This window comes from Salvelinus namaycush, chromosome 3, assembly GCF_016432855.1.
Source record: "Salvelinus namaycush isolate Seneca chromosome 3, SaNama_1.0, whole genome shotgun sequence".
In the NCBI taxonomy this organism is placed as follows: Eukaryota; Metazoa; Chordata; class Actinopteri; order Salmoniformes; family Salmonidae; genus Salvelinus; species Salvelinus namaycush.
Genome location: NC_052309.1, coordinates 66450657 through 66521846, shown reverse-complemented (window position 1 = coordinate 66521846; position 71190 = coordinate 66450657). Strand labels below are relative to the sequence as shown.

At 43.8% G+C, this 71190-nt stretch overlaps 2 protein-coding genes across 2 annotated transcripts; both read left to right on the top strand.

Annotated features, from left to right (window-relative positions):
• The first annotated feature begins 15020 nt into the window (after nucleotides 1-15020).
• LOC120035193 (zinc finger protein 281-like) lies at nucleotides 15021-26805 on the top strand. Its single transcript, XM_038982021.1, has 7 exons — nucleotides 15021-15134; nucleotides 19057-19510; nucleotides 23301-23396; nucleotides 23577-23703; nucleotides 24105-24188; nucleotides 24362-24480; nucleotides 24754-26805. Exons 2-7 carry the CDS (start codon nucleotides 19112-19114, stop codon nucleotides 26356-26358), a joined length of 2430 nt encoding a protein of 809 aa, XP_038837949.1. The 5' UTR covers nucleotides 15021-15134; nucleotides 19057-19111; the 3' UTR covers nucleotides 26359-26805.
• A 17527-nt stretch (nucleotides 26806-44332) lies between these two features.
• Nucleotides 44333-67754, top strand: si:ch211-198m17.1 (mucin-5AC). The gene is made up of 12 exons (XM_038982012.1): nucleotides 44333-44504; nucleotides 57141-58859; nucleotides 59062-59304; nucleotides 59443-59549; nucleotides 59644-59702; nucleotides 59961-60106; nucleotides 60377-60514; nucleotides 63294-63336; nucleotides 63550-63587; nucleotides 63699-63786; nucleotides 64311-64515; nucleotides 65330-67754. Exons 1-12 carry the CDS (start codon nucleotides 44456-44458, stop codon nucleotides 65459-65461), a joined length of 2967 nt encoding a protein of 988 aa, XP_038837940.1. The 5' UTR covers nucleotides 44333-44455; the 3' UTR covers nucleotides 65462-67754.
• The last annotated feature ends 3436 nt before the right edge of the window (nucleotides 67755-71190 follow it).

Genomic DNA, 71190 nt, shown 5'->3' with positions numbered 1-71190 from the left:
AAGTCAACATGAGACGGCATCCATGTGGAACGCTTTAGACACCCTGTAGAGTCCATGCCTCGACAAATTAAGGCTGTTCTGAGGGGCAAAGGGGGGTGTTCTTAACGTTTTGTACAATCAGTTTATATCAAAACAATTATATACTGTATCACACACACACGGGGCAGTGTCATAGTTTGGTTTAGACTAATTATAGGCCCAACTTATTCTGGCTTTACCTTGTGTTTATAGAGAGAGAGAGCAGTGTGGCTGATGACATTGGTCCGTTCAGCAGAGCAGTTGGATCAGATACATTATCTGTTGCAGTAATACAATCATCTGTTACTGCCATTAACAGGCCCACAAGGAGATAACCAGCTGTTTCACTGTGATTAGTCACTTATGGATAGATTCCCAGTTATCTAACGGACAGATAGACAATGAATGGGTGTGCTGTTGTGTTCAAATGAAATGAGAATGGGTTCCCAGAGGTTAGACACTCAACATATCTTATCGGGAATCCTTTTTTTAACCACCTATAGTACCAGTCAACGTTTGGACACACATACTCATTCAAGGGTTATTCTTTTGTTTTACTATTTTCTACATTGTAGAATAATAGTGAAGACAGCAAAACTATGAAATAACACATATAGAATCATGTAGTAACCAAAAAAGTATTAAACAATCAAAATAGATTTTTGAGTCTTCAAAGTAGCCATCCTTTGCCTTGATGACAGCTTTGCACACTCTTGGCATTTTCTCAACCAGCTTCACTTGGAATGCTTTTCCAACAGTCTTGAAGGAGTTCCCGCATATGCTGAGCACTTGTTGGCTGCTTTTCCTTCACTCTGCGGTCCAAATCATCCCAAATCATCTCAATTGGGTTGAGGTCGGGTGATTGTGGAGGCCAGGTCATCTGATGCAGCACTCCATCACCCTTCTTCTTAGTCAAATAGCCCTTACACAGCCTGGAGGTCTGTTTTTGGTCAATGTCCTGTTGAAAAACAAATGATAGTCCCACTAATATCCAGATGGAATGGCATATCGTTGCACAATGGTGTGGTAGACATGCTGGTTAAGTGTGCCTTGAATGATAAATAAATCACTGACAGTGTCACCAGCAAAGCACCCCCATACCATCACACCTCCTCCTCCATGGTTCACGATGGGAACCACACATGCAGAGATAATCCATTCACCTACTCTGCATCTCACAAAGACACGCCGGATGGAACTAAAAATCTCGAATTTGGAATACAGCAGACCAAAGGACAGATTTACACCGGTCTAATGTCCATTGCTCGTGTTTCTTGGCCCAAGCAGGTCTCTTCTTATTATTGGTGTCCTTTAGTAGTGGTTTCTTTGCAGCAATTTGACCATGAAGGCCTGATTCACCCAGTCTCCTCTGAACAGTTGATGTTGAGATGTGTCTGTTACTTGAACTCTGTAAAGCATATATTTGAGCTGCAATTTCTGAGGCTGGTAACTAATGAACTTATCCTCTGCAGCAGACGTAACTCTGGGTCTTCCTTTCCTGTGGCGAGAGAGCCAGTTTCATCATAGTGCTTGATGGTTTTTGTAACTGCACTTGAAGAAACTTAAGGTCTTGACATTTTCAGGATTGACTGATGGACTGTCATTTCTCTTAGCTTACTTGAGCTGTTCTTTCCATATTATGGACTTGGTCTTTTACCAAATATGACTATCTTCTGTATACAAACCTGCCTTGTCACAACATAACTGATTGGCTCAAATGCATTAAGAATTAAAGAAATTCCACAAATTAACTTTTATTTTTTTTATTTTTTTTATTTTACCCCCTTTTTCTCCCCAATTTCGTGGTATCCAATTGTTAGTAGTTACTATCTTGTCTCATCGCTACAACTCCCGTACGGGCTCAGGAGAGACGAAGGTCGAAAGCCATGCATCCTCCGAAACACAACCCAACCAAGCCGCACTGCTTCTTAACACAGCGCGCATCCAACCCGGAAGCCAGCCGCACCAATGTGTCGGAGGAAACACCGTGCACCTGGCGACCTTGGTTAGTGTGCACTGCGCCCGGCCCGCCACAGGAGTCGCTGGTGCGCGATGAGACAAGGATATCCCTACCGGCCAAACCCTCCCTAACCCTCCCTAACCCAGACGACGCTAGGCCAATTGTGCGTCGCCCCACGGACCTCCCGGTCAGGGCCGGCTGCGACAGAGCCTGGGCGCGAACCCAGAGTCTCTGGTGGCACAGCTAGACCACTGCGCACCTGTTTATTGAAATGCTGGTTGAGAGAATGCCAAGAGTGTGCAAATCTGTCATCAAGGCAAAGGGTGGCTACTTTGAAGATTTTCAAATATAAAACCCTTGCTTGGTTACTACATGATTCCATATGTGCTATTTCATAGTTTTGATGTCTTCACTAAGAGAATAGTACAAATAAAGAAAAACCCTTGAATGAGTCGGTGTGTCCAAACGTTTGGCTGGTACTGTATGTTGAAATAAGAGTATTGAGTCATTGCCAAATATGCTGTATCAGCAACTGAATGTATCAGCAACTGCCAGTTTAAAATGAACGAGTTGGACCTTATTATATTCAATGTTTATTGCTTTCCTCTGGAAAAGAATATCGCAAGACTGACTGATGTAATTTTCCCTCTGGCTTTAAATTATAGTGAGGGAGATATCAAATAAAGAAATTATATGGATTCTTTGCAGGTTTTCGTTGATAGGCCTGTTGAAAACTGTATTAAAAGCATCCATCAGAAATTATACGGCAGATGAATATAATGCGAAGTATTGCTTCCAGCAGCTCCCACAGTGTGTGTGTGTGTGTGTGTGTGTGTGTGTGTGTGTGTGTGTGTGTGTGTGTGTGTGTGTGTGTGTGTGTGTGTGTGTGTGTGTGTGTGTGTGTGTGTGTGTCATGAATATTGAACTGAACTGAACCAGTCTTTATAGCCCCCTAGAGTGACGTCATTTTGAATATTGTATAGCTACCTGTGTGTTTATGCTAGAGACCATCTTGTAGTGTATACAGGGCAATCCCCTCTTTCCGCTGTCAGCCGAGATATAAAGTTTGCGCCCATTCCATAACATGGGGCTTGTGAAAGAAAGCAGCTTTTTTTTTTACATGAAAGGATCCGGATAAGAAAGTCATCACAAAATCAGCTGTAGAACCCAAACCGTTTGAGCTACAAAGTCATATTTCAAAGAGGTCTTCTCACAAAACAGACTGTCCAGACCAAACTGTTGGAGCTATGTCACCAAAATCGAAAGGAGACTCTCACAAACACGAAGGTGTCAGTTGTTTTGCTCTACTACACACACAAGCTTCAGGGGAGTCATCTGAATTTAACCCAGTACTGGGCTGTAGAAATTACAAAAAGTGCATAGGGGGTCAAATGTGCCAAAAATAATGTGACAAAACATAAAATATTTTCTTATCTTTCAGATATAAGGACAGACACTTCAAAACCTTGTTGCTTATTATTTCTTTTTTTTACTTTCTATTTTGCCTTCTGTGAATGTGTTATTCAATGTGTTTATATGGGGTACAGCAGTAAAGGCAAAATTCAATGTTTCATCAAATCATTTTTTAAATCTATATTTGTTTATACCTACAGGGGTCCTAAAATTCCAAATCAAATGCCTGAATGATCAATTTTATGACCCTCTTAAAACAATTCCATATGTTAGCTAAGTAGATAATGCGATCTAAGGGCTTAGAGTAGACCTACAGGGGCACTTTGCCAACTGAGGTTTTTACTATAGCTTTTTACTGAGAACTACTAGGACATAAAGCCCAAACACAAGCCCACCATGAGCCAGAGAAGCCAGGGTCAATGTGCAGACATAGCGATATCCTCCGTGTACAATGTAAAACACCAAATAAGGCATAAATTAGGCCGATACCCGCTAATTATCGAAATCCAGAAAAGAGACGTTAAATTCTACAACCACCTAAAAAGAAGCAATTCCCAAACCTTCCATAACCAAGCCATCACCTACAGAGAGATGAACCTGGAGAAGAGTCCCTTAATCCCCTAAGCAAGCTGGTCCTGGGGCTTTGTTCACAAACACAAACAGACCCCACAGAGTCCCAGGACAGCAGCACAATTAGACCCAAGCAAATCATGAGAAAACAAAAAGATAATTACTTGACACATTGGAAAGAATTTACAAAAAAACAGATCAGACTAGAATGCTATTTAGCCCTAAACAGAGAGTACACAGTGGCAGAATACCTGCCCACTGTGACTGACCCAAAATTAAGGAACTCTTTGACTATGTACAGACTCAGTGAGCATAGCCTTGCTATTGAGAAAGGCCGCCGAAGGCAGACCTGGCTCTCAAGGGAAGACAGGCTATGTGCACACTTCCCACAAAATTAGGTGGAAATTAGGTGGACTTCCTAACCTCCTGCCAAATGTATGACCATATTAGAGACACATATATCACTCAGATTACACAGACCCCTGATTCAAGTATTTTTTTGCCAGATCCTAATTGGTATGTCGAATTTTATGTTCCTTTTGATGGCATAAATTGAAATTGAATTGAGAGAGAGTTGTAGAAACATTAGCCAGAAGTAGTCAGCCAGAGAGCAGGAGACAGTCCACTGGGCTACCAGCCAAGATCTTCTGTCTGGAGGGAGAGAGGCTAGAATCAACACAATCTAATTAGACCCAATCAAGTAGAACAAAATGCACAAACACAGAGATGGAATTAGTGGAAGCATTTGGGATATTTGAAATGGTGTATATGCGTCCCAGTAACATAGTCTCATCAGGGATTTAGTGGTAAAATGTTAGGTGGGTGATACTTCAATGCATTTTTCTGCGAAGGTTGGGTAAACTGTTGAGCAAAAAAAAAGTGGGTAAACTGCATTTACATGTGGTTATCCTCCACTAGACCACTGCTCTTAATCCCAATATAATATTATATTGTAGAAGCAGAACTATCGCAGTACCACAGCAATGTAGACACACAACTAAGATGGTTAATGATGAAATGCTTGAACAGATTTTTTTTTTAATCGTCATGGCAATCATACTTTCTGAAATATCAAAACAAAAGAAAAGCCTTTCAAAATGTCTTAACAGCCATGTTGAGATTTCCTATCCTGTTGTTTGACTGGCAGGGATTTTCCTCAATGAGGAGCTTAGTTTTGCAAATCAAGGCCAGCCACTCAGCCTGGCCTGTCAATCATCCCTCTCTCCTTGGCTTCCAATAATAGACAAAGAATGTAATGTGATATTCAGCAATTCTATTTTGTGCAGATCGTCTCTCGTGTTGGGTGGATCTGGGGGGGAGGAGAGACAAAGGAACAGAGGAAGGGAGACAGAGGAAAGACATAGTAATGTAATGCACTGAATTATAGATGAGTAAAGAGAATTGATAGCCATCTATGAGCAGTTTGTCACGTGACCCCGCAAGTTGCCTTAAATACCAGATGAGGTAATGATGTCTGAGTCCCAAAGTGGCACCCTATTCCATATTTAGTGCACTAGTGCTCTGGTCAGAAGTCATGTACTATTAAGGGAATAGGGTGTCATTTGGGACTTAGATGATTGTCACGTTCCTGACCTGTTTTATGTTATTTTTGTATGTGTTTAGTTGGTCAGGGCGTGAGTTGGGGTGGGCATTCTATGTTTTGTGTTTCTATGTTTAGGTCGTTTGTAATTAGCCTTATATGGTTCTCAATCAGGGACAGGTGTTTTACGTTTTCCTCTGATTGAGAACCATATATAGGTTGGCTGTTCACACTGTTTGTTTGTGGGTGATTGTCTTCCGTGTCTGTGTATGTGCACCACACGGGACTGTTTCGTTTGTTCGTTCGTTTGATGTAGTCCGTTCCTGTTCGTGAGTTCTTCGTGCATTTATGAAAACCGTTACAGAATCACCCACCAACCAAAGACCAAGCGGCGTGGGAGAGCGCAACAAAGAAACCAGGACTCGTGGACATGGGAGGAAATATTGGACGGAAAAGGACCCTGGGCTCAGACAGGGGAATATCGCCGCTCTGTTGAAGAGAGGGAGGCAGCTAAAGCCCAGGAGCGGTGGTTTGAGGAGGCAGCAAGGAGACGTGGCTGGAAGCCTGTGAGTAAACCCCAAAAATGTCTTGGGGGGGGGCTAGAAGGGAGAGTGGCGAAGTCAGGTAGGAGACCTGCGCCCACTCCCTGTACTTACCGTGGAGAGCGAGAGTACGGGCAGACACCGTGTTACGCAGTAGAGCGCATGGTGTCTCCTGTACGTGTGCATAGCCCGGTTCGGTACATTCCAGCTCCACGTATCGGCCGGGCTAGATTGAGCGTTGAGCCGGATGTCATGAAGCCGGCTCTACACATCTGGCCACCAGTGCATCTCCTCGGGCCGGCTTACATGGCACCAGCCTTACGCATGGTGTCCCCGGTTCGCCTACATAGCCCGGTGCGGGTTATTCCACCTCCCCGCACTGGTCAGGCGACGGGGAGCATACAACCAGGTAAGGTTGGGCAGGCTCAGTGCTCAAGGGAGCCAGTACGCCTGCACGGTCCGGTATTTCCGGCGCCACCTCCCCGCTCCAGCCCAGTACCACCAGTGCCTACACCACGCACCAAGCCTCCTGTGCGTCTCCAGAGCCCTGTGCGCACTGTTCCTTCTCCCCGCACTCGCCCTGAGGTGCGTGCCCTCAGCCCGGTACCTCCAGTTCCGGTACCACGCACCAGGCCTATAGTGCGCATCGAGAGTCCAGTGTGTCCTGTTGTTGTTCCCCGCACTAGCCTGAAGGTGCGTGTCCTTAGCCCGGTACCTCCAGTTCCGGCACCACGCACCAGGCTTCCAGGGCGTCTCCAGAGCCCTGTACGCACTGTTCCTTCTCCCCGTACTCGCCCTGATGTGCGTGCCCTCAGCCCGGTACCACCAGTGCCGGTACCACGCACCAGGCCTATAGTACGCCTTGAGAGTCCAGTGTGCCCTGTTGTTGTTCCCCGCACTAGCCTGAAGGTGCGTGTCTTTAGCCCGGTACCTCCAGTTCCGGTACCACGCACCAGGCCTACAGTGCGTCTCAGCCGGCCAGAGTCTGCCGTCTGCCCAGCGGCGCCTGAACTGCCCGTCTGCCCAACGGCGCCTGAACTGTCCGTCTGCCCAACGCCGTCTGAACTGTCCGTCTGCCAAGCGCCGCATGAACTGCCCGTCTGTATTGAGCCTTCAAAGCCGCCCGTCGGTACTGAGCCTTCAAAGCCGCCCGTCTGCCATGAGCCTGCAAAGCCGCCCGTCTGCCATGAGCCTACAGAGCCGTCCGCCAGACAGGAGCCGCTAGAGCCTTCCGCCAGACAGGAGCCGCTAGAGCCTTCCGCCCGACAGGAGCCGCTAGAGCCTTCCGCCAGACAGGAGCAGCCAAAGCCTTCCGCCAGACAGGATCAGCCAGAGCCTTCCGCCAGACAGGATCAGCCAGAGCCTTCCGCCAGACAGGATCAGCCAGAGCCTTCCGCCAGACAGGATCAGCCAGAGCCTTCCGCCAGACAGGATCAGCCAGAGCCGTCAGCGAGCCATGACCAGCCAGAGCCGTCAGCGAGCCATGACCAGCCAGAGCCGTCAGCGAGCCATGACCAGCCAGAGCCGTCAGCGAGCCATGACCAGCCAGAGCCGTCAGCGAGCCATGACCAGCCAGAGCCGTCAGCGAGCCATGACCAGCCAGAGCCGTCAGCGAGCCATGACCAGCCAGAGCCGTCATCCAGCCATGACCAGCCAGAGCCGTCATCCAGCCATGACCAGCCAGAGCCGTCATCCAGCATTAAGCCATCATCCAGCCAGGATCCGCCAGAGCCAGCCAGCCAGGATCCGCCAGAGCCAGCCAGCCAGGATCCGCCAGAGCCAGCCAGCCAGGATCCGCCAGAGCCAGCCAGCCAGGATCCGCCAGTCATTCTGGTGTTGCCCCTCATTCTGGTGTTGCCCCTCATTCTGGTGTTGCCCCTCATTCTGGTGTTGCCCCTCATTCCGGTGTTGCCCCTCATTCCGGTGCTGCTCCTTATCCTGGTGATGCCCCTTAATTTAGGTGGGGTTATTTGGAGGGTGGTCATTGTGAGGGGGATAAAGAAGCGGGGATTTATTATGGTGGGATGGGAACCACGCCCAGAGCCTGAGCCGCCACCGTGGACAGATGCCCACCCAGACCCTCCCCTAGACTTTTGGTGGTGCGTCCGGAGTTCGCACCTTGAGGGGGGGGTTCTGTCACGTTCCTGACCTGTTTTATGTTATTTTTGTATGTGTTTAGTTGGTCAGGGCGTGAGTTGGGGTGGGCATTCTATGTTTTGTGTTTCTATGTTTAGGTCGTTTGTAATTAGCCTTATATGGTTCTCAATCAGGGACAGGTGTTTTACGTTTTCCTCTGATTGAGAACCATATATAGGTTGGCTGTTCACACTGTTTGTTTGTGGGTGATTGTCTTCCGTGTCTGTGTATGTGCACCACACGGGACTGTTTCGTTTGTTCGTTCGTTTGATGTAGTCCGTTCCTGTTCGTGAGTTCTTCGTGCATTTATGAAAACCGTTACAATGATGTGAGATCTGTTTTCCTGCTGTCTCAGTCGGACCTGTAGTGGGGTAATACTTATCATATGATATTATATATATATATATATATACCTCACAAGCGACCTGTGATAAAACTATGCCATTTGTATGTTAACAAAGACTATTAAACGGAATATCTGACTCCATAAAGATGATTTAGCAATGTGCAAGAGACTATTGATGAGTTACAGTAATAGAAAGGTCAAGAAAGGTCTGAGAATGGAATTCTAAGGGAAAATAGATTTAATATCATTGTAAAATGAACGTTACATTATACAATGCATACAGCTTCAGTTACAAATCATTAACAACCATTACAAGGCATTATTCTAGGCACGATCAGAGAGGGGGAGAGAGAGAGAAGTCATAGCTTGAAAGGCCATGCCCCCAAGAGTCCTTGGGGAGGAAAGAGAGAAGTGTATCTCACCAGCGACAGGTCAGGAACAAAGAAAAAGAGACAACGAATCCAAGACCCCTTTATAACATCTGAGTTGTTTGGATTCACAATCTGAGTTGTTGACCAATAGTATTACTGTAAAGTTAACCTCCAATCAGCTATTAGACCTAGAGAATGTAAAGACAACTGAACCTCTGCTTCATAGACCTGTGACAGAATGGGGGATGTCAAGAGCAACACAAAGAGGGCTGAATTCCTAAGACAACACAAAGGAAATCCTTGCATACAGTGTAAATAGTCACTTGGGGGAGCTAGGCCACCCTACAGACATGTTCATCCTTGATCGGCAAGGACAGCTTGCAGGTAGGTACAGACTAGCTCTCTCCTCAGTCTTCTCTGCACAGAGAGAGGATCGGTTTACCTGGGGGTGCAGTGGTGGTGAAGCCTCTGACGCCTTTCTGTCCCATCCGCAACCTTAACTTAACCGCTGGGCTGGAAGGAGACAGTGATGGAAAGCTGATCTTTATCTACACTCAAACTGACAATACAATGAAAAAATATTTGCAACTGCACAATTAGAAAAGATGGTGCTATCTAGAACCTGAAAGGGTTCTTCGCCTGTCCCCACAGGAGAACCCTTTGAAGAACCCTTTTTGGTTCCAGGTATAACCCTCAGTAGTGGAAAAAGTACCCAATTGTCATACTTGAGTAAAAGTAAAGATACCTCAATAGAAAATGACTCAAGTAAAAGATACCCAGCAAAATCTACTTGAGTAAAATTCTAAAAGTATTTGGTTTAAAATATACGTATCAAAAGTATCAAAAGTAAAAGTATAAATAATTAGAAATTCCTTATATTACAGTTTTTTTCTATTGCTAACATCCATTAGTCAAAACTGAAGTCACATTGTCAAAACTCTTCACACAGTCAGCGAATCAGAAGTGTATGTGGACCAAACTGTGAATTATTGTTCATTGCTTTCACACAAAATGCATTAAATGACCACATTCTCTGAAATCCATGAACACTTTTCTCATTCATACTCCACCACCGGCAAAACTATATATTTGCAGCACGTTTTCAAATGCTACGCACTGTTTCCAAAACTGTTAAAAACAAATTCAAAACAGAAGGATGGCAAATGTCGTGCATTTCTGCAGTAACCAGATTGAAACATATAGAAAATCTCAGCAGAATATTTAATAATTCCAAACACAGCTGATTGTCACGCCCTGACCTTAGTTATCTATGTTTTCTTTATTATTTTGGTTAGGTCAGGGTGTGACGAGGGTGGGTATGCTTGTTTTGTATTGTCTAGGGGTTTTGTATGTCATGGGGTGTTTGTAAGTCTATGCATATGTAGGTCTATGGTGGCCTGAATTGGTTCACAATCAGAGGCAGCTGTTTATTGTTGTCTCTGATTGGGGATCATATTTAGGTTGCCATTTTCCCTTGGGTATTTGTGGGTTCTTATTCTATGTTTAGTTGCCTGTCTGCACTAGCCATATTAGCTTCATGGTTCGGTTTGTTATTTTGTTCAGTGTTCATTCTTTAAATAAAGACGAATGTACGCTTATCACGCTGCGTCTTGGTCTCCTCCTTACGACGGCCGTGACACTGATTGCAATTTCAGTTTAAAGCCTACCCAAGTATCCATCTTTCAGTCTCGTTATCAAACAGACAAAAGAGAATGGCTTCGGAATGGTTTAGTTTGGAAACATGGATGAAGGAAGACAGGTTGGTGGGGAAAGAAGAGTGGCAGGGAGCGGGAGAATGCATGGAGGACAAAGGAGAGGAAGACCAAGAGCGGTGGTCTCTGATGAGATAAGGACCACAATTATTGACCATGTTGTAAACAATGGTCTCTCTTTGAGAGAGGCCGGTTTAAGGGTGCAACCAAATCTGCAGCGTTCAACAGTTGCATCAATAGTACGAAGGTTCCAGCAAAACAACAGGTGAGATGTGCATCCTTCAATGATAATTGAACTACATAAAACAGTACAATACAGTATGTTCACATTTTTACATGTACTGCCATTTTGAAATATATCGATTGTTTTGTGTTTTTCAGTAGGATCCAAAGGTTGCCTCCCACAGGAGGGAGAGGCAGAATATTATCAGATGTGCAGGAAATTGCCATTGTTGACATGGTAATTGGCAACAATGCAATAAAACCACTGGAAATTCGGGACAGAGTGCTGGCAGACAATATCACTTTTAGGAATGTGAATACGGTCAGCAGCATTGACAATTGCCAGAGTCCTAGAGAAACATAAAATAAGGATGAAGCAGTTGTACCCTTTGAGAGAAACAGTGAATGTGTGAAAGAACTCCGGTATCAATATGTCCAGGTAAGATGTCTGTTCAATAACCAAACAGGGTACATACACAGCTATGCATAATGTAAAGTACTGCAAAACTGTGGATTTACTCTATTTTAGAGTAATAAAGATGGAAGCCAGGCAAACTGCACATACATTCATCTTTGTGGATGAAGCTGGAACCTGGCAAAAACACGCTGCAGGGGAAGAAATGTAATTGGACAGAGAGCAACCGTGGATGTCCCAGGCCACAGAGGAGCTAACATCACAATGTGTGCAGCACTGTCCAATGATGGTTTGCTGTTACACAAACTACTCACTGGCTCTTACAATACAGAGGCTCATTTCTTTTCCGGATTACCTGTATATTCGACTTGTGCCAGCGGAGAAGAGAAGGGCGGAAACTCCCCTACCTTCGTTGTTGTGTGGGATAATGTGGCATTCCACCACTCTGCTGCAGTCACAGACTGGTTTGCTGCACATCCCAGGATGTCAGTACTATTCCTGCCTCCATACTCCCCCTTCCTAAACCCCATAGAGGAGTTTTTCTCTGCGTGGAGGTGAAAGGTTTATGACCACCATTCACATGACCAGATGTCCTTACTGGATGCTATGAATGTGCGGTGTAGATACACTTCTCCTGAAGACTGCCAGGGTTGGATTAGACATTCCAGAAGATACTTTCCAAGATGCATCGCCAGAGACATAAGATGTGATGTTGATGAGAACTTGTGGCCAAATGCAGGAGAGAGGGAGAACTAGAACCCTCACAGTACTGTACAGTATGAATGATTATACTATACATGTTGTTGTTTTTTGTAATTATTATTGCAGCCCTGAATTTCAGGATTTTTTTTGTTTCAACTTTTTATTTTTCACAAGTGAATTAGTAGATGCAAAGATATAGAAAAAATAAAGGCTATTGAAGCAAAGTGCTGCATTACTGATTCATTATTGTTACATATACTTTAGTACAGTCAATAAAGTGAAAAGGTGCTATTCTTTGTCACGTCTGCTTCCAACTCACACTCATACATGTAGATACCCTGAATGCAGATCACTTTCCATCTCACACATAGATCTCCTGAACGCAGCTCACTCTCCAGATCCCAATCACCTGAATTCTGATCACCTGTTCACACACCTGTATGTCATTATCACACTTATTTAGTTCAGTTCTTTGCGATATTGTTTGTTTTTGACACACTTCTCTTCGGAGCGCTGGTTTTCCTGTCATGTACTCATCCCGTGTTGGATAATTTTTGCCTGCGTCACTAATGACGCCTTTTGCCTATTCCTTGCCTATTCCCTGCCTGTACCATAGCCTATCAGATTTCCTGTTATTCACCTATTGCCTGATCTCCCGGATGACATTACTAGCCTTTTCCCTGCCTATACTGTTGCCTTTTGGACCTCTGTGTATGACCTGCTGCCTGCCCCTGGACCCAGCTACCTGTCTCCTCCTGTGGTCCTTTACATTAAACACCTGCTGCGCCCTGCGCTTGAAACCAGCTCTCTGTCTCTCTCGTGTTCATTACATTATTCTTTAATGAAATACTGATTTATGTGAAAAATCATTCAAACTATAAAGAGAAAAGTTAAGTTATGTAATGCTCCCTGTTAGTGCTTTTTAGGTCAGTGTGTTATGAGTGACAATGTATGCTTTCTAAGTGAGAATTGTTGCCAGTGTTATGGTCGAACGAGCTTATTTTGAGACATGTATGAAGTGTTATGGTGGTGTGAGTGAGTTTTGGAGGTGAGATTAACTGTTTGGCCAAGATGCATGTTGGTAATGCAGACTGTGAAGAGTTTTGAAAAAGTGGCTTCAGTATTGACTGATGCTTGTTAGCAGTTGAAAAAAAACTAAGCAAAACAGATGGCAACATTTTCTTGTTTTTTAAATTTAAGGACAGCCAGAGGCACACTCCAACATTCAGACATAATTTACAAACAAAATATGTGTGTTAAGTGAGTCCGCCAGATCAGAGGCAGTAGGAATGACCAGGGATGTTCTGTTGAGTGCGTGAATTGGACCATATTCCTGTCCTGCTAAGCATTCAAATTGTAATGAGTACTTTTGGGTGTCAAGGAAAATGTATGGAGTAAAAAGTACAATATAAAATATAAATATATAAAACAAGTAAAGTACATTTACCTCAAACTACATAAGTAGTAGTTTAAAGTATTTTTACTTAAGTACTTTACACCACTGATAACCCTTTTGGGTTCCATAGAACCAATTCCACAGAGGGTTCTACCTGGAGCCAAAAAGGGTTCCCATATTGGGACATCCGAAGGACCCTTTTGGAACCCTTTTTTCTAAGAGTGTGTGTGAGGGTGTTGGTCCCAGAGTGTGTCTCACAGTATGTGGTAGAAGTGTATGGTAGTACTGTTAAAGAGATGTCTTGCTCTGCATACGGATGATAAAAATCAACCAAACGCCCACATTGATCACCTGTCTCCTGTATATCTTCAAGCAGTGGCCCTGATGAACGTTCTGTTTAATGGAGGGGAATGTTTCATGTATGCCCATAAATGTACATTCTCACCATCTAATCTCTTATCATCCCATAGATCGCTGCACAACAGCCATATGCACTCCAGCCTAGCATTGTGCCACACCGCTGAATTTGATTATTAGAGAAGTCTTAATGCATATTTAAATGCTTTGAGATGACAAGTGATTTGAAATATACAGCTGCTGTCAGCAATATGGGTTGTTATCAGGAATATATTAAGACGGGGGGAGGGCAGTGTGGCACACATCAAAAGGCAACCCACTGACCCTCTGCATTAACTCATACGTCTCTATTTCAATGATGCTCTCCACTGAATTAATTGGGTTGTTAACACAGGCAATTAGGAGTGCAGCTGAGACCAGAGGAAAAGGGGGATAGAGTCTGATGAGTGGTGGTTAGATATATACACATTAATTCACACAGCCAGTAGATCTATGGGGCTCTTATTCATAAACACATTCAGAGATGCCGCATCACTTCAGAGAATGTCTCTAATGATTGTTCCTCCCTTGGCTAGTTTGAAATTTGTTGTTAGTAGGCTATTCTTGTCCCTTCTCTCTTTTATTTTATTTTCTTATTTTCAGGGCCACTACTTGTTCTTATTAAGGGTCACTCTGTTCACAGGAGACCAGACCACTGTGACTAATTAGTCGAAGCTATTTCAGGAATGTATTTATTTTGTGCTAAATATGCCACAATATCCATGCAGCATAGTATCATTGAATAGCAGAGCTCTATCAATGTACACTTTTAAGAGATGGTGATGTGTCCTATTTCTTCAGTAATTGGGACCCAGGGGGACAGTCACAGTTTTGAAACGTGTACGCAATGAGGGAGGTGAAATATCCTCAAGGCTGGAACATAGTTTTAAGAAACCATTATTCACACGGTCAATTGTTTATTTTATTTGTTTACCTAGGTTTCAGTAAATAACTCATTAGATATTGTGGATGTATAGTCTACCCTAAATGTAGAATGTTTTATTCAAATTTTAATCTGATCATTAATCTGGTTTAGGTAGTTAAAAGGCATTAGGCCTATCAATTATGCTAACACACATAAAATGAATGAAATCCAAATTACACTTATATTTCTGTCGAATTTGGCGTACGTAGGCAACAGTGTTGTTCAAAATGATAATGCATATGTCCCCGCACTGCGTGTTTGTTCCCGGCCCAGTGCTCCCCTGTCCCAGATCAAAGCGTCCGTCTGTGACTCTTCGCAGGACCCGTCCGCTATACCCATAATTCCCCGCGCTGAGACAAAATGAAGGAATACAGCCTCTGCGGGAGAACAATGTTTGGGCTCTAAAGATTTAAACGGACGACCAAAGGTGAAATATACCAACCGAAAGAGCTATTGGTGGTCATGCACTGGTAAGATAAAAGGAAATATTTATTTTGGGCGAGTTTAAATATGTGAAACTCCGGCAAGAGTGTGGGACAGACAACAAAGCGCAACGCTAGATAGCATACCGTTGCTGGAGCCGAGCATCAATTGTTCGCTTGAGTTGCATGGGCCATTTGTTATGGGTACGTCGCACATTATGCTCAGTTATGGTTTCTTTCAGTCCTCACCCAATGCCTATTAGAGGTTAAACTTGTTTATATCAACCGTATCAACTGTTTAAATTATTTAGCCAGGTATTATGTATTTCATAACCGAAAAATTAAAATGAAGCGCTCGAAATATGTTGACGAATGACAACACATCGTGTTGTGTGAAATCGCTTGCGCGTGCATACACCTTCTCGCAAGTTTGTCAATCAAAATTATTTTAGAATGAATTCCATAACTTACAATCGATGTAGGACTACGTCAGGCGAGAACGTCAGATCCTCACATGTTTGGTGTTAAGTTCAGTGTATGGTCTCATTTATTTTACCGAGTATAACTGTTATACAGATGGCCATATTGGCTAATAATTGCATGATCCTGCATCACAAAGGGCCTGGCAGGCTGGTTAGCCAAATGGCTAATTGTTTGGTGGCTAGCCAGACGTTAGCAGTAGCTAGCTATCGGTATTTCTAGCTCCAGTGAATGACACTAGATGAATAAATCACAGCTGGGCGCTGAGAACCGATTTGTCGCGTACTTCATTATTTTTGAACACTCAAATTTTAATTTTCAACTAACGCTTACTACATTACATACCATTTTGCTGTAGCATGTTACATATGCATCTGTTAGCTAGCTGTTAGCTTTATTTGGTATCAGCGTGCTAGCAAGTTGCATCCAATGCAATTGCAAAAGAGCTAGGCTAGCTAGCTATGCTGGTGGAGACAATGAAGTTCAGAGAGACGATTAAGTTATTCGTGATAAATCTGAAACTATTCAAATGAACTGTGTTTTGTGAATGAAAACACACCATTGAAAAGCCATTCAACTGAATACAATACATTGGCTAAGTAATGGTAGTCTGGACAATGTTACAATTATGAAATTGCTGCTTGAAATATTTGTTTATAGCTATTTCACCCGGAGTTAGGCTATATCAATGCATCTGATGTTTTCCTCAAGGTGATGCACTGGTTTTGGATGCTGTTCCTCTCATTCCAAAAACTCCATTTTGATTTGCCTTTTGGAATCCTCTCATTCCTCGTGGCATTGTAAAATAGCACAGCAGCAGAGACATGACTAACCTCAGTCATCTCAAATTTCATGGTATGAAGGTAGCTAGCTAGCTTAGAAAAGTGTTAATTTTGAACAGAGAGTTGTATCTTTTGAGATAAGCCTAATCTTCCTGTAGCTATACACGGGTATATTACAGAGCTAACGTTTTGCATTATACCCATGATATCAGTTTTATTTTGCTTCATGTTAGAGTATTTCGGTGGCTAGTACTGGCTACTCTTGCTTGGTTCGTTAACTTTAAAGCCCATGTTTGATGGGTGTCCTATGATGATGACGACCTGTAGTCACAGAATAAAATGCAGAAAATGACCTTCCCACTACCTGTAGAACCTAACTGGGCTCTCACCTCTTTTTAGTTAATTAGCCTAGTCCTCAAATAGGATGACAGATTAACACGCAGCTTCAGGTTCATTCCACTCTCTCATAGGATGTCAGGGTTGAACATATTATAGGCTATACCTTTTACCCAGGTTAATTTAGCTGCATCTGAGATTGACTGAAGGCTTTCTAAAAGTAGCCTTCTACTTCACCATGTTTTTAGGATACCATAATTCACAAAAGTCAGAATCCAGACCGTGGCTGTTTTGTTGTTGACCCACACACCCTCATTATTAATCCGGCTAAGCACTTGATGGGGAGATCAGAGCCGGGCATGAAACTGATTCCTCAGGGACTGCCCATTGTAACAATGCTGCTCTGTGTCTGGACTAGAGGTCGACCGATTATGATTTTTCAACGCCGATACCGATTTATTGGAGGACCAAAATAAGCCGATGCCGATTAATCGGCCTATTTATTTATATATGTGTGTATTAATGAAAATTACAATTCTTAATGAACACTTTTATTTTAACTTAATATAATGCATCAATAAAATCAATTTAGTCTCAAATAAATAATGAAACCTGTTCAATTTGGTTTAAATAATGCAAAAACAAAGTGTTGGAGAAGGTAAAAGTGCAATATTTGCCATGAAAAAAAAAAAAGCTACTGTTGGAAGTTCCTTGCTCAGAACATGAGAACATATGAAAGCTGGTGGTTCCTTTTTAACATGAGTCTTCAATATTCCTAGGTAAGAAGTTTTTAGGTTGTGGTTATTATAGGAATTTATAGGACTATTTCTCTATACCATTTGTATTTCATATACCTTTGACTGTTGGATGTTCTTATTGGCACGATAGTATTGCCAGCCTAATCTCGGGAGTTGATAGGCTTGAAGTCCCGTGTGGCTCAGTTGGTAGAGCATGGCGCTTGCAACGCCAGGGTTGTGGGTTCAATTCCCACGGGGGGACCAGGGTTCAATTCCCACGGGGGGACCAGGATGAATATGTATGAACTTTCCAATTTGTAAGTCGCTCTGGATAAGAGCGTCTGCTAAATGACTTAAATGTAAATGTAAGTCATAAACAGTGCAATGCTTGAAGCAAAGCGAAGAGCTGCTGGCAAATGCAGGAAAGTGCTGTTTGAATGAATTCTTATGAGCCTGTTGCTGCCTACCACCGCTCAGTCAGACTGCTATATCAAATCATAGACTTAATTATAATATAATAACACACAGAAATACGAGCCTTAGGTCATAAATATGGTCAAATCTGGAAACTATCATTTCAAAAACAAAACGTTTATTCTTTCAGTGAAATACGGAACCATTCTGTATTTTATCTAACGGGTGGCATTCCTAAGTCTAAATATTGCTGTTACATTGTACAACCTTCAATGTTATGTCATGATTATGTACAATTCTGGCAAATTAAATAGTCTTTTTAGGAAGAAATGGTCTTCACACGGTTCGCAACGAGCCAGGCGGCCCAAACTGCTGCATATACCCTGAATCTGCTTGCAAGAGATGTGACACAATTTCCCTAGTTAAAATAAATTACTGTTAGCAGGCAATATTAACTAAATATGCAGGTTAAAAAAATAAATACTTGTGTATTGATTTTAAGAAAAGCATGGATGTTTATGGTTAGGTACACATTGGTGCAACGACAGTGCTATTTTTGCGAATGCGCTTGTTAAATCGTCACCCATTTGTCGAAGTAGGTTGTGATTCAATGATAAATTAACAGGCACCGCATCGATTATATGCAACGCAGGAGAAGCTAGATAAACTTGTAATATCATCAACCATGTGTAGTTAACTAGTGATTGTTAAGATTGATTGTTTTTTACAAGATACGTTTAATGCTAGCTAGCAACTTACCTTGGATCCTTGCTGCACTCGCGTAACAGGTAGTCAGCTTGCCACGCAGTCTCCTCGTGGAGTGCAATGTAATCGGCCATAATCGGTGTCCAAAAATGCCAGATTACCGATTATGAAAACTTGAATTCGGCCCTAATTAATAGGCCATTCCGATTAATCGTCGACCTCTAGTCTGGACAGTTAATTTATTTCATGTGAGTTGGTGTCAGCAGCACATGTAAACAAAAATAAACCATCATAGATCACTGATGGAAAATCCACCCAGTCAATGTTTCCTTTCCACTCATCCAGGAGTGCTGCGCTTTGGCTTCACCCTGTTCTCCTCTCAGCATACGTTGCATAAACACAGTTATCTGGGGAGATATACATTTTTAGAGCAGAAGACACATTTCTGTTCGCGGTAACATATGGACAATAAAGTTGGATTGCATTGTACTTCAGCTCCTGCTCTTTCTTCCCCAGGATGGTTCCGGTTGGCTCCCTGTAGTTGAATCTGCCCATCACCACCAAGTTCATCATGAGCATCATTCAAGACAAACTAGGTAATGACTTCCTGCGCTCCAATGGGAGCATGGACTCCAACTTCTCCCCTGGCATGATCATGTTCAGTCACCTGCCCCCTGTGACCAGCTTCACCCGGCTGGCTGCCCAGTCTGTTATGCAGGACCTGCCAGGCCCCCACGAGATGATCCTGAAGAAGGAGCGGGACTCTCCAGACTGCAGCATGGGTGCCCTGGGGGGGTATGGAGGGGTGGGGGACTATGTCCATGCCATGGACATCAAGCAGGAGAAGATGACAGAACATGACTACCGTCTGCCGCTGTACCCTGGAGGCCCGGGGAAGAGCACAGAGCTCCCGGAGGTGTCCATGGGCAACCACCAGAACTTGCTGGTGTATGACCTTAGCCAAGGCAACGTAAGGCCTTCTGACGCATTGATACTTCTGGGCTGGTTTCCCATACACACATTAAGCCTAGTCGTTGACTAAAAAGCATTCTCAATAGAGATTCTCCATTGAAAGAGCTTTTTAGTCCAGAACTTAATCTGTGTCTGGGAATCCAGACTGTAATGTTGTTCTTTAGACCAGAGAATTCAAGGCAAGGCACCACACCATAGTAGGGATTTAAAAAAAATCTTAATTGTATCACAATCAACTTTTACCAGTCATTTGTGTCTACATTCAACTTTTTGGTATTACACATTTTCATACATATTTTATTTAAATATGCAAATTGGGCAATATTTCATTAAATATGCACATGCTTGCATATCAAGCAAATCCATTTTTCTGGACACTGGATGAAGTCAGCCTCAAAATTTTGGTTTCATTTTAAGACACTCTAGGACCGGACTTGTCCAGAGCAGATTGTGGGTAAATACTATTTTTTCATCTTCCTATCTGTAAAATACTAAAGACATAGATGTACGTAAAAAGCATTTTTGGCCAATTTTTCCCAACAAGATCTTACCTAGATTAAAAGATGGACCAGATATCAACAATTTCCTCTGGGCAAGTCTGGTGACTATCTAATCATAACCATACAGCTTTTGGTGAAAGCAGATGCTTCTGAAGCTGAGGAAAAAGAGTTGGCGTGTGGGAAGAGTCTGACTTTTGGTCAATTGCAGTTAAAGAAAAGTCCAGTGAAATTAGGCTGTCAAATGCTTATTTAGACCCAATCACCATCTCTTCAATGTAAGTTACTATATAGTCCAGTTTGTAACATTCTCTACGAAATGGGCTTTTAAATTGTGTAATTCAATCTAGTGAGCTTTGAAATGAGCGGTTCAAATTAATAAAAATGTTGATGACTAGTATGAGAAACTAAAAGTATACATTTTCATCTAGCTTGACATTTTTATATAGATTTTTGGAAAATACTTTTCCAGCCAAAGAGAGGAGTAACAAAAAGCAGAAATAGAGATAAAATTAATCACTAACCTTTGATGATCTTCATCAGAAGACACTCATAGGCCTTCATGTTACACAATACATGTATGTTTTGTTCGGTAAAGTTCATATTTATATCCAAAAATCTGAGTTTAGGCGGGACGCTACTGTCTCACTTGGCAAAAAGTCTGCGAAAATGCAGAGCACCAAATTCAAATTAATTACTATAAAAATTACTATAAAAATTAAACTTTCATTAAATCACACATGAAAGATGCCAAATTAAAGCTACACTGGTTATGAATCCAGCCAACATGTCAGAATTCAAATAGGCTTTTCGGCGAAAGCAAATGATGGTATTATCTGATGATAGCACCATTGTAAACAAAGAGAGATACGCATATTTCAACCCTGCAGGCGCGACACAACGCAGAAATAAAAAATATAATTCATGCCTTTGACGAGCTTCTGTTGTTGGCACTCCAATATGTCCCATAAACATCACAAATGGTCCTTTTGTTCAATTAATTCCGTCGATATATATCCAAAATGTCCATTTATTTGGCGCGTTTGATCCAGAAAAATACCGGTTCCAACTTGCTCAAACGTGACAACAAAATATCTCAAAGGTTTCCTGTAAACTTTGCCAAAAAATTTCAAACTACCTTTGTAATACTACTTTAGGTATTTTTTAACATTAATAATCGATAAAATTGAAGACGATGATCTGTGTTCAATACAGGATTAAAACCAACTGTAGCTAGCTTTCTGGTCTCACGCCTCTAACAAACAGGACACGTCGAGTGACTCTCGTTCAAGATGTACTTCTTCATTACACAAAGGAATAACCTCAACCAAATTCTCAAGATTGTTGACATCCAGTGGAAGCGGTAGGAACTGCAAGCAGGTCCCTTAGAAATCTGGTTTCCCAATGAAACCTCATTGAAAAGAGAGTGACCTAAAAAGAAAAAAAATCTGAATGGTTTGTCCTCAGGGTTTCGCCTGCTAAATAAGTTATGTTATACTCATAGACATGATTCAAACGGTTTTAGAAACTTCAGAGTGTTTTCTATCCAAATCTACTAATAATATGCATATTTTATCTTCTGGGGATGAGTAGCTGGCAGTTTAATTTGGGCCTGCTTTTCATCCAAAATTCCGAATGCTGCCCCCTACCCTAGAGAAGTTAATGGACTAAAATATCAACAAATCTAAAAATTGATAGGTAAATGCCTTAACCTACACCAAATCTCCCTCTTTTGTTATGTTAAAAAATAAGTATGATATAAGGAGGAACATGGGTGAACAAAGGCAAATGTTCTCTATTGAAATGTGTAATTCACCGCAGCATTACAATTAGTAAAATAAAAATTTACTTCGGAGGCTTGGTTGATCAGATGTCGACCTGCATTTCGGGGAGCGGGCTTGTAAAATAGCCAATCTCACCAAAGACTGATGGATAAGGGGAATGTGGGGGGGGAGCAGAGGGAGGATTTAGTAATGGTGACCTAAAGCTAAGACATCAAATGCGAAATATGTCCCTCCCAAAATGATTTGGATTGGGCCTCTGTGTGAATGGAAACGTCTTGGCAAGGACACGGTCGTCTTGTTTGAGCTTGCATTCACACACTGTCTTCTACACACACACACTCTCTCTGCCTAACAATAGCCAGGCTCCAGAGTTTATTAGACAGCACTTGCATGCTCATTGAAAAGCTAGACGTATCATTTCTTGCTCACTAAATATGGTTTAAAAGTTTATCCATGGACATTTTAGAGAATATATTACATTAACTTTGACATTATTTGTGTATTTTTATTTACCTGTTATTATATTACTGAGGAGAATGGAAGACAAACATTTTTCTCCCCTCAAAAAGGCGGTTCCCTACTAAAGTTATGAGTAGTTTCATTTGGAGTGCAGTCAGAGCACCCCAAATGGTGCTATTCATTTCAGGATAATGGCATGCTTGTGAGCTTACAGCCATTTTGAGCCCACTGGGCCTGCGCTCTTTTGGTTGAGGAAATGAGATGGGTTTGTTTTGGCTAGCCTTACCCCTGATCTAATACAATGATTGGTTGATATTTGAGAGCGCCTTTCTCACATGTACCAATCCACACTCAGGCTGTGTTTGAATTTAACCCTATTCCCTATATAGTGCAATACTTTTGACCAGGGCTTATAGGCCTCTGGTCAAAAGTTGTGCACTATATATGAAATAGGATGCCATTTCAGACAGCCATGCTCTTAGTATCCATATGGTGTTGGGAAATGTCATTTGAAATGGCAGTGTGGGTGGGGGGATCAATGTCCCAATGAATCCGTGTCCCTCCCCTTTCCCAAACCACAGACCCTTTTGTTTGAAGATTGTGCTTCATAGTGAGTGAACAACATGCTGAATATTAATGAGTCTGTATTTAGACTTGAGCCGCTAGTTAATAAGCATAGGCCTTTTCTATGGGATACTAAGTGTGTCAAATGACACCCTATTCGCATATATAGGCCATTTTGGTACGCATCCTAAATGAAGAGCAGCTCTCCATTTTGAATGACGGCTTAACTGTCTGGAGAGATGCGCAGAGGGAGCCATAAATATGTGGTTTACTACTCTACCTCCTGGCACCTCCCCAAGGCAGCCCTCTGCAATGGCTCAAATGAGCTTTCACTAAATGCTGCATGAGTTTGTGTTTTTTGTTTTGTGTCCACATGCTATGTGAATGTGTGACTGAACTAGGCCCTTCCCATTCTCTCAAGTGCTTATTTTTAAATTTTCCGTCTTCTTTCTCACTCTGCGCCTCCCTTTTGTCATCCTCCCAGCTGCCGAGTCGGTTAGGAAAGGAGTCATCAGGAAAGAGAGGTCGAAGGTCAAATGGTGAGGAGGGCAAGCCCCGGAGGAAACGTGGAGAGCCTAAGGTATCTTGATTTAGATATGATTCATTCACTGAAATTTGGTCTTCATTTTTCAATAGTTGAGGATCCATTACATCTGAGTATTTTTTTCCAGAACTTAGTTTCTATCTTCAGTGAAACGATCATACATTGAATGAGTTAAATTGAATTTGGTGGTTGAATTGACCTCCTTTTGTCCAACAGCAATCAATGATGCTGGATTCAGATGGAGGCAGCCTGTGGCCCAACGGGAAGCTCCACATCTGTGAGCACTGCGGCGCATCCTTCAGGAGCTCCTACCACCTGCGCAGACATGTCCTCATCCACACAGGTACCCAGGCCTCTACTGACTGATCAACTATGCTCATTTTTAATATTTTTTAATATATATTTTAAATGAAAGTGATCTCTTGAGGAACAACAGTATTTGTGTTAAATTGAATAGATAGACAATATGTTTGTTATGGGAGGTCCTCATTCACACAGGTACCTAGGCCACTGATCAAAATGTCTGTTCATTTCTAGCATTCTGTGTGGTTTCGGTTAGTTTTTCACTAGATTATAAAAGCTAAAAGATCTCCAGAAATGTTAGGAATAGATCTTGTGTGTTAGGAAAACTAGGTTGTTCACAAAGTCACTGTAGGAAACTTTGAAATGAAACCAGTGCCGTATTAGTTTTGAATGGAGTAGGCAAACACAGGATTTAACTGTGTGGCTGTGGTGTTGCCTTAGGTGAGAGGCCGTTCAGGTGCAGCCAGTGTAACATGAGTTTCATCCAGAAATACCTACTACAGCGGCACGAGAAGATCCACAGCGGTGAGTGGAATGTCAAATCCCACACACACGTCAAGCACACTAATGACATGTGAGAGACAAACAATCAATTACCTTTGTGCAGCAAAGTAGTTAGTTTTGCTCATTGTGTCATCCAACTATGTTTTGTAGATGGTTATTTTTCTTTAGATTTTCTGTGATGTTTCCCCTGACAGGAGAGAAGCCTTTTTGCTGTGACCAGTGTAACATGCGCTTCATTCAGAAATACCACATGGAGAGACACAAGAGGACCCACAGTGGAGAAAAGCCATACCGATGTGAGACCTGCCAACAGGTAGTGACCTCCACATGGATAATCTACTGAAATAGGATGACGTGTGTTGGGAGGGGGGTGGTTATGATGAATGTCTGCTTTTAACCTGTGGAAGCAGCAGCGCATTTGAATGGTCAAGACAAATGTCCCCTCAGGGAAAATACATCTTAATATGCCCACTTCCATTATGGCATGACCTGACAAGTTATATTTATCGTAATGAAAATGTCTTCGTGTCTATCCCATTCTGCTGTTTACAATCTGTACCCTACTTGTGGTATCTCTGCCCTGCAGTTTTTTTCCAGGACAGACCGATTACTCAAGCACAAGCGAACCTGTGGAGAAGCCATAAAGAAGGATCTGGAGCCTGGGATGTTGGACCTGGGCTGTGAGGACATTGGGCAGGGCAGCTACGGAATCACTCAGGGAAATACTGGGGCCTCGGGCCGGAAGAGGGGCAAGTCCAAAAACTCTGGTGAGGGAGGGGAGCGCAAGAGGAAGAAAGCGGCAGGGCCGGCGGAAGCAGGAGGGCTGGGCGGAGCACACATCCACGGGACGCCGTCGGAAGGCTACAGTCTCCATGACTACAGCGTGGAGAATCACACTGTGTCCTCGTCCACTCCGCCAGGGCCCAGTATGCACCACGAGCATCACGGCCGAGCCCCTAAGATGGCCTTCAAGAAGGCCAACCGCAAGGCCCTGGACCAGGGGGGCTTGGGGCAGGCCAAGCAGGGCACTATGGAGCAGGGTGGGGCTGTGGGGATGGTCGGGATGGGCCTCATGCAGGGCTCTGAGGCCAAATCGGGTCCCACCAGCAGTAACTACGATGACGCCATGCAGTTCCTCAAGAAGAGGCGCTACCTTAACGCGGCCAACAGTGCAGCATCAGGGGCCGGGGTGGCAGGGGGCAGCACCAACGATTATGAGGTCAGCGTTGGTCACCTGTCGTCCCAGCAGTCGGTTATCCAGGGGGTGGTCTCAGGCGTGATGGACGGCGACTCGCCCCTCAGTCTGCTAGACTCCTCCCCCACGGGCGTGGACAAGCACGACAGGTCGGGGATTCCTGACGAGGTGCTGCAGAGCCTGCTGGACCACTACACCCAGAAACCAGACGGCTCGCACCACGACGTGCACTTTGACCTCAGTGACCAGCACGTGGCGCTGCACCCTGTCTCAGCAGACGGCTCTGACCTGAGCCACGATGCAGACTCCCCCAGCCCGTCTGGAGACAAGACGGTCATTATGCACGAGTACTCCCGCTTCCTGCTGCAGGCCCTGGAGCGCACCAGCCACAACACAGGCTTCCCCCTGGGCCCCGGGCCTCCAGCTACAGGGCCCTTCACCAGCTCCCACCAACGCAACCCGCTCTTTTCAGACAAGCACATGTACACTACGTCCCCTCTGGAGTGTGGCTTCGGCCAGCCTGTGGCCTCTCCCACCCTGCCCTCCTCCGTGCCAAAGTCCCACTTTGCAATGCTGTCGGGCTCCTCTCCGCAGCACGGCTTCCACCTAAACAGCCTGGAGCCTGCCACCCACCAGCAGCTTACCCCTTCTCAGGAGCTCACTGACCAGATGGAGAAGCAACACTCCTCCTCTTCCCCCTCCTCCTATCAGATCAGCCCGTCTGACCTGGGCAGCCAGAAGGACTCGCAGAACCTGGCTTCTCTGGATCCCTCCAAGGGCTCCTACACGATCGAGAACTTTGCCCAGGCCTTTGGATCCCAGTTCAAGTCGGCCAGCCGCAGCGCCTTGTCGTACGGCGCTGACTCTAGCGGGGAGGTGGAACACAGGATAAGGACGCCAGTCTCCGAATTCTCAGGGTATACTAGTTTGTTAGCCGACGTCAATGAGGCAGTAAGTACAGGTTCCAAAACCCCAACAAGCCAAAGCTACAGATAAGGGCCTGGGAGGGGACAGCATTCTGTTGGAGGTTCATGTTTTGTCCAGTATTTTTCTTTTTTTTTGTGCTCCTATTTTATTATTTTTATTAAGTGAAGTTTTAATTATTATTATTACCCTGCCGCTATGTTTATGTGCCCCACCCCTCTCCCCAGGACTGGTCTTCAAGGCCTATTCAAATGCAATTTTTTAAGATATATTTTTAAAGTAAATATCTATGTATTTAGTCCGTTTTCTTCATCTTTTTGGTGTCATTTTTGGTCTGCTCGTTAATCGTTAGAATGAAAAAGTACTTTTTTTTTAAAGCAAACAACAGAGTAGCAATGAACTTTTCTCCCGTGAGCTTAAGGGTTTTAGCAATTAACTTTACAATTGTAGCTAGCATAATAATGGGAATAACAATGATGGGGGCAGGGAATAGCCCAGAACTGAAATAGCAAAAAAAAAGAAATAATGATATTGTCTGTTACAAGGATAAAAGTATTACTCAGGAAAAAGTGTAACCGGAGGAAATTGTGTAGTGCAGTGAGCACTCATTTTAGAGGTGTACATTTGCAACTACAAAGAGGATGCTTTGTTTGGTTATTTCTTGTTTTATACCTTGGTTGATGAGTGCAACAAATAATGGAGGCTGCTGCCAGCTCACTTACACTGAGAACACTTTCCACTTAGCTATATAGAGATTATGGTACTTTCTTGTCAATGTGAAACTCGTGTTTTCTTTCAATAAGGGCCATATATATTTATAACAATATATATTCATGTATAATAACAGCTATAATCATTCTGGGGAACTGCCAGGTGAGGTAGAGGAAGTGAGAGGGGTCTGGGTTTGGGGTTAAATTGTTTTCCTCGTTAGTTTTAGGAGAACATAGTGACGCTATTCTTTGGCCAATAGAGGTTGCTGTTGGACAGCTGTGGAATTGCCTTCCTCATCTTTCTCCCCTCTTCTTCCTCTTCAATTCTTTACTTTCCTTAAAAGAATCCGATTAGCACTTTGAGCCATTTATTTCATTGAATAAACTAAACTACCCCATAAGATCATGGAAGACATTTGAAACGAACTGACTTGCTTTCTAAAGATTTGTATTGATCGGGTTGGGGTTACCACCGTATGCAGATGTGGGTTTGAAAGCATCTTGAGCAATGGGTTGTTAGGGGGGGTGGGGGCTTTGTTTGGGATGGCATGGTCTCGTTTGGGAGGGTATGTGAGGGGAGGGGGTGGTTTGGGCCTGGGGAGTTTTTTTTATTAGCATTATCTGCTGGATGTTATCACGTGTAGGTCATGGGGAGGGAGGGATTGTTTTATGGAAATGTATTAAGTTAAATTGGGAATAAACGTGTAAAGTAATTCACCACTGTTTAGCATCTTTGCTTTACTATTTAAATTTGAAGTTAAGTGTATTAGTGGCTGAATATTTCTTCCCCTGTTACTGAGAGAGCCTGGAAACATGTGAGGAAATGATCATGTGACTAAATCTAACCCATATACCTATAACAAACCCAAAGCATTAGACATTTCTGGTGTGCTGGCACTACCACAACGGTATTTTATGAGGAATGGGGTGCCTAGTCCTGCAAAATGTTGTCTACAAATAAATTGTGTGCGTCCCAAATGGCACCCTATAAAGTGCAAAACTTTTGACCAGGGCCCATAGAAGAATAGGGTGCCATTGTGGACGTACACGTTGTCTAAATGAAATGTACATTTCTCTGCCTGTGTCTAATGCTTCCTTTGATTATGTGATTTCTTGCAGTCCTTCAATGAATCTAATTTATTTGATGTACTTTTTGTAAATCAAACAATTGCATTTTCTTCCATAGCCACGACTGGCCTTTTGAGCTAGAAATGCTATCACCCTTTTTTCTTTCTTTTATTTATCTTTTTTTTTTCTGTTGCCCCTTTTTTGTCTTACAGAATCATGAAACATGGCTGATGACTGCAATGTTGCAATATCATAGGGAACAATGACCGACCACTACAACCATGCTCTGTTTTTATTGGATAGGAGGCTGAGGGGTGAACAATAAAGACATTGGCCTTTTCTATACCTCGTTATCACTGTAAACACACAAGCAGGGACAAAGGACAGAAGGTTGGCTGTATGGAGCAGAGTCTGTTGTATGTGGCTATTTTTAAACCTTGTCCGATAAATGTCAGTAACACCTGTTAAGCAGGGCATGTTATTGCTTTAGGGTTCTGTAAATGCCTAATCATGCCAACCAGTGCAGTCTGCAGTTCAACTCTGTCTCCAAGGTAACATTTGTTACTTCCTATATTGTATGTCTATTGTTTACAAACACTACATCGAAATCTTGCCCCCGATATTATTCAAAACCATTTTTTTTTGTCTGCACACCAAATTTGTAGCTGACGTTATCCTCACTCTTATTTTGTTCCAGATTCTTGTAATGCTTTGCAGGGCTGTACCTGTCCAATTAATTAATAATTGATTAGGGAAAAACAATAAATGCTGTTATTGAGATATTTTGTTGACTTTGGTATGACACTTAGACAAGTGGTTTGTTCTAATGGTGTTTTAATAGGTGAATACATGTTGTCCACGAGGTGTTGACTTAAGGGAATAGTTCTTTATTATTAGGGCCTACTGTCCTTAGTCCCAGTCACGGGACAGAAAGAAACCTATGTGGTGTTGGTTAGAGATGCATTTTGTGTGGTAGTGGTGCGCGGGTCAGCTGTTTGTTCACCTGCCCGCGATTGCTAATAACCCATCTGCAACTGCAGACTGATAAAGGGAAAATCTGATGCCCTGACCCTAACCCGCAAATATAGAAAATTGAATTGTAGGCTAGTCAGACGGTGGAACAATGTTTTTGATAGGGGGCGCAGGATTTTTGTTGTTGCATAGTGTAGATGTTTCTGCTTATTTCTGACAATTTGGTAGACTATTTAAAAAATCTTGGGACTATAAGGTTCTATCTGCATTTTCGTTAAGAGCTGGCAGCCTTGTTCTGTTCAATGGTCTCTACCAATTTAGTACTCAATACCCCAATTAATGTTAAGTTCAAAAGAATACAAGAAAATTGCTGATGCCATTCAAACCGATGAGGCTTTGGAACTTTAAAGCCAATTCTCAGAATCCATCTTTTTGAAGATAGCTTGGGAAATACAAGGTTCTATCGATTTCTTAGTCAACTGTCTATAATTAGATACATGCAGCTTCTCATTATACACTGAGTGTACAAAACACGAAGGACACTTTCCTAATATTGAGTTGAACAGCCTCAATTCTTTGGGAAGTGGACTCACAATGTGGTGGAAGCTGGCCCATGTCTCCAATGCTTCCCACAGTTGTGTCAAGTTGGCTGGATGTCTTTTGGGTGGTGGACCATTTTGATACACACAGGAAACTGTTGAGCGTGAACCCAGCAGCTTTGCAGTTCTCGACACAAACCGGTGCGCCTGGTACCTACTACCATACCCCGTTCAAAGGCACGTATCTTTTGTCTCGCCTTTAACCTGTCTCCTCCCCTTCATCTGCACTGTTTTGAAGTGGATTTAACAAGTGACATCAATAAGGGATCATAGCGTTCACCTTCAGTGGAAAGGGCTTAATGTTTTACATTGTTTTAAGTTGCCCATGAAAACTAAATAAACCCTTGCTCACCAGAATTTCAGAAATCGATCGAATGCTTCAACCTAGTTGACATCGGTAAAGTTCTCAATGTCATCTCTGCTTCTTTCATGAAGCAAAGACATTTAGGCACTGGGGAGAAAATGCTCCCCCAAATGACATCAGTTTGACCAGTTGTACGGAAATAGAAAGCTGTGAAAAATGACCCGACATGTTATCTGATATTTCAATTTGGCTTGGATGCATATTTTAAGTGGTTGAAATATCAGCTTTTATGATACTGATCAAGATAGGGGTAGAGGTACTAATTGCGCATTTGCATTCTCAAGATGCCAAAGAGAGGCCAAATTGTGCTCCGTACCGCATCACTGTGCGCCTCCCAAATGTTGTAACAATGCGGAGGGCTTTGTATAGCTCGGCATTCACATGATGTGGGGGGCGGGAGGTCCTGTATAAACACAAACTCCCCTTCAAAGGCGCTGCAGAAGTCAGGACATTCATACTTCTTGCTTGTCACAGAGCAGCGCAGAGCTGTTGTGAAGGAAGTTTATTTTGGACCTCCTGCCCACACCTACCGTCAACCGATCATAGAGCCCTCTGCTTTGTTTCAAAATTTAGGAGGCGCACAGCAATGCGGTGCAGAGCTCAATTTGGTCTCTGCGTGCCTCCATACAGTCTCCGTCCGCATTTTCGGATCGAGCATAAATTGGCTCTTAATGCTCTGACTTCTGCATAGGCTGCATCACAGTAAATACCGTACTGCCACTGCAGATGTCAGGTTGACCATGCAGAGCCTTTTTTACAGCCCTAATGCCAGATAGACTAAAAATAATACAATGAAACCCAAAATGTAGCCTATAGATATAATTAGGCTATACATTTATGGTTTTATTTGATTTTATTGAACCCACCCTTCATCCACACAATGTTTCATGACCCTAAACGGGCGGGTTATGAGTCAAAATAACAATCATGTTGGTGTTAGGTTCCCACGAGGATGCCTACTTTCAAAAGCGCTGCACTCTCCCATGGTTATGCACTGATGAGTTGACACCTTGTCAGTTCCTCTTCAGACACTGTTTGAGGAATTAAAGTGCTTCCCCAGGTTAGTCAGACAACATTGCCATGTATTCCATTTCTCTGCATTTACCTGTAGGAGTATGTGTTGGTTTATTTGATTTTTTTTACTCCTTTTTCGTGGTATCCAATTGGTAGTGACAGTCTTGTCTCATCGCTGCAACTCCCGTACGGACTCGGGAGAGGCGAAGGTCGAGAGTCGTGCGTCCTCTGAAACACAACCCAGCCAAGCCAAGTCGCACTGCTTCTTGACACAATGCCCACTTAACCCGGAAGCCAGCCGCACCAATGTGTCAGAGAAAACACCGTACACCTGGCGACCGTGTCAGCATGCACTGTTCCCGGCCCGCCACAGTAGTCACTATTGCGTGATAGGACAAGGACATCCCTGCCGGCCAAACCCTCCCCTAACCCGGACGATGCTGGGTCAATTGTGCGCCGCCCCATGGGTCTCCCGGTTGCGGCCGGCTGCGACAGAGCCTGGACTCGAACACAGAACCTCTAGTGGCACAGCTAGCACACCACTGCAATACGCGGGAGGCCCATATGTGTTTGATAATTGACCTTTGATTAGCCTACATATTTAGAGTATGTTTCTATGAATTTTTATGACCTGAGTGAATTACCTACTTCTGGCTATTGAATTCTTAATCAAAACCAGTGTTTAGCAGTAATGTAGTCAATTTCATATCTGTGTTGATGTTGCCATACTGTATTGGCCTATGTGTTTGTCTTTCGTTACACCCTCATGAAAGAATATGTAGTCAACTTTGATAAAAGCTTTCTACTTTATATCTCCTTGAAGGAGTGCCTTGTTCATTTACCAGTGGTTTGACATTGACTCATGTTACCGTATGTCTGTTAGTTGTATCAGGTGTGAGCGTGTTTGGATGAATTGTGTATAATAAATCAGACATGATACGTGGCTTAGTCAGTGGGCTCTGTCATCCCATCATACTCCCACATTGTTGACCAATCTGATACGTGGAAGCAGTCGCATTGCACATTTCCTGTCATAAATTAGACGTACAGGAAGAAACTCATAATGCCAATAGGGGTGCAGCAACAAGGAAAAGTACAGTTTACATACCTGTTTGTATTAAAGCTCAAATCAATGGGGTTGACTCCCAGTTTGTGCTGAGTGGAATGACAAGGTGTTCTTGGCTGGTCATCAAGGAGGCCAAGCACTTACTTAACCTTGGCCTCTGAACACTGTTTTGATGAAAGCCTAGAGTGGCCTGCCAGTTTTTTTCTCTCTCTTTTAGACTTTATCAGCTTGTTTCTCTCTTCACATCAAATCACTGGATAACTCAACAGAGTTTGATCTGGGTTGTGTAGGAGAAGGGCTACATATATAGGGGATATTGAGTAGTAAACAATAATGAGAGAGGAAGTTGAACTCCATTCAAAGTGACCAAGGCCAGAGCTGAGCTTGTCCAGTCTGGAGCTGCAGGCTCTTCTTCCTCAACCAGGACTGGGCCTGGTGTTGGTTTGGGGATGGTACTGTACGGTAGATTCAGGGACATTTTGCCCAAATGTAGATTGAGACCTTTGACCTTTTCGTCCTGAAACTGACTGAGAGATCTCCCAGATACATGATGGTCAGAACTGCTGAATCTTGGATCTTTTCAATGAGACATTCACCTATAGATGTAGGTGGGTGTGTTCTCTATCTCGTTGCGCTTTAGACAACTCCTGAAGAGTTGAAACATTTAAACATTTAGACAACTCAGTATGGGACATTTAAAAAAAACTATTGACCACTCCTTGGGAAAACAATGACATAGTGGTACATTTTATTGACCCCATTTCTGAGTAATGACTTCCTTGATAATTAGTCATGACTTACAATCGTTTTACTAACTTTATAGTTGCTTGGCTACACAAATCATTTGAGATTGGGTCATTTTGAGATCTGTGCTTTCATTGTACATTCTGTTCTTCAACTCAACATAGCCAATTTATTTTAAAACGGGCAAGCATATTTGAAAATCCAGTGAAAATTGCCATTGTTCTGGAAGGTTTGTGCAATCAGTTTGAGACTTCATATATAGATATATTCTATATTAGAGGCCTCTCTTGTTCATGGAACGGGACTCATCCAAACAGGATTCCGGGGTAGTTGTAACATAGTAAATGTAAATCCAGGAGACTGAAATTAGTATGATATGTTACATTTGGTATGGACAAGGGTGAAAGTAGCGTTATATTATTCCCAGTACAAGGACCTCCTATATCTGCACACCATTTTTTTATGGGCCTAATCAATGAATACATTTAGCAGACACTCTTATTCAGAGCAACTTAGAGTAGTGAGTGCATACGTGTTCATATTTGTCCCCCGTGGGAATCAAACCCACAACCCTGGCATTGCAAGTGCCGTGCTCTACCAACTGAGCCACACAGGAACCCATGTGAAGCCCTATTCATTTAATAGGATCTCCATGGGCCTAATAGTAAAGATGTGTCATTTAACTTTTAAAATGTATTAGTCTACCTTTTAATGTGGTATAAACACAACCAGTCATGATGTTTTCATGTAGGCTACCTGCGCACGTTACTCAGGGAGGGCAGAAAGACAGGCGGTGCAGGATTAATTTTTTTAAAGACACATTTACATCATTTTTTGCTTATCATTTTCGACAATTGGTAGACTATTTGTAAGTCAATTTGTCTATAATTAGATGCATGCAGCTTCTCTTGTCATTTGATGCTCGTCTAGAATACTAAATAAAGCCTTGCTCACAAGAATGTCATAAATTGATAGAAGGATCAATGCATCATCAACAATCTATACTGAACAAAAATATAAACGCGACATGTAAAGTGTTGGTCCCACGTGTCATGAGCTGAAATAAAAAGATCCCAGAAATGTTCCACATGCACAAAAAGCTTATTTCTCTCAAATGTTGTACACACATTTGTTTACATCCCTGTTAGTGAGCATTTCTCCTTTGCCAAGATAATCCATCCACCTGACAGGTGTGGCATATCAAGAAGCTGATTAAACAGCATGATCATTAATTACACAGGTGCACTTTGCGCTGGGGACAATAAAAGGCCACTCTAAAATGTGCAGTTTTGTCACACAACACAATACCACTGATGTCTCATGTTTTGAGGGAGCGTGCAATTGGAATGCTGACTGCAGGAATGCCCACCAGAGCTATTGCCAGATAATTTAATGTTAATTTCTCTAGCATAAGCCGCCTCCAATGCAATTTTAGAGAATTTGGCAGTATCAACGCCAGCCCAGGACCTCGACATCCGGCTTCTTCACCTGCGGGATCGTCTGAGCGGGGTGCTGAGGAGTATTGCTGTAATAAAGCCCTTCTATGGAGAAAAACTAATTCTGATTGGCTGGGCCTGGCTCCCCAGTGGGTGGCCATGGCTCCCAAGTGGGTGGGCCTATGTCCTCCCAGGCCCAGTCATGTGAAATCCATAGATTAGGGCCTAATGAACTTATTTCAATTGACTGATTTCCTTATATGACCTATAACTCAGTAAAATCTATGAAACTTTTGCATGTTGCATTTATATATATATTTTCAGTGTAGTTGACATCAGTAAAGTTTTATCCTTCATTTCTGCTTCTCTCACATAGTGAGGACGTTCAGGGACCAGGGAGATTTCCAAATGGCCAATCAGTTTGACCCGTTTTAAGGAAATTAAAAGCTGTAAAAATGATCCAACATGTTTCTAATAGTATTTCAGTTAATCTTGGATGCATATTCTATGTGGTTGAAAATTAAATACTGTCAGCTTTTATGTTGCTGAAAGAAAGTTACACAACAGGTCCCTAAGAGCGCATTTGCATTCTCTCAAGATGCTGAAACAAAGAAATCATATTTTCCAGAGATCTATTCTGGAGACAAAATTAAGATTTGGTACAATCATTTTACTGTGAGGAATTCTTAATTCTGAAGGAGTTAATATTATAATAGGCTACATGTGAGGCCGACATTAAAATCAAATCAAAGTTTCACGTGCGCCGAATGCTTACTTACCAGCCCTAACCAACAGTGCAATTTTTAAGTAAAAAAATAGGTATTAGGTAAACAATAGATAAGTAAAGAAATTTTTTTTTAAAAACTGTAAAATGACAGTGAAAAAAACAGTAGCGAGGCTATATACAGGTGGTACCGGTACAGAGTCAATGTGTGGGGGCACTGGTTAGTCAGGCTAATTGAGGTAATATGTACATGTAGGCATAGTTAAAGTGACTGTGCATCGATGATAAACAGAGAGTAGCAGCAGCGTAAAAGAGGGGTTGGCGGGGACGACGACGACGACACGGGTGAAAGCTGTTGAGAAGCCTTTTGGTTCTAGACTTGGCGCTCCGCTACCGCTTGCCATGCAGTTGCCGTACCAAAGACCCCTGGGGTGGCTGGGGTCTTTTACAATTTTTAGGGCCTTCCTCTGACACCGTCTGATGTAGAGGTCCTGGATGGCAGGAAGCTTAGCCCCAGTGATGTACTGGGCCGTACGCACTACCCCCTGTAGTGCCTTGCGGTTGGAGGCCGAGCAGTTGCCATACCAGGCAGTGATGCAACCAGTCAGGATGCTCTCGATGTTGCAGCTGTGGAACCTTTTGAGGATCTGAGGACCCATGCCAAATCTTTTGAGTCTCCTGAGGGGGAATAGATTTTGTCATGCCCTCTTCACAACTGTCTTGGTGTGCTTGGACCATTCTAGTTTGTTAGTGATGAGGACACCAAGGAACTTGAAGTTCTCAACCTGCTCCACTACAGCCCCGTTGATGAGAATGGGGGCGTGCTCGGTTCTCCTTTTCCTGTAGTCCACAATCATCTCCTTTGTCTTGATTACGTTGAGGGATAGGTTGTTATTCTGGTACCACCTGGCCAGGTCTCTGACCTCCTCCCTATAGGCTGTCTTGTCGTTGTCGGTGATCAGGCCTACCACTGTTGTGTCGTCTGCAAACTTAATGATGGTGTTGGAGTCATGCCTGGCCATGCAGTCGTGGGTGAACAGGGAGTACAGGAGGGGACTGAGCACGCACCCCTGAGGGGCTCCAGTGTTAAGGATCAGCGTGGCAGATGTTGCTAACTACCCTCACCACCTGGGGGCGGCCCGTCAGGAAGTCCAGGATCCAGTTGCAGAGGGAGGTGTTTAGTCCCAGGATGCTTAGTTTAGTGATGAGCTTTGAGAGCACTATGGTGTTGAACACTGAGCTGTAGTCAATGAATAGCATTCTCACGTAGGTGTTCCTTTTGTCCAGGTGGGAAAGGGCAGTGTGGAGTGCAATAGAGATTGCATCATTTGTGGATCTGTTTGAGCGGTATGCAAATTGGAGTGGGTCTAGGGTTTCTGGGATAATGGTGTTAATGTGAGCCATTACCAGCCTTTCAAATCAATTCATGGCTACGGATGTGAAAGCTACGGGTCTGTAGTTATTTAGGCAGGTTACCTTAGTGTTCTTGGGCACAGGGATTATGGTGGTCTGCTTGAAACATTTAGGATTACAGACTCAATCAGGGACATGTTGAAAAGGTCAGTGAAGACACTTGCCAGTTGGTCAGCACATACCTGGAGCACACGTCCTGGTAATCCGTCTGGCCCAGCAGGCTTGTGAATGTTGACCTGTTTAAAGGTCTTACTCACGTCGGCTACGGAGACCGTGATCACACAGTCGTCTGGAACAGCTGATGCGCTCATGCATGCCTCAGTGTTGCTTGCCTCGAAGCGAGCATAGAAGTGATTTAGCTTGTCTGGTAGGCTCGTGTCACTGGGCAGCTCACAGCTGTGCTTCCCTTTGTAGTCTGTAATAGTTTGCAGGCTCTGCCACATCCGATGAGCATTGGAGCCGGTGTAGTACGATTCAATCTTAGTCCTGTATTGGCGCTTTGCCTGTTTGATGGTTTGTTGGAGGGCATAGCAGGATTTCTAATAAGCTTCCGGGTTAGAGTCCTGCACCTTGAAAGCACCAGCTCTACCCTTTAGCTCAGTGCGAATGTTCACTGTAATCCATGGCTTCTGGTTGGGGTATGTACAGTTGAAGACGGAAGTTTACATACACCTTAGCCAAATACATTTAAACTCAGTTTTTCACAATTCCTGACATTTAATCCTAGTAAAAACTCCCTGTTTTAGGTCAGTTAGGATCACCACTTTATTTTAAGAATGAGAAATGTCAGAATAATAGTAGAGAGAATTATTTATTTCAGCTGTTATTTCTTTCATCACATTCCCAGTGGGTCAGAAGTTTACATACACTCAATTAGTATTCGGTGGCATTGCCTTTAAATAGTTTAACTTGGGTCACACGTTTCGGGTAGCCTTCCACAAGCTTCCAACAATAAATTGGGTGAATTTTGGCCCATTCCTCCTGACAGACCTGGTGTAACTGAGTCAGGTGTGTAGGCCTCCTTGCTCGCACACGCTTTTTCAGTTCTGCCCACACATTTTCTATAGGTTTGAGGTCAGGTCTTTGTGATGGCCACTCCAATACCTTGACTTTGTTGTCCTTAAGCCATTTTGCCGCAACTTTGGAAGTATGCTTGGGGTCATTGTCCATTTGGAAGACCCATTTGTGACCAAGCTTTAACTTCCTGACTGATGTCTTGAGATGTTGCTTCAATATATCCACATAATTTTCCTTCCTCTTGAGTCATCTATTTTGTGAAGTGCACCAGTCCCTCGTACAGCAAAGCACCCCCACAACATGATGCTGCCACCCCTGTGCTTCACAGTTGGGATGGTGTTCTTTGGCTTGCAAGCCTCCCCCTTTTTCCTCCAAACATAACAATGGTCATTATGGCCAAACATTTCTATTTTTGTTTCATCAGACCAGAGGACATTTCTCCAAAAAGTACGATCTTTGTCCCCATGTGCAGTTGCAAACTGTAGTCTGGCTTTTTTATGGCGGTTTTGGAGCAGTGGCTTCTTCCTTGCTGAGCGACCTTTCAGGTTATGTCGATATAGGACTTGTTTTACTGTGGATATAGATACTTTTGTACCTGTTTCCTCCAGCATCTTCACAGGGTCCTTTGCTGTTGTTCTGGGATTGATTTGCACTTTTCGCACCAAAGTACGTTCACCTCTAGACGACAGAATGTTTCTCCTTCCTGAGCGGTATGACGGCTGCGTGGTCCCTGGTGTTTATACTTGCATACTATTGTTTGTACAGATGAATGTGGTACCTTCAGGCGTTTGGAAATTGTTTCCAAGGATGAACCAGACTTGTGAAGGTCTACAATTTATTTTCTGAGGTCTTGGCTGATTTCTTTTGATTTTCCCATGATGTCAAGCAAAGAGGCAGTGAGTTTGAAGGTACGCCTTGAAATACATCCACAGGTACACCTCCAATTGACTCAAATGATGTCAATTAGCCTATCAGAAGCTTCCAAAGTCATGACATCATTTTCTGGAATTTTCCAAGCTGTTTAAAGGCACAGTCAACTTAGTGTATGTAAACTTCTGACGCACTTGAATTGTGATACAGTGAATTATAAGTGAAATAATCTGTCTGTAAACAATTGTTGGAAAAATTACAAAGTAGATGTCCTGTCCAACTTGCCAAAACTATAGTTTGTTAACAAGAAATTTGTGGAGTGGTTGAAAAACGAGTTTCAATGACTCCAACCTAAGTGTATGTAAACTTCCAACTTCAACTGTACATACAGTGGGGACGACGTCCTCGATGCATTTATTGATAAAGCCATTGACTGATGTGGTGTACTCCCTAATGCCATCGGAAGAATCCCGGAACATTTTCCAGTCTGTGCTAGCAAAACAGTCTTGTGGTTTAGCATCTGCTTCATCTGACCACTTATTTATAGACCAAGTCACTGGTGCTTCCTGCTTTAATTTTTGCTTGTAAGCAGGAATCAGGAGGATTGAATTATGGTCAGATTTGCGAAATGGAGGGCGAGGGAGAGCTTTGTACGCGTGTGTGGAGTAAAGGTGATCTAGAATTTTTGGTCTACAGCCTATCATGAGATTCTCTACTTCATTCGAGCAAAATCTAGAGACTTCCTTAGATTTCGTGCATCAGCTGTTGTTTACAAATATACACAGACCCCCACCCCTCATCTTACCGGAGTTTACTGTTCTATCTAGCCGGTACAGCGAATATCCCGCCAGCTAAATGTTATCCATGTCGTCATTCAGCCATGATTCGGTGAAACATAATATATTACAGTTTTTGATGTCCGGTTGGTAGAATATTCGTGATCGTACCTCGTCTAATTTATTGTCCAATGATTGTACGTTGGCAAGTAATACTGATGGTAAGGGCAAAATTCCCACTCGCCATTGGCGGATCCTTACAAGGCACCCCGCCCTGTGTCCTCTATACCTGCGTCTTTTTCTCTTGGAAAAAAAGTACATCCTGTGCGTCCTGCTTGTTGAAGAAAAAATCTTTGTCTAATCCGAGGTGAGTGATCACTGTCCTGATATCCAGAAGCTCTTTTTTGCCGTAAGATACGGTGACAGAAACATTATGTACAAAATAAGTTACAAATAATGCAAAAACCCCCACATAATAGCACAATTGGTTAGGCGTATCACGTCCTGATCTGTTTCACCTGTCTTTTTGATTGTCTCCACCTATCTCCAAGTGTCACCTGTTTTCCCCATTAGTCCCTGGGTATTTATTGCTGTGTTCTCTGTTTGTCTGTTGCCAGTTTGTCTTGTCTTGTCAAGTCAACCAGCGTGTTTTTCTGTGCTCCTGCTTTTTCCTTATCTCCGTTTTTGACCCTTGCCCTGACTCTGAGCCCGTCTGCCTGACCATTCTACCTGCCCTGACCTCGAGCCTGCCTGCCACTCTGTACCTCCTGAACTCTGACCTGGTTTATGATCTTTTGCCTGTCTATGACCTGTCTCTTGCCTGCCCCTTGGATTATAATAAATATCAGAGACTCAAACCATCTACATCTGCGTCTCGCCCTGGTTCGTTATAAGGCGCCCGTAAAACAGCTACTATTTCTTCCGGCGCCATCTTTTCCAAGCTTCAGTTACTATTCCAACTATTAGGCTACAACCTTAGAAAAAAAAAGGTTCCATCTAGAACCTAACATGATTCTTTGGTTGTCCCCATAGGACAGGGATCATCAATTAGATTCAGCCACTGGACGATTTTTTCTTGAGCGGATGGTCGGGTGGCTGGAACATAATTACAAATCATTTGACTGCAAATTGACTACAAGAATCCCAAACAGATATAATATTTAACTAAAACATAATATTTTCAAACCTTGCTTACATTTGTGTATGATCACGTGTCTCTCTATTATACGTGGGAATACTTGGGAACAGAATTCTCAAATTAAAATCTCTCCTGGTGTTTTCACAGTCCAACAATAAAACATTTAAATAAAATATTCTTTTTTTTTCTTATTTTTGCTCAGAAAACTTTGGGTGCCAAATAAAACCACCCACAGGCTAAATTCAGCCCAATGGCTGCCTGCCAGTTGGGGAACCCTGCCATAGGAGAACCCCTTAAAGAACACTTCTTGGTTCCAAGTAGAACCCTTTTGAGATCCACGTAGAACCATTTCCACAGAGGTTCTACATGGAACCCAAAATAGTTCTACCTGGAACAAAAAATGGTTATTCTATGGGGACAGTCGAAGAGCCCATTTGGAACCCTTTTTTCTAAGAGTGTACTCCACACTAAAATAATTCCGGTATCCATACAGTGCCATTTGATGAATTTAAAGAGACCACTTACAATCATTCATTAGGCCTACACAAGTCTTGTAACTTGAATTGATGCGTTCACCGGGTCTCGGCCACTCATCTCTGCCTTGGCAACATTTCAGTGCTATTGTTGAGTCTATTCACAAATGTTTTATGCGACTGACAAGCAGTAATGATAAATAATGTAATAGCCTACAGTTTTCTTAGAATCTATGTTTTAATTATTGTGATAGGCTCATGGTTTACCGGTACAGAGTACTCCCACTATTTATTTTGCATGTAATCTGTACCGGACCGTTCCAGCTTACTTTCACCCCTGGGTATGTATTAATTTGTGGATGTCCATCATCCATTTCGTATGATATGTTACGAATTGCAAATTCATACAATGTGTTACAAATTTCCAAACCGTATGATATGTTACAAATTCCAATTTGTGGCTAACGTTAGCTGTGTGGCTAGGTGGGTAACGTTAGCTAGGCTAAGGGTTAGGGGTTAAGGTTAGGTGAAGGGTTAGCTAACATGCTAAGTAGTTGCAAAGTAGCTAAAAAGTAGTAAGTAGTTACAAAGTTGCTAATTAGCTAAAATGCTAAAGTTGCCCGTGATGAGATTCGAACATGCAACATTTGGGTTATACGCCTACCCAACTATATTCCTAGCATTATACTCCTACCCATCCACCCTGACCAACCGTCCTACTTTCATTTTTGCCTTAAAGTGGAAGTGGCAGCGTTTTAGCAACCTGAAATCTTGTTAAAATCTGTTCATATACACCCCCAGGAAGAATCTAACACCTTTTTTCATATTTTCTGACAAGCATTTTCACATTTTCATAAATTCATAGAATGTTTGGGAAAGACGCATAGTGAAAATTCTATACCACTATAGAGTGGGAAAGTGGCCATGCGTTTGGACAATGAATCAACACTGCAGTAAATAAAACCTAATAAAAACATCTGTCTTGTCCAGGACCGGAGTCTAAGCAGACCGGTGCGCCTTAGCCAATCAGAGCTACAGTGGGCCTGTATGCGACTGCCACACAGGCCTGCCCTCGTTATCTTTGAACTGGACTGTGTTTACAGGCAGTAGCAACATCACAACTTTAGATCATTAAAACGCATTCGCCAAAAGACACAAAATACACCTGAATGGATTTCAGCGAATATGTGAATACGACGGGAGTCCTCTTACATTTGGGAGCTTCACAATTTTATCGAACATACAACAATAAAAAGGGGATACCTAGTCAGTTGTCCAACTGAATGTATTCAACTGAAATGTGTCTTCCGCATTTAACCCAACCCCTCTGAATCAGAGAGGTGCGGGGGGCTGCCTTAATCGACATCCACCTCTTCGGCACCCAGGGAACAGTGGGCTAACTGCCTTGCTCATGGGCAGAACAACAGATTTCTGCCTTGTCAGCTCAGGGATTAGATCCAGCAACCTTTCGGTTAATTTAGTTGTTTGTGTTATATCTGCAAAGTGGTTAAAACGCTGTCAGTTCCACTTTAAGTAACCATCTGTCTTATGTAACCATACCAAATGTAACATATCATACTAATTGTCTGTATTTCTGTATTCCGTATTTATGTTTAATATGTTACTTCTAGTCTATGAGACCAGGCTGACTCATCACAAAGAATATACAACTTCTGACTGGACAATTGCTTGCATAAGACCACCAATGAAAATAGAAGTGGAACATACATCCGAAAACAAGTCCTGTAGGCTATTAAATGGAGAGAAAAAAAACACCATTATGGAACAGTCTGATGAGAAAACAACTGAAAACTGATGGCAACTGAGAGAACTCCAAAGAGACGCCAGCAGTCTATTTGTCTGTATCGGAAGATCACAGTTAGTCTCGCTCCACGCACGAAGTATCATTAACCTGGATGCGTTTACCTCATACCAACCATTGCCCTCTGCCTGGTCACCCAAGTGACTGAATTCCATTGCTGCTTTACATGCGCGTGGTGATAATACTGGCCGGCTCTGACTGTGAGAGAAACACCAAAGAGTGTTGCACAATATTGCTTTATCTGTTTGAATACCTAAGCGTGCGTAATTACCCCAAGGCCCGCCAGTCAAGTGCACCATGGCATAACATGCTGATGTCTCTTGTTCACTCGGACGGTGCCCACGATTTGACTCACTGTAAAGCCTAAGCCACCTAAACCCCGCTGACGTCTAGTCTATGAGACCAGGGAGCAACTCCTTATAAGACACAACACAAGCTTTATGTTGAATTTGAGAGGTTTTTAAAAACTAGTCGACTGGATATGATTTTTACGCAGGCTAGCCTAGGCCTGCGTATAAATGGCCCAATTGGTGATTTTGATTGGAGATTAGGCAATGGATTGGAGATTATTTTGTCTAACACCAGCGCAAACAATCAAATCCATTCAATTCAATTAAATTGAATCCAATCAATTCACTTGTAATAATCGCTTAACTCTAAGGAACGATTAAAATGGCATTGTCAGACAGATATGCCTATCATCGAGTGACTTTCATTAATTAAGCAAGATGTATCTGTTTGTCGTTGATATCTAGTGGGGACACTGCATAGGCTAGCCTGCAGGTATGTTATCCTTGGCACTCCTCAAATATCTGACGATAAGAGACAACCACTTGATGCAACTGAAAGTTTGGTGTCGAGATCAAATATGTGCGTATTAATGAATACATTACCCTTTGAGACAGTTTTTGTGCTGTCAAATGTCTGACGTCTTCAGATCAATAAAACCTGCAGAGCAAGAACAGCTCAGGCTAATTTGATTAAATTAGAGAAAAGGTTAGGTACACTCAGAAAAAAAGAGTTCCAAAACGGTTCTTCGGCTGTCCCCATAGGCGAACCCGTTTTGATTCCAGGTAGAACCTGTTTGTGTTCCATGTAGAACCCTCTGTGGAAAGGGTTCTACATGGAACTCAAAAGGGTTCTACCTGTAACCAAAAATAATTATTCAAATGGGTTCGAAGAACCCTTTTAGGTTCTAGATAGCACCTTTTGTGTAGTATCCTTTCAGTAGGCTATTACAATGCCTCAACATTTAGCCTAAACTGACCATTCACATATATTTGAAACCATAAAGTTATAAATATCATGGTCCAGGAACCATATTTATGTTGATAAGTTGGGTTGATATTTCTAGATGCAAACAAATGCCAACCGGAACATTATCCTACAGTTATAGCTCTTAAAGACTAAAGGCAATTTTGTATTTATTAAAGCTTAATTGCCCATTTGTATAAACAAGTCCTGTATGAAAAATGTGGCAGGCTTCAACTTATCAAACCGTTTCCTTCGGGATAGGGATATTAGTCGTCATCCAATTTGTCGTCATCGAAGTTTTACTTGCCAACACTGGCCAAATGTGAGTGTTGGTTGAATAGTTAAAATACCGTAATATAAAAGCATTAATATATTAATCACCACCAGACAATGCCAAAAATACCACAGGCCTAGGTCTTAGGCGCACTCGCCTTATCTACTTTCCCGCCTGTGGCGAGAGGACACTCAGGACTGTCAGTTACCGAGCTTGTTGGAGGGAGGCAGCAGGGCCCGCCCCACGAGGAGGGACTAAGCATTTAATACTGCTGAGACCTCTAAACGGGCTCAAAGAGAGACCCACCTGTGGCAGACACTGTCAGGCACGAAGGGAATAAGTTACTGCGTCTCCAGCAAGACCGTTACCGGGCACAAACCTTGTTGTTCTTCTTGATTATCTGAACTCGGACGAACCGTTATACACAGAGTGAACATGACATTATTTTGTCATCAACTTTTCATCCTATGGATTGTTGTCACAGGTAAGCTTGATTTAAATGTTTTATAGGATAATGTCTTGTTGTTGAAACGCCCATGTACGCATGGATCATTCGGTGGTATATTGTTCAAAATACACTTCTCAAAACAGGTGCCATTTCGTGTAGGATATACAAGGAAAATCCAGAGCTCTGTAGGGTATTTAAATCAATCTCCAAACGTTGCCCGTTTTTGCCTAAACATTGCAATAGGCTGTGTTTATATTTTTGTTCCCATAAGTTTGCAATGTCACTGGAATAACGATGTAATAACATTAAAGCTGCCAAGTGGATAGCAATGCAGTGTTTAGACTGAAGCTAGGCTATATTTACCATCACTAGCCTACCCTAGATTCACTTAAGCGACATTTTCAAATACACTACATGACCAAAGTATGTGGACACCTGTTCGTCAAACATCTCATTCTAAAATCATGGGCATTAATATGGAGTTGGTCCTCCCTTTTCTGCTATAACAGCCGCCACTCTTTTGGGAAGGCTTTCCACTAGGTGTAGGAACATTGCTGCGGGGACTTGCTTCCATTCAGCCACAAGAGCATTAGTGAGGTCGGGCACTGATGTTGGGCAATGAGGCCTGGCTCGCAGTCGGTGTGCCAATTCAGCCCAAAGATGTTCGATGGGTTTGAGGTCAGGGTTCTGTGCAGGCCAGTCAAGTACTTCCACACCGATCTCGACAAACCATTTCTGTACAGACCTCGCTTTGTGCCCAGGGGCATTGTGATGCTGAAACAGTAAAGGGCCTTCCCCAAACTGTTGCCACAAAGTTGGAAGCACAGAATCGTCTAGAATGTCATTGTATGCTGTAGCTGGAACTAAGGGACCTAGACCGAACCATGAAAAACATCCCCAGACCATCATTCCTCTTCCACCAAACTTTACAGTTGGCACTATGCATTGGGACAGGTAGCGTTTTCCTGGCATCTGCCAAGCCAAGATTCGTCTGTCGGAATGCCAGATGGTGAAGCGTGATTCATCACTCCAGAGAATTCGTTTCCACTGCTCCAGAGTCCAATGGCAGCCGACAATTGGCATTGTGCATTGTGATCTTAGGCTTGTGTGTGGCTGCTTGGCCATGGAAACCCATTTCATGAAGCTCCCAACGAACAGTTCTTGTGCTGACGTTGCTTCCAGAGGCAGTTTCGAACTCGGTTGTGAGTGTTGCAAACGAGGACAAACAATTGTTACGCGCTATGCGCTTTAGCACTCGGCAGTCCCGTTCTGTGAGCTTGTGTGGCCTACCACTTCGCGGCTCAGCCGTTGCTGCTCCTAGATGTTCCACTTCACAATAACAGCACTTACAGTTGACCGGGGGAGCTCTAGCAGGGCAGAAATTTGACTAACTGATTTGTTGGAAAGGTGGCATCCTATGACGGTGCCACGTTGAAAGTCACAGAGCTCTTCAGTAAGGCCATTCAACTGCCAATGTTTGTCTATGGAGATTGCATGGCTGTGTGCTCGATTTTATACACCTGTCATTAACGGGTGTGGCTGAAATAGCCGAATGAACTAATTTGAAGGGGTGTCATCATACATTTGTATATATAGTGTAAGTGTTTTTCTATCCATTATTATGTAAGGTAAGAAACCATTATTTAAGAAGGCTCTGATAGATCTCTTTTCATATGTACAGTACTAATACTTAAAAACTAGTGGCTATCTTAGACTCTTAGCAGGGGGTTCCCCAAAACTCTCCAAATGGAAGCCAAGACTTACTGAAGACTGAGTCATTGGTTCCACTGCTCTCTGGCTGGTTGTGACACACATCTTAACCATTCAAAGAAGTTCAGCTCTTTCTGTACTCTCTCTTCTATACTCTTTTAGCCTGCAACACTGGTGAAGTGTACTGTGGAATCTTAATGAGCCTATAGGCTCAGCCATGCTGCTGCTTAGCCTTGCTGCCCTGTACGGAAGTTGATTCTATTGGTCGCAGTCTCTTAATTAGGGCTGCTCTGGGGTTGCTTCATCACGTTGCCAACTACAGCAGGGATGGGCAACTGGCGGCCCGCATGCCCGCTTTTGTTGGCCCGCGGATCAATTATTATTTAAAAAATGTAGGACCTGAGTCGGGATCTCAATGTACTGTCGCAAGTTAAAATTGTAGAATACACTAGGTGCAATTTAGACATTTGGTTGTGCATCAGCAGTTTTTCTCTTATGTTATGTCTCTCACTGACAGTCACTCAAATAGCCAATGTCAGCTAAAAATTGGTAAGTTAGTCTAGCATCCAGCTTGTAAACATCCAGCTTTGTAAACGTCATGGTCGTATTTCCGACCAGGGGACCCCCATTGATTTTGTTTGTCACTCTCACTCAGATATCATATTAAAAAACAGCAAATATTTCTCTCCCCCTATGGCAAAATGTGCAGAATTACAGGAAATAAGCTATAAAACTGCTAATTTGTTTCACCGTTCCTTTGCAAAATGAGTAGAATTTAATGAAATTTGTTAGAACATTGTAAAATCTTCTCTCCGCCCCATGGCAAAATCGCTTAGGGCCCCCAAAAGGCTAGTGCCTCATGATGAGTTCAGATTTTTTGTGGCCCTCACCCCCATCAAAGTTGCCTATCCCTGCCCTATAGGGAAGGCCATATTTAAGGTCAAGGGTTACCATCAGAGGCCTGAGAGGAGCCACTGTCGTGTGGCTCAGTCCTTGCTGGTCCCCTGGTCTCTGCAGGCTGTTTTTATAGTTCGATCACTTGTTATGTGTTTAAGGTCTCTGTAACTCAGGGAGAGAGCTTGGCTCTGAACTGAAGGAGGCTTGTACGAGAAGCATGACTGAGTGTGTGTGTGTGTGTGTGTGTGTGTGTGTGTGTGTGTGTGTGTGTGTGTGTGTGTGTGTGTGTGTGTGTGTGTGTGTGTGTGTGTGTGTGTGTGTGTGTGTGTGTGTGTGTGGGTGTGTGTGTGTGTGTGTGAGGCAGGCAGGCAGGCAGCAGTAAAAAGATACATATGAAGGATCTCCTGAGGGTCGATCACCTCTTCCCCTGAGTCTGGCGCCATGGACTCCATCGTCCAGCGTGTGTCCCCGATAAGAAAGAGCATGTTCAGTGTCTCTTCTCCTCCCCTTCTTAACATTGTCTCTTTCCTCTCTGACCACATACATTCTTCATGTCAGCAGCTTCATAGTCTGGTGGTTAGTCATGATATTATATGTGCAGAGCATGCAGGGTCTATACAGGAGGTAATGGATGGGGTGGAGAGAGCGAGGAGACACACACACATTCATCAGTCCTCCCTTTTAAGTGTGATGAAGCCCAGATATCAACGAGTGATCACTATGCCGAGGTCAGGGTAAATAGGGTACAGTGAGTGTGGACATGTACAGTGAGTGTGACATGGGTTTGGTACTGTCTCCTTTCTCCTCACTATACCACCCAGCCTTTACCCACAATCTCTCTCTCTCTCTCTCTCTTGCTGCCTGCACTCCCCTTTTCATAGACACTCTTGCTTCTTCTTCTTTCTTTCTTTCTTTCTTTCTTTCTTTCTTTCTTTCTTTCTTTCTTTCATCTTGTCTTTCATCTTATCACCTCTCCCCCCTCCTCTTTCCTCCCTCTCGCTGAGTTGGATTAGGGGCTGTAAATCTCACTCTGTAATTGGAAAGCATGTGCTGGCCGAGCTTTAATAGGATATGATATGTGCTCAGAGCAGAGGCCCAGTGAGCGAGGAGCGCTAGCTGCACTAGGGAACCATCTGTTACCTACAGATAGTCAAGGCTGGACGAGCCCTCTGTGCTGATAAAGGATATAGGGAGGGGGACGTAGACACACACAACTCACCTCCCCTTAAGTCTTACAACTAGGGCAAGCCACGGGTCAAGCTGAAGGTAGGGAGGTCACTGAGAGAGAAAGACCACGGGAGATAAGCATGTAAATAAATCAACTGAGGTAACGATGAAGAAAAAGACACGAGAATAAACAATGACTGCAACTTAAACCTTCTGATCTTTCCCTAATAGAGAAAGTAGTACTGTGCTCTGTGTGTCCTTCCATGCCACCCATAGTAATGAGTCCTGCTGTGGGGCCCGGTGTTGACAAATCAGTACAAGACCCTCTAGCTGTGTGACTGCCTTTCTTCTGTCAGTGTGTGTGTCTTTGTGCCTGTGAGTGATGTTGTGTGTGCGTGTGTGTGTTTGTGTGTGTGTGTCAGGCAGGCCCTACCCCAGACAGACGATGGCCAGTACAGCTACCATCTAGTCAAACAGGACATTTCTCCTTCTCCTCCAGGCATTGTGAACAAATTGAGCAATCTCAAACACGCCCTGTCTGAAACAAAATTCAAGCCTCTGCTCGTCCCGTAACCCGTGTATATCCCGGACTCTGACATTGCTTGTTCTGATATTTCTTAATCTCTTGTTTCTTCAAGGGTTATTTAAGCAATAAGGCCCGAGGAGGTGTGGTATATGACCAATATACCGCGGCTAAGGGCTGTTCATACACACGACGCATCGCGGAGTGCCTGAATACAGCCCGTAGCCGTGTTATATTGGCCATAAACCACAAACCCCCGAGGTGCCTTATTACTATTATAAACTGGTTACCAACGTAATTAGAGGAGTAAAAATACATGTTTTGTCATACCCGTGATATACGGTCTGATACGGGCTGTCAGCCAATCAGCATTCAGGGCTCGAACCCCCCACTTTATAATTCTGTATTAGTATTGTACTGTTAGACATTTACTGCACTGTTGGACCATGGAACAAAAGCATTTAGCTGCGCCTGCTTTAGCATCTGCTAATATGTGTACGCGACAAATAAACTTTGATTTGAGAACAGTGTGAAGTTGTCTTTCGGGAATTAGGAAACCTGTTGATTCCCTAGATGTAATCTCACAGACAAATAATGCAAGACCTTTAGGGAAAGGGGATACCTCATTCCTCATTTAACCCAACCCCTCTGAATCAGAGAGGTGCGGAGGGCTGCCTTAATCGACATCCACGTCTTCGGCGCCCGTGGAACAGTGCGTTAACTGTCTAGCTCAGGGGCAGAACGACAGATTTTTACCTTGTCAGCTCGGGGATTCAATCCTGCAGCCTTTCGGTTACTGGCCCAACGCTCCTACCCGCCAGGCTACCTGCTTTACCCAGTTATGACAATGCCTGTCTATTGTCCTGTTGATTTGAAGAGTGTAAGATGCGGTATAAGCTGTCACAAGCTGTGACTGTGACTTTCCCATGAGCAACTATGCACAGTAGACTTCACAGTCATGATATTGGATGAATGCAGGGAGATAGGACCATTCTCATTCCTTCCATTGACCATGGACATGTTCAGCTTGATTAGACTAATTAGGAATCTGTCCCCGAAGCAGCGTGTATAACTATGTGAGGAATCTTTGTCACAGAGAGAGTGCAGCGGCATCAGCAACCTTAATAATAATAATGAATGGTATTTATATAGTGCTTTTCAAGGACCCAAAGTTGCTTCACAAACGAAGAAGGTTTATATCCCCCATATCCGAGGGAAGAGGTTTCAGCAAGGTCTATTACCTGGATGAGGCACCTCTTCAGAGAGAGAGAGAGAGAGAGAGAGAGAGCGAGAGAGAGAGAGAGAGAGAGAGAGAGAGAGAGAGAGAGAGAGAGAGACAGAGACAGAGAGAGACACAGAGAGACACAGAATAGCAGACACAGGGATATGGCAGTGGTTGGTCTGTAAGAGGTGGAGATCTCATTTCCGTGAGATAGGGTCACCTCTGGTGAACTGGCGTCAGCTGCCCTGCTTTGATGTCGCAGCCGTGGTAACAGAGAAATGGACAGGGCCCAAAGGGCAGATAGACTCACTACACCAGGGGAAGCTGAAGCAAACTGACCTGCTTGCTGCTACTGTTTGTGTGTGTGTGTGTGTGTGTGTGTGTGTGTGTGTGTGTGTGTGTGTGTGTGTGTGTGTGTGTGTGTGTGTGTGTGTGTGTGTGTGTGTGTGTGTGTGTGTGTGTGTGTGTGTGTGTGTGTGTGTGTGTGTGTGTGTGTGTGTGTGTGTGTGTGTTGTGTTTGATGTAAGAAGGGGAACATTCCCTACAGAGCCCCTACAAGCATTGCTCCTGCTGGTCATAAAGCAGTATGTTAGAAATGTCCACCTCATTAGCCTCATTCTAATCATTCCAGCCTCATTCTAATTAGCATGGACTGAAGTCCAACATTACTAGTCCTATGTCATGTACATGTTGTTATTTTACATGTTATGCTCTGAGATGTTATCCATGCTATTACACCCCCGATCGTTTCAGAGTGTTTGGTATGTCATTTGTGAGCACTGTTAGTAACTGTTATTCCTATTAGCATTTGTAAACAGTGAACAGCATGGACAGACAGACTAGACTACAGTAATCAACTCTGAAGGGACGTCACATTACTGTGATGGCGCTAATTAGAAAATCCTTTCGTTATCAGTCTCTGTGGGGTCAGTCACTAACCCGATGGCCAATATTTCTTTCTCTCTTTGTCTTTCTCTCTCTCTCTCTCTCTCTCTCTCTCTCTCTCTCTCTCTCTCCTTTCTTTCTTTCTCTTTCTCTGTTTTTCTGTGAGCATTCCGTAATCAGGTCTGTGTTTCTCACAGTGCTGGTAGATGTGATAAAAGCTATTTCAGGAACGCACTTCCCTAATCCCCACCCGTAAGCTGGGCATGTTTCCGTGGAAACTCCAAGTGACTGAAAGTGTCTACTGGAGGCAGGTTTCCGGAACCGTCATGACTCCTCCTGTCTATTTAAACCCGTTCTTCCCTCCCCGAGCACTGTCATCTGCTGACTCCAGACTGGGATTACGTCCCAAATGACACCCTTAATCCCTGTGTAGTGCACTACTTTTGACCAGGGCCCCTGAGGCACTATGCAGGGAGTGCACTATGTAGGGAATAGGATGCAATTTGGGACACAGGTTGTCTTGAAGTCCATTACCGAGTAGAGTCTGTGGGGGTTGGGGTTGAGGGGGCAACAAGGTAATTGTTTACCTGGCAGTCGGTTGAATTCATAAAGGGGCAGTTCACAGGAGTACCATTGTGCCACATGAAAAGAAAGCCTGTGAAGTGTGGTGCTGGGATGACAGACGAGCGTCATCGGTGTGGAGTCTCTCTCTCTGTCCCTCTTTCTCTCTCCCCCACTCTCTCTCTCCCCCTTCTCTGTCTCTTTGTCTCTCTCCCTCAGTGTTTTGTAGTGTGGCCATCAGAACTTTGACAGCTGGCAACGGATGTCTCCTGGCAACGGACACACTCCCACACTGCTTAGCGGTGGCGTGCGAGTCCCTCAGCCTCCGCTCGATGCTGTTCCCTTTTCTTCCTGTGTGGGAAGGGGAGGGTGAGGGTGTGGCTGGGTGACAGACTGTGACCATATTTTATTCTTTCTGTTTGTGAGTCTGTCGATGTTTACTTCACTGTGTGTGTGTGTGACGTGCAGTATGACCCTGGGAGTGACCACTGTATGACACTAATGTATACACTGTTGCAGTGACTTGATGTGAATCTGGTCCAACCCAAACTGGACCCTTTTGTCTATGTTATAAGTCAAGTTTTATTTGCAGTGCATTTCACATGTCTCAATACACTTTACAAAAAAGATGAGCTCTTCCTGAGTGTGTGGTCCCCTATGGTGAAGTTCTATAGGTGTCCTTTGACCTCTGGGGCATCTGATTTAACCCCATTATCTCATTGTGTCTTCCTGAGATGATCTGGCTGTAACACTAGGTTAATACCTAAAAGAGGGCTTCTGCCTGTCCTGCAATATACCGTTTACATAATCTACACTGTACTGTACTGCACCCTACCTATACACTGTCTCTTCTGGTTTGGTACGCTTTATTCAATACAACATTACCAGTAGTTCCTGGTAATAAGTTAGTGAAGATAAAGATTCAAATGAGCGGTAGTTGGACTACGTGCCAGTCCTGATGTTTAATAATGTAAAAAATAAAATAAAAAAATAAAAGAATGTGGAACTTTAAAGGAAATGGCAGTCAGAGGAGGCTGGTGGGAGGAGCTATAGGAGGACGGGCTCATTGTAATGGCTGGAATGGAATTACTGGAACAGAGTCTAACATGTGGTCTCCATATGTTTGATGTATTTGATACCGTTCCATTCATTCCATTCCAGCCATTACAATGAGCCGTCCTCCTATAGCTCCTCCCACCAGCCCCCTCTGATAGCAGGGATATTGAAACCCACACAGAACTTCCCCGTGCGAGTTGTTTAATTCCGCACCAGTTTAGTTTTATGTTGCTTATGAAACTACAGCAACTATGATGACGTGTATACGGAAGTAATAATGCACGGAGAAGCATCAATGTCGCAGTTGTTAATATGTATATTATGACTTTTTTGAGTACAATTGTTATTGTTTTTTATTTCACTTGGTCCCCCTCTATGGTCATGCTTCTCCCTCTGTTTTCTTTCTCTGTGGTCATTCCACCCCACCCCTTCAACAGTCTGTACTCTGCCTCCACACCGATGGACATGTATTTTTTTCATCACTGCCACAGTTGTCATTTATGTATATAATGCTATTTCTACTCTGCTTTTTTAGGACCGTTTTCATTATTTTATTTCACTTAGTCCTGCATGTTTGAGCTCGAAGCCTAACATTTTCACTGAACCCTGCAATCACACCTGCAACCCGGTACATGTGACTATTACTGTAAGCACTCTGAATCTGAGTCTGAGTCTGAATCTGAGTCTGAGTCTATGTCTGAATCTGAGTCTGAGTCTGAGTCTGAATCTGAGTCTGAATCAGCCGTGGTGGAAGTATTGTACTCAGGGACACAAACCTCAGATGACTTTGTAAGACACAGGATAGCCTCTGTGTGCGTGTTTGATGAAAACCTGTGTGTGTGTGTGTGTGTGTGTGTGTGTGTGTGTGTGTGTGTGTGTGTGTGTGTGTGTGTGTGTGTGTGTGTGTGTGTGTGTGTGTGTGTGTGTGTGTGTGTGTGCGGTGCGTGTGTGCGGTGCGTGCGTGCGTGCGTGCGTGCGTGCGAGCTGTGTGCGTGCCTGCATATGTGCATGTGAGTGTGTGAGTGTGTGTCAGGCGTGATATTCTTGCCTGGGGAATTGTGACTTAGGTCCGGAGCTTCCTCCTGTCCAGTGACAGGTAGGCAGGGGGTGTTTTATGACGCCGTCAAGGCTCCCCAGTAGCTATGTCTACTCATGTTCATGTCGACCTGTCTGGGAAGGGATCTTCAATTTTCCAACATGGCCACACTCTCATGGTGTATGGTATACCCACATCATGCACAAAATGTGTCGGGATGTAGCAGAGTGACTCCAGCCGTAGAGAGCCGACTCTGTGATCCAAGTCTGATGTGGATCTAAATGAGACGTCAGTGATTGTTTTCAAGCGACTTTTCCAGGACGGAAGCATTTGAATGAGAGGGGGGAACTGTGGAAAGGTCATCACAAACACGCACGCACGCACAACCACAAACACACACACACACACCATTGTGTTGACGTTTTGTCATTGTTGCAGTGCTGAGAGAGAAGTGATCAGATAACTCTGTCATTGCTTTAACTTACCAGCCGATACTCTCACCTCTCCCTCGGTTTCCACTCTGTTGCCTTGGATATCATGGTGTCCATTGTATGGCTGTTTGCATGGCAGCAGTATTGGGGATGTGGCTAGATTTACTATTGGTGTTTTTAGAAAGTGTTGTATAGTGCGAAGTCTGCTGACTAGTCTGTTGATTTTACAATCAACAAGTTCTCAATTGTTCTCAACTGTTCTCAACTGTTCTCAATTGTTGTCAATTGTTCTCACCTCTCACAACAGATGTTTGTAGCCCATGACTTAGAGCAGGGGTTCTTAAACTTTTTCAGCCTGGGACCCAAATGAGAAATTCCGTGTTCAGTCATTTCAAATGTTGCCATGGGGCGTAGAGAAAATTTCACTGTTTTAAAGCAAGTTTTCTGCAATTCTACAAATCATGCCATGGGGCAGAGAGGACATTTAGCAATTTTCTAAAACATTTCATGCAGTTCTGCTCATTTTGCAATGGGGCAGAGAGGAAAACATTTCAGTTTTACAGCTAATTTCCTGCAATTCCTCCCACTTTGGGTCGTGACCCCTACTTTAAGAAAGGCTGACTTAGAGGGTGTAAAATCAAGTGGCGTTTAACCGACACCTCAGAGCTACCAATGGGCCTGACGGAGGGAAAGGTCTGTGTGTTGGATGGAGAATAGCAGGAAGTAGTGGGCTACTGCCTACTGTATGTCGATGCTAAATTAGGCTTTGACTTCCCAGTAGTTGTGTTGTGGGGCAGGGCCTGATTTCTGTCACCACCATCTGCTTTAACACCCATTTACACATTACACTACTGTAAATGTTTGCGCTTGGCATTGGTAATTTTAGATAGGCAGTCCATTGGCCAGCCTTGTCCAGGATCACACTGGATGATCTATGCTCAGCCTGCTCTTTGTTCAGGTTGCCAGGGAGATTTCTTATGTTTGGAATCTGTGTGTTTTTCTTTTCCCCAGTACAATGGACCATAGATTAGGTTTCCAGGTTTTAGTTAGCAACCACATTGCTAGGCTTCATTATTGTGTATTTATCCGGTTTCTGCTAAGACGCTCGTCTGAAGACAACACATTCTGTCAGGCATGTCTGCATCGCCAAGGCCCGCTGGCAAATTTATGCGGAGGAATCTAACCAATGGGCAGAATGTTTTAATTTGGTTACCAAGAGATTAAAGTGTACTGTGACACACTGCGGTGATACACCCAGAATGTACAGTATGAAGGGGAAAGACTCTTACTCATAGCTATGTCTTCATATCATCATATAAAGATAGAGGGATGGGCATAACTGATAGAAATCTCATTAAAAGAACATACTGTTGATTTCTTATGTCTTGCACTGTGAATAAAAGGGGATAATTAAATCTAGTGTTTTCTCATTGGTCTTTGTTGGGTTTAATCTCTTGGAATCAACTAAAACCCTTGGGGCTATCTTCTTTCATTCTTAATCTACACGAGCTACTAACAGATTGATACAGTACTGTTAACTGCATCTGTGTTTTGTGTCACTGGCCCCACACTGTTCTCGTTTCGGGAGACGTTTTCTGGTTTCGGTCACCTCGCCTTGTTATCATCATAACCAATAAAATCTATATTACGTCAGCTGTGATCATAAAAGCCTTTCTCTCAGTCCACCACCCATCCTATCAGGTAACGCTGTATTTATTCAATCCACTCCCTCATACCATATGTGTGGGTGAAGGGATGTACGTGTGTACGTGTGTGTGTGTGTGTGTGTGTGTGTGTGTGTGTGTGTGTGTGTGTGTGTGTGTGTGTGTGTGTGTGTGTGTGTGTGTGTGTGTGTGTGTGTGTGTGTGTGTGTGTGTGTGTGTGTGTGTGTGTGTGTGTGTGTGTGGTGAAAGAGTCTGTATGGATACAAGTGTGTTCTCTATCTCAAATACGGATGGCCATTAAGTTCGGCCTTGACAGGTGTGTGTGTGCTCTTTGGTAATTTTTCATCCGTTAAATGGGTTTTGGTTACCAAGCGACAGAGCCGTTAGGTCACACGGGGCAACGTACACTCTGGCGTGTACTGTGTGTTCCTGGAAAATAATTGAATCACACACACAATCAGATATTAGTCTTTGTTCCACCCCTACTTCCTCCTGCATCTCTGCTGCCTGGTATGGTAGGAGCAACACAGGGTTTGCCATCTGCCTAAGTCGCATCCCAAATGGCACCCTATATTGACCAGAGCCAAAAGTAGTGCACTATGTAGGGAATAGGGTGCCATTTGGCATGGGGCCCCATGTTGAGCGTGTGTTCCCTCTCCGCTTTAGCTGGAGGAGGAAATAGAAAAGGTTGAACGTATTCAGCCAACGCATACAGATGAGGACCCAGCACCGCGGCTCGGGGTAAACAGGCCGAGGCAGTGTTCTATCAAAGGCCTCCTGCTGGGTGTGCCGCTCCTCAGGCTGCTGTGAAGCTGCCAAACACAAAGAGACCAGAGCAGATTGGGTTTAACAGCACCGTGGACAGGCATCACCGCAACGCGCTAAGATCAACATGACGCCGAGTCCTCTTTGAAGAGACTGGTAATAAACTTGACTAGACACGACACTGACATTGCGCGATGCAGTGAGTGGCATTTGAGGTACGTCAGTAGGCGGACGATCGTGTACTTGTCTTTTGTCACGCTTATGACGTGATGCACTTTTGTACGTCTCTGTGACACAACTGGAATGGTGAGCTCAGCTACAGCTAAAGCAAATGCCGCAATGACTTTTCATCACTAAGCTCCAACACTGAACACAGCTCCAACACTGAACACTTTTAGTTGTCTAGATTCCAGTGCTTTTGCAGACGGCCCAAGTGGTATTGGAACGCATGCTGTCAACCAGGGCTATTCCATTTATTTTCTGGAGGGCCCAAACACCTCAGATTTTTTTTTTGTTTCTACCTGGTAGTTAAATTCACTCATCGGTCGCAGTCATCCCTGATTATAGGGGGGAACATGCACACCAGAGGAGTAACTGGCCAAGGTTTAAGACTTCTGGTTAAGACCACAGGCTTTGACTCCCTAACCTTTGACCTTAACATAACAGGTCTGTTTCAGTATTGCAGGTTTGGGGTGTTTTGCAGAGTGTGTATGGGGCACATGAAGCTGAGCTCATGACTTACTGTATGTTTGTAGTGTTGTCTTTATCTTTAGGGGCAGAGTCCAACACCCCGACTCCTGGCACACACGAAAGTCCTGGGCCCACAGATACATCCATGACCCCAGGAGATAGATCCACCACCATCTTATCCACAAAGACCGCAGTCTCCACTGAACCCAGCTCCACCACCACAGACCGAGCCACCACCACCCAAGACCCCTCAACTGTCCTCCCTAGCACTGATGGCACCTCACCCACAACAGCAGCCGTCTCTACAACTAAAGAGGTCTCTACTACGACAGACCTGACCTCAACTTCTGATACGACAGAGTCTACGGGAGCAGTCGGCACCACTGCGACAGAAACAAGAACTATCCCGTCGGTCAGCACAGCAGAGATGACTTCCTCCCACAAGACCTCGGCGTACACTGTCACGTCCCCTGAGTCGACGGGAAAAGACAGTCAATCTACAGACAGTGGCATGACAACACCCACCACCACACCTGCCCTTAGCAGAGGGGTCTCTCTGTCTACCACGGAACATGCCGGAACCTCCTCCTCTGTCACCACTGAGACAGGACGTACCTCAAACACAACTCCAGACATTGTCCCAACCAGCAGTACCAAAGAGCCAGGCACACATGAAACAACAGCCATCAATGCAGCTACCACAGATACAGGTACCAAAGACAGTGAGACCACAGGTACAGGGATCACAAAGTCCACCATCCCACCAACTGGTCAGACCTCTCTCCCAGTAACAGAGGGTAGTACCCTGTCTTCAACACGCCCCTCCTCCACTACAAAGGGCTCTGAGACCTCTCTCCCAGTAACAGAGGGTAGTACCCTGTCTTCAACACGCCCCTCCTCCACTACAAAGGGCTCTGAGACCTCTCTCCCAGTAACAGAAGGTAGTACCCTGTCTTCAACACGCCCCTCCTCCACTACAAAGGGCCCTGAGACCTCTCTCCCAGTAACAGAGGGTAGTACCCTGTCTTCAACACGCCCCTCCTCCACTACAAAGGGCCCTGAGACCTCTCTCCCAGTAACAGAGGGTAGTACCCTGTCTTCAACACGCCCCTTCTCCACTACAAAGGGCCCTGAGACCTCTCTCCCAGTAACAGAGGGTAGTACCCTGTCTTCAACACGCCCCTCCTCCACTACAAAGGGCCCTGAGACCTCTCTCCCAGTAACAGAGGGTAGTACCCTGTCTTCAACACGCCCCTCCTCCACTACAAAGGGCCATGAGACCTCTCTCCCAGTAACAGAGGGTAGTACCCTGTCTTCAACACACCCCTCCTCCACTACAAAGGGCCATGAGACCTCTCTCCCAGTAACAGAGGGTAGTACCCTGTCTTCAACACGCCCCTCCGCCACTACAAAGGGCCCTGAGACCTCTCTCCCAGTATCACATAGTACCTCGCCCTCTACCTCGACCACCGCCAATACAGAGGGCTCCCAGGTCCCCACTACAAAGGGCCCTGAGACCTCTCTCCCAGTGACCGATGGCGCCACGTCCTCAACCCCCACAGCTACCATTACAGGGAGCCCTCATACAGACAAAACCACTGGAACAGAGGGGATTACCGATTCTACAACCACAGCTGACACTCCAGCCTTGCCCCCCACCTCCGGCTCTTCCTCCAGCCCACCCTCTCCAGGTTCAACCCAAACCCCAGGCAGCAGCACTGAGGCCCCCATAGACACCTCCACCACCACCCCTTCCCCCTCACCCACCATCACACCTACAGGAGGTATGCTTTAAAATGTAATTGTCCGTGTCATATGTTGTAAACATGATTGTGTCTGGGTAATGTCTGAAGGAGGACTAAATATAATGCCGCAAACTGATTAAAAACATATTATCTTCACTGTGAGATGTTAATCCATGTTGAAACTTCCTTTCTAATTTCATCTTTGTTTTGTCTTCTTTCCTTCTTTTTCTTTTCACCACAGAAACCCCTGGACAACCAACTAGCAAAACTAGTGAGAGCCCACTTCCTCCTTTCCACACCTCCACCTCCCCTACCGGTGGAATCACCACCCAGCCAGAGTCAGCCATCACTGCTACCACGTCCCTGCCTCCACCCATCCCCATAGTGTGTCCCTCCACTCCCTGTCCGTATGATAGCATCTGTCTCAATGGCACCTGCCAGTGTGTGTCTGGGACCTTCCTCTTAGAGGGCCGCTGTGTACAAGGTTAGTGCTAGTTGTTGGTGTTATAATGAAGACAATGATGGTGCTGATGCCGAGGATGATGATGGTGATGATGATGAAAATATTAATATTGATAAACGACTCTTTTTTTGACTCCTTTTTCCCCCCTTTCATTTTCAGCCCAAGTGTTCTCTGGAGACCTGCATCTCAACCAGACATTTCAGGCTGAAATGAGCAACCGGTCATCAGTGATATTTCGGCGAACAGCAGCCAGGATCTCAGAGGCAGTAGGTCCCTGAGTCACAGAGCCCAGTAGCTGCAGTGTGTTGTCCTCTCAGAGCTACAGAGCGGGACAATAATCCTCTCTTATCTTATTTTTAGCTGAGAAGAGCCTTGGAAAACGAGTCTGGGTACAGCCAGACTGATGTCGTGCTGCTGAGGTAGGATTCTCTACGCTACATTGTCAAGAATGGTTGTTATCCAATGTACAGTATATCCCACTGGGCACAGATGTAACGTCAACATCTTTCCCACGTTGGTTCGGCGTACTTTCATTGAGATAACGTGGGAACAACGTTGATTCAACCCGTGTGTGCCCAGTGGGATTTGTTGTGATGACCAGGACATTGGTTTGACCATACATTTTATCAGCTGGCTTATTATAATGGTGATTACGTATGGTCTTTGTGACCCTACAGGCAAGGCAGTGTGATAGCGACCGTGAACAACGTGTTTAAACTAGGCTCCAGTGCCACCCAGACTTCGACCAATGGCGCTATAGAGAGAGCCATACAAGCCTGTGGGACGACATGTGGGACTATACTGGAAAGAGCTACATTTACGGGTGCGTACTGTGCATTACTTCTTCAACCTGTGTAGAAGGAGTGACCAGCAGGGAGATTCTTACTACCTGAGAGCTTGAACCATACTTTCTACTCATAGAAAATAATAGATAGATAGGTACTTTATTATACCAGAGAATGTCATGTCAAACAACAGTAGACAAAAATACTGACATTCTCCTACTCTGTAGCTATTAAAAAGTCCCATAGAACATGGAATACCGTTACATATTGTCACTATCCTGACTGGTGTGTCCCTATCCTTTTCCCAGCCACTGACCTATGTGATCAGGCCCCCCTACCGTGTGATGTCCACTCTACTACGTGCAAATACAAAGAAGATGGAGTGACCAGATGCTTCTGTAAGGCTGGCTACATCAACAGCTTCTACTCAAACCAAAGCTGCACAGGTGAGTACAAACCTGTCTCTAATGGTTTTATGCTCATTAAAAGGTCATTCAAGATTAGTAATTCAAGATTCAAGTCGGTGATTATATGTTTTAGTAGTCTTTGTGGTTGTACGTACTGAGTGCATTGAAATGTTACACAAGACACACGATAACAGCTTAGCTACTGTATAATGGAGCTGCCGAATACATTCCATTTGATAGAGAGAAAAGATTAAAGGAGATACAGACAGACACAGACAGACTCGGAGCAAGGTCAAGTACACTTGGCTTAGCTTCAGTGTGAGGAAAATGGGAATGTTTCCATCAAAAAGAATGCATTTGCGTTCATTTAAATACTTTTGTGTGTGGGTGTGTGTGAGAGAGAGATAGAGAAATAGAGAGAGATTTTTATTGTTTATTTCACTTAAATTTATCATCTAGTTCACTTGCTTTGGCAATGTTAACATGTTTGGCCAATAAAGCCCTTGAATTGAGTTGAGTTGAATTGAGAGAGAGAGAACACAAACAGACCTCACAGAGCCCCAGGACAGCAACACAATTAGACCCAAACGAATCATGAGAAAACAAAAAGATAATTACTTGACACACTGGAAAGAATTAATAAAAAGACAGAGCAAACTAGAATGCTATTTGGCCCTAAGAGAGTACAGAGAGTACACCGTGGCAGAATACCTGACCACTGTGACTGACCCAATATTAAGGAAAGCTTTGACTATGTACAGACTCAGTGAGCATAGCCTTGCTATTGGGAAAAGGTGTCTCAAGAGAAGACAGGCTATGTGCACACTGCCCACAAAATGAGGTGGAAACTGAGTTGCACTTCCTAACCTCTTGCCAAATGTATGACCATATTAGAGACACATATTTCCCTCAGAATACACAGATACACAATGAATTCAAAAACAAACCCAATGTTGATAAACTCCCATATCTATTGGGTGAAATACCACAGTGTGCCATCACAGCAGCAAGATGTGTGACCTGTTGCCACAAGAAAAGGGTAACCAGTGAAGAACAAACACCATTGTAAATACAACCCATATTTATGTTAATTTATTTTTCCTTTTGTACTTTAACTATTTGCAGATAATATGGCATTTGTAATATCTTAATTATTTTGGAACTTTTGTGAGTGTAATGTTTACTGTAAATTTGTATTGTTTATTTCACTTTTGTTTATTTTCTAGTTCACTCACTCAAAATTAAATCTAGAATCGGCTTCCTATATCGCAACAAAGCATCCTTCACTCATGCTGCCAAACATACCCTCGTAAAACTGACCTTCCTACCGATCCTCGACTTCGGTGATGTCATCTATAAAATAGCCTCCAACAATCTACTCAACAAACTGGATGCAGTCTATCACAGTGCCATCCGTTTTGTCACCAAAGCCCCATACACAACCCACCATTGCGACCTGTACGCTCTCGTTGGTTGGCCCTCGCTTCATACTCGTCGCCAAACCCACTGGCTACAGGTTATCTACAAGTCTCTGCTAGGTAAAGCCCCGCCTTATCTCAGCTCACTGGTCACCATAGCAGCACCCACTCGTAGCACGCGCTCCAGCAGGTATATCTCTCTGGTCAACCCCAAAACCAATTCTTCCTTTGGCCGCCTCTCCTTCCAGTTCTCTGCTGCCAATGATTGGAACGAACTACAAAAATCTCTGAAACTGGAAACACTTATCTCCCTCACTAGCTTTAAGCACCAGCTGTCAGAGCAGCTCACAGATTACTGCACCTGCACATAGCCCATCTATAATTTAGCCCAAACAACTACCGCTTCCCCTACTGTATTTATTTATTTATTTATTTTGCTCCTTTGCACCCCATTATTTATATTTCTACTTTGCACATTCTTCCACTGCAAATCTACCATTCCAGTGTTTTACTTGCTATATTGTATTTACCTCGCCACCATGGCCTTTTTTTGCCTTTACCTCCCTTATCTCACCTCATTTGCTCACATTGTATATAGACTTATTTTTCTACTGTATTATTGACTGTATGTTTTGTTTATTCCATGTGTAACTCTGTGTTGTTGTATGTGTCGAATTGCTATGCTTTATCTTGGCCAGGTCGCAGTTGCAAATGAGAACTTGTTCTCAACTAGCCTACCTGGTTAAATAAAGGTGGGGGGGAAGAAAAAAAAAACTTGCTTTGACAATGTTAACATATGTTTCCCATGCCAATAAAGCCCTTAAATTGAACATTGAAATTGAAATTGAGACAGAGAGAGAGAGAGGGTCAAGTGCTGTGTAGACGTTTCTCCTCTCTGATCCATGGCACTATATATCTCTTTAATGTATTCGTCTGCAAAGGGGGCCGTTGCCCTGGAAACCAGTTGAAGAATCATGGTCGCTATCTGCCGAGCCAGGGGCTGGATTACTTTTGTCCAGCAGAGAAGTTATGGGATGGGGAGAACTACTAAACATAGATGACTCTGCTCCCCACAGCCCCCATGTTAAACTACACATACTGTATAGCCTGTTCCTCAAATCTAAAATTGTACGCACTGATGTTACAACATACATCAACTTCTCTTAGAAGCAAATGTTTATTATGTGGCTTATTGAGCAAACATTGGCGAGCTTCACCTGTTCTCTCCTGTGATAGCGGAGCTACAGTACACAGAGTGGCTGTTAAGATCACAGTGTTCCCATGTTAGTTCCTCTCTGTGAAACGGTGACATCACTGTCTCCATAGAGATCCGATAATTCACATGGTTCTGTGTGTAATTCAATGGCTGTCTCTCACCTATGTTTCCTCTTTCTCCATAGCCTGTCCCAGTGGTCAAAGGTCAGAGGGAGACACATGTGTGCCGTGAGTATTTTAATCGAATATATTTTTGTTTGGTTGAGACAGGCGGAGATCCCCTTTTGATATTGCATTAAAGCATTGTAGATAGCTGCAAGTAACTAGCGCCCCCTTGTGTCCTCACTGTGTAATTGCACCAGGAACTACTGTCACCTAAGACAATGTATTGTGGTTAGATATTAAATGTGTATCATGTTTGCTATTATTGCTCTATTCCAGATGCCCGTTTGGCTACGCTGGATTCAACTGCACTGACTGTAAGTTGCACTAAAGCTCCTCTTTCTTAACCAAATGGCTCCAGAGATTTGATAAAAGTTAGTGTGGTGTTTGTATATCTGAAGTGTGTTCATGTATCTCTCTCTGTGTAGCGGCTCTGTTGGCAGTGGTGGTCATCGCCTGTGTACTGGGGGGAGTCCTTCTCATCATGCTGCTGGCCTTGTTTGCATATTGCTGCTGGTAAGAATATAACACCCTCCTCTCCCTCCACTCCTCTCCCTTCTCTCCTCTCCCCTCCTCTCATCTCCTGTCCCTTCTTTCCTCTCCCTCCTCTCCTCTCCTGTCCCTTCTCTCCTCTCCCTCCTCTCCTCTCAGTCCTCTCCCTTCTCTCCTCTCCCTCCTCTCCTCTCAGTCCTCTCCCTTCTCTCCTCTCCCTCCTCTCCTCTCAGTCCTCTCTGTCCTCTCCCTTCTCTCCTCTCCTGTCCTTTCTCCCCTCTCCCTTCTCTCCTCTCCCTTCTCCCCTCTCCCTTCTCTCCTCTCCCTTCTCTCCTCTCCTGCCAAGCCCTAACCTCCATTCACACTGCCCCTCATCAGAGGCCTACCACCCTCCTCTAACCATTACTCTGTCAAGTCTTAGCTGCACCCCTGGCTCTACACCGACCCTACAAAATATTGCCGTTATTTCTCTCACCAGAGTGTATCATCAGAGAAACTTACCGATATAGGGCTGTGCATTTACATTGTCCAACCTGTGTGTCTCGGAGGTACCGGTCGCAGTCAGTGAAGAAGCCTTCAGCAGAGTTCAGCAGCCCGTACCCTGTGGAGAACATCCAGGGCCCCTGGTCCACCACCCAGGGCATCACCCCGATCCCCCGGGCCAACACCAACTGGGCTTCAGCCCCCATGGAGATGACCGAAGGGGGCAGCACACACCACCTGGTCGACATGAAGCCCCACACCAACGGAGCGGTGAGTCACTTGTGATTAAGCCTGTGTTCTTCTGACCATATGGAGACTTACTACAAGATAAACCTCCTGCTTGTACATTGCCCCAAATTGTAATTGTCCTGTCTGCTTTCCTCTCCCTGCTGTTGTCCTCTGGAAACCTAATGGGCTAACTCAAAGATCTTCTCTGTCTTGTGTAACATATTTAAGGAGTTTTGAGATTTTGTCTCCTTAAATGCTGTGTGCTCCTTGTCATTTAACTCCTATATTACACGCCAAAATCGTATGTAATATTTGCTTTTTTGTGTGCCATAACTGTACTTGTCGTAGTGGAGAGTTAATGTTTGCTAGTGTTTATGTTTGCTAGTTAGTTAGCATGTACGTATGTGCTCCCTCCCTTCCTTGCCTGACTCCCGGGGTGTTGCTTTAGGGATTCCACATCCTGCCTAAACGGGGGAAGAAGGTAAGGTTCTAAGTCTAGTAATGCTTTGCTTTCCCTCTCCTTACTAATCAAGCCTAAAACCTCTGCTGAGGATTTTACTAAACCTACCCTGTCCTTTGACCTGTTGATGGGAAAGACCGGAACTTCATGAACACTTGGTGGAACAGTCAATAGCTTCCAGTACCTTATGTGATCCACCATTTGGTTTAGGAGGGAAAATAACTCTTATTGGGTTTCAATAGTCCATCATATACGTTCATGAATGCTCAGTTTTGACATCTTAATTTCATGTGTGTGTGTTTGTGTGTGTGCCTGCATGTGTCTGTGTGTGTGTGCCTACATGTGTGCATGTGTGTCTAGCACGATCTCTGACATTCCCGCCTGTCAATGTTTCAGACCGGGTCGTATGACCTGACCTCAGACAGCATGAACACGTTCAAGGGGAAGAACCAGTCTCGCTACTCCTACCTGGTGCAGGGCCACGAGAACCCTTACTTCATACCTGCAGATGACAGGAGACCCGTATGAGAACCACAGTGACGTCTGGAGACAAGGGCCCGTATTCACAAAGCGTCTCAGAGCAGAAATGCTGATCTAGGATCATTTTTGCCTTCTTTAATCGCAATGACCAAAAAGGGGAGACCGGATCCTGGATCAGCAATCCTACTCTTAGATGCTTTATTAATATTTGCCGTTGAGAGGAGAGAAGAATGGGATAGAGAGAGGAGGGAAGGCTACAGGGAAGATGGGGGTGTGTATCGGACAAAAATGGCTGAAGATCAAATTGAGAAGTCACTGACTTCTAGTAACTCTGGGTATAGGTACATCTTCTCACTGTATTTATGTTGAACTATGTAGAACTCTGTGTATACCTTTTCATCAGGATGTTCGGATAGATGCCATGTACTGTGTAGGACATCTGTAGTAATTTGTGGTTTACAATCCTTCATGGACTGGAATCATTCATGGTTTAACGGCACAACTACAAGGGACTTGACAGCAGGGTTTTAAATATGTTCTTCTTGAATCCATTATCAAAATCAGCTTTATGATTCACAACGATCTGGGGTCAAACATTCACTGACTTCCCAGGGATTCACTTCAATAATTGACACCACCAAAGAGGGTTGTGTTCGCTATAAATTCACGGTTTTACTTTTGAAATGTTCCGTTCATCTGATCATAGTCTTTATCCTGTTCTGCAATACAAAGAGAGGATTCTGAACAAAAAATAAATGTAATATGTTTTATTTGTGTCTATTATGCTGAGTTTAGACTGGCAGCCCAAATCCTATAATTTTTTCTCACTAATTGGTATTTTGAAAAAGATCTGTGGTTGGTCAAAAGACCAATTAGTGGGAAGAAAAAGGTCAGAATTGGACTGCCTTAAACGCAGCCTTATTAAATGAAGACTGAGCTGAATATAGCTTGTCATAGCCAGTAGGTGTCGCCATTGTTCAGGGTCAAGCTTTTCATGTTTTCTCAGCAGTATGCTGGTAAGGTTAGTTACCTGTATGTCTATGTCTTATTGAAGAGATTACTGATAGATTTTATTGAAGATTGGTCATTCTGCATTGTAGTGTCTGCGCTCTCACAATCAACGTAGTATTTGAAAGTGATTAATCCCTTGCTAATTGCACTAAATGATGTATTGCGTTTCACTACATGTGATTTGTTTGGGTGGGGGGAATCATAGACACATTCTCAGCAAGAGCTAATTTATTTTAGTATTTTTACTTTAGGATTGAATGTCTTTTCATGAGGAGAGCAGTGTGTATGAATGGCTGAAGGAGCTGGATCCCTAGTTTAGGGGTTTATACAGTAAAGGGATATTTTGTATTAGTCTTGTCTGGAGCTGATAGACCTACTCTACAGTCTATTAGTTTGGCCTGGAGCTGAGTAGACCTACTCTACACTCTATTAGTCTGGCCTGGAGCTTAGACCTACTCTACAGTCTAGTCTGGCCTGGAGCTGAGTAGACCGACTCTACAGTCTATAAGTCTGGCCTGGAGCTTAGACCTACTCTACAGTCTAGTCTGGCCTGGAGCTGAGTAGACCGACTCTACAGTCTATAAGTCTGGCCTGGAGCTGAGTAGACCTACTCTACAGTTGATAAGTCTGGCTTGGAGCTGAGTAGACCGACTCTGCAGTCTATTAGTCTGGTCTGGAGCTGAGTAGACCTACTCTACAGTCTATAAGTCTGGCCTGGAGCTGAGTAGACCTACTCTACAGTCTATAAGTCTGGCCTGGAGCTGAGTAGACCAACTGCAGTCTATTAGTCTGGCCTGGAGTGGAGTAGACCTACTCTACAGTCTATAAGTCTGGCCTGGAGCTGAGTAGACCTACTCTACAGTCTATAAGTCTGCCCTGGAGCTGAGTAGACCTACTCTACAGTCTATAAGTCTGGCCTGGAGCTGAGTAGACCAACTGCAGTCTATTAGTCTGGCCTGGAGTGGAGTAGACCTACTCTACAGTCTATTAGTCTGGCCTGGAGCTGAGTAGGCCTACATGCTCTATTATTAGTACCTTCCCTGCTGAAGCTGTCTGCATCTGCAAACGTGCCTGTTTCGATTGGTCTTTTTGAAGAATAGGAAAATTATGCAAAAAAAAAGCTCTCGACCAAGCTTGTTCTCGGATGTGCCAATTACCATGTCTATACAGTTCCGCAAAACTCTGATGTATCTGGAAGTCTTTCATGTGTCTGTGTATTTGTGAGTATGTGTGTCATGGAGACAGTGCACTATTTTCTAAATGTATATACAACTTTTGTAAATGAAATGTCTTACTGCAGAGAATGTAAGTGCGATGAAAATAAATACATTTAAACACACAAACATGCCTTTTCCTTATGTTATCATGCAGAAAGATGTTGTCAATAAACATTAGTGGATGTATCTGTGTGTAGTCCACAGGTTACGAAGGGAATTCGTCTTTTTGCTCTGATCCCAACAACTTCCCTAGACAACCAACAAACACTTGACACACATTGTTGAGAGGAGCACAGGGTCAGTCAATCGCAGTGCAGAGCCCTTGGAGCCATGCCTACTACACTTGATTCAAGTCTGAGGAATTAGGAAATCCTATGATGTCTGCATCCAATTTAACCCATTCCAGAAAGACAGAGCTCTATGTTAGTGCTGATAATCCATGGTAACACAGTGTGTAGCAGAGGGAGGTGGAGTGGATTTGGATTTAACCATATGGACAGTGTTGGAATTGACCCATCCTGCTGGTCCAAATATATCTCCACTAAATTCATCAGAGGGTAGAGGCTCTGCTCTGACCTTGTTTGGGAAGAGTGCACTGCAGATGCCAGATGTGCTTTCATGGAGATTTAATAGCAAAGCTATCAGATACTGTACTCATTTGGTGTGAGACAGCTCACCTCGATCCAGATTCGGAATATAGAGAGAAGGGAGACGGGCGGAGGACGGATCACCCTTTTAAGGATCAAGCAATTCACTCAAACGTGAGCAGAGCAACTTCCTGCACTGATGTTAATGCTTCTCGGTTTTCTACCTTCTGTTCGTTCAGCACGGTTTGCATTTATTCACACGGAAATGAGGAAGTACAGTGAAAACAACATCTGCTGTGGTGAGCTTTAGGCTCCAACTACCTAGAAAAGAATTCGGCAGTTTTTTTCAGCAATACATTTGGACTGAATTTCAACATGACTTCACTCTGCAGTCCGCACCAGCCGCAGCAGGGATGTAGGCCTACATATTGCATTTCACACCAGTCTATAAAAACCTGACTGGGTCGCCACACTAATCGCAGTGTGAAGGAGATCATTCCCTACACATAGCCATTCATATTATTGTTATTCTCACAGTGTTTCAACTAGCAGTCCTTTATTACACTGGCTGTACTACCTAGGTTTGCGTCCCAGTAGGCACTATATTCCCTTCATGGTGCACTATTTCTGACCAGGGTCTCATAGGGAGTAGGGTGCCATTTGGGACACAGCCGTTGTCACCCAGGATGGCCCGCTGCCCTGGTCTGACGTCTCCAGAGTCCTGCTGTGGGAGGAGGGATGCCTGTGAATATTTGGCAAGCAGAATGATGTTGTGGCATTAGGACTTAGGAGTCGGATCCTCATATGCTCTTAAGGACAAACAGGGATTCAGACTGGTGCTGGTAAAGCTGGCACTGAGCGGTCTTAATCTTGGCCAGTGGGGCACCAGAGCACACCCAGAAACCCACACATAGGGGGCTGAAATCAGGGGCTGGTGTATAAATCTCAATTTGCATGTACGTGATGCATGTGTGTGTTTGTGTGTGTGTATCAGTGTCTGCATGTGTTAATCATTCTGTCCTGCAGCTTAACGTCCGTCCCTATTGGCATTAGTTTGAGGTTTTAACACCCTTCTGTCTGTAACTACACCCACACAAATCCTGCAGCCATAGCTCTCGTGAGTAGGCCCTATAGGAGAAAGCACAGTACCTTCTGAAAGTATTCACACCTCCGAATTTAAAATAGATACAATTTCAATTTTATGTCGCTGGCCTACGCACAATACCCTATAATGTCAAAATATAATTATGTTTTTCATTTTTTTTTTTTTTTTTCAAATGAATAAAAAATTAAAAGCTGAAATGTCTTGAGGCAATAAGTGTTCAATCCCTTTTCTATGGCAAGCCTAAATACGTTCAGTAGTAAACATTCTGCTTAACAAGTCACGTAATAAGTTGCATGGACTCTGTGTGCAATGATAATGTTTAACGTGATTTTTGAATGACTACCTCATCTCTGTACCCCATACATACAACTAATTATCTGTAAGGTCCCTCAGTTGAGCAGTGAATTTCAAACACAGATTCGACCACAAAGAACAGGGAGGTTTTCCAATTCCTCGCAAAGAAGGACACCTTCATTGGTAAAAATAATAAAAGCAAACATTGAATATCCCCGTGAGCATGGTGAAGTTATTAATTATACTTTGGATGGTGTATCAATACACTCAGTCACTACAAAGATACAAGCGCCCTTCCTAACTCAGGAAAGGAAGGAAACCACTCAGGGATTTCACCAAGAGACTAATGGTGACTTTAAACAGATAAATAGTTTAATGGTTGTGATAGGAAAAAAACTGAGGATTGATCAACAACATTGTAGTTACTCCACAATACTAACCTAATTGACAAAGTGAAAAGAAGAAAGCCTGGACAGAATAAAAATATTCCAAAACATGCATCCTGTTTTCAAAAAGTAGAACTGCAAAAAATGTGATAAATAACTTAACTTCATGTCCTGAATACCAAGTGTTATGTTTGGAGAAAAATCAACACAACACATCACTGAGTACCACTCTTCATATTTTCAAGCATGGTGGTGGCTGCATCATGTTATGGGTATGCTTGTCATCGAAAAGGACTAGGGAGTTTTTTAGGATAAAAGGAAATGGAATAGAGCTAAGCACCAGCAAAATCCAAAACCTGGTTCAGTCTGCTTTACAACAGACACTGGGAGACAAATTCACCTTTTAGCAGGACAATAACCTAAAACACGAGGCCAAATATACACTGGAGTTGCTTACTAACACAACATTGAATGTTCCTGAGTGGCCTAGTTACAGTTTTCTTAAATAGGCTTGAAAATCTACGACAAGACTTGAACATGGCTGCCTAACAATGATCAACAACCAACTTTACAGAGCTTGAAGAACAGAATAATGGTAAAATATTGTATATTCCAGGTGTGCAAAGCTCTTAGAGAATGTATTTAATTTTCAATACATTTGCAAAGATTTGGAAAAAACATGTTTTCACTGTCGTTATGGGGTATTGTGTGTAAACGGGTGAGATTTCTTTTCAAATTCAGGCTGTAACACAACAAAAAATTGAATAAGCCAAGGGGTAAGAGTACTTTCTGAAGGCACTGTACATAGAAAATTCCTCATGCTATTTAGCCTAGATTAGCCCATCCCAGCCCATAGGTACATCCAGCTGAATTATTGTCCATGCGCTACACATTCCAGTCATTTCACCCGCCGGAGCTGTGGGAATGGGGACGCAATCCAACAACTATCGAGCCTCGAGCAACCAGTGCCAGCCAGGGCGTCGTCTCGAGGAACGTCCCCTGCTCCTTTTGAAAGGCCTTCTATAGCTTCCTATTCATGTGTTGAACCGATAAAGAGATAAATTACCCAGAGATCCGGTCTGTCTCATTCAGTCAGACTCACATGGTGCGATAGAGCTCTGGTTTGAACATTTATCACTCCACCACAGTCCCCAGGGACACGGATTATCACGGCACT

Coding starts and splice junctions, on each gene's coding strand:
- LOC120035193 (XM_038982021.1), top strand. CDS start 19,112: ATGAGCATCATTCAAGACAAACTAGGTAATGACTTCCTGCGCTCCAAT. Junction 19,511..23,300: donor ATGACCTTAGCCAAGGCAAC/GTAAGGCCTTCT, acceptor TCATCCTCCCAG/CTGCCGAGTCGGTTAGGAAA. Junction 23,704..24,104: donor ACATGTCCTCATCCACACAG/GTACCCAGGCCT, acceptor GTGTTGCCTTAG/GTGAGAGGCCGTTCAGGTGC.
- si:ch211-198m17.1 (XM_038982012.1), top strand. CDS start 44,456: ATGACATTATTTTGTCATCAACTTTTCATCCTATGGATTGTTGTCACA. Junction 59,305..59,442: donor AGAGGGCCGCTGTGTACAAG/GTTAGTGCTAGT, acceptor TTTCATTTTCAG/CCCAAGTGTTCTCTGGAGAC. Junction 63,337..63,549: donor GAGGGAGACACATGTGTGCC/GTGAGTATTTTA, acceptor GCTCTATTCCAG/ATGCCCGTTTGGCTACGCTG.